This window comes from Pelobates fuscus, chromosome 5 (genome assembly GCF_036172605.1).
Source record: "Pelobates fuscus isolate aPelFus1 chromosome 5, aPelFus1.pri, whole genome shotgun sequence".
NCBI lineage: Eukaryota > Metazoa > Chordata > Amphibia > Anura > Pelobatidae > Pelobates > Pelobates fuscus.
Window position 1 is genome coordinate 336,857,216 of NC_086321.1, and position 72,089 is coordinate 336,929,304.

Here is a 72,089-nt window from a genome sequence, read left to right on the forward strand (position 1 = left end):
CCACTGAATGTGGGGCCCGGACGACATGAGCAGTCCGGGCCCCCCAGAACCGCATGCCCCTGCCGGCTCTGCTTGGGGCCCCGGGCCAGCTCGGGGCCCCAAGCAGTTGCTTGTTTTGCCTGTCGGGTAGCGACGGGCCTGGAGCCCTCTGTAATCTATACAGGGGCGTAGGTCTCCTCTTTTGCACACAAAGAAGAACCCAGTACTTGCAGGGTAGATCTACGTATAATAAATTCTTAATGTATTACTCCATGATTGTATTCTCTCTGGGGTAATAAAGGCTAAACCCAGCCTTTAGGAGGTATAGTGCCTGGTAGGAGATCAATGGAAAAGTCATAGAATCTATGAAGTAGTAACTTGTCTGCTGCCTTCTTAACAAAAGCAGAACTTGGATGTAAGTAAGGAGGTGGTATTTGTGTGGATAATGGTGGAGCAGTGGGAACATTGATAGAACGCAGTGGTGAGATTTTGCTCATATGCATTTCCTGACAAGTACTCCATGAAACTATTTGTCCCTGTTTCTAATCCATATTGGGAGTTATGTAGACACAACCACGCTTAACACAATACAATAGAAGAGGGAGAAGATCAGACCTGGAAACATTACTTCTCGGTGTGCAATAAACCAGAATGCATATTCAAAAGCTCAGTCTCTTGTGTAATAATAGGGGAATATATTGGGTTACCAGCTACGGCCTCAAAGCAAAGGTATCTCCGTCTCTCTTAATGTGAGTGCATGGATATTGACAAAATCTTTGTCTATAAATGTATTGGTTGCTCCTGAATCAATTAAATCTTGTATGACAATTGATTTATTTTCCCAAGACCAGGTGATAGGGAGAAACCATTGATTCTGAGGCAAGAAAGGGGACTTGGATGTCACACCCAAGGCCAGTTCCCCGAGAAGGTGTGAGAATTTCCTGGCCGCACCAGATAATCATTCCTGAGAAGCTGTTTCTTTCCACAATAACAGCAGAGTTCCTCCTTTTTCCTATATTGTTTCTCTGCCTCCGGCCTCAAGTAGCTTGGTTGATCCAGCTGCATGAGTTCAGAATCTGATATAGAAGAGGTATCAGGAACTGTGCCCCTAGGAGTAAGAACTACAGCAGGACGTCTGACTCTATTTCTCCTATGCAGATGTATTAACAACGATTATCTATGTCAATTAGGTAATCGATACGGTCCTCCAAAAGTGCTGGAAGATCTCTGCCACGTGATCTAGGATAATATCGTTAAACCCCTCCACAAACGCAGATACTAACCCACTGTTCATTCTATCCACCTCTGACGCAAGTGTGTGGAAAGCTATAGCATACTGTGCTTTCAATTTGTTTCCCTGTTTTGACTGCACTTTCCTCCATATCTGGTGGATCAAACACCTTACGAAAAGCTATAAAAAAAAAACTCTACTAGTCATATACAAGAGACCTATTTGCTTTCCGTAACGGATTAGCCCTCTCCAAAGGCCTTGTCAGTAAGTTGGTACATTAATAAATCTTAGACATTTCAGTAGGAAAAGACCTTGGAGACATTTTAAAATAGAATTCTACTTGATTGATGAACCCTGTACAAGTTTGGAGATCACCTCCATATGTAGAAGGTGGGTTCAGGTTAGTGGGACATACTGATGTGATCAGAAGCTTCCAGTACAACAAGCACTCTGAAGTGGCATAGGTGCAGGGTTATCAGGAGAGAGGTGAGCAGTTTTTAATAATGCCTGGAACGTCGTAGCGAATTAATCCGTCTTGCGTATATGGCGTAATGTCACAGGGTTGACTTTCCAGCCTTCAGGAAATTGTGAATTCCACAAACTGAGGTTCTCTAGATCATTGGTTCACAACCCAATCCTCAAGTACCCCCTAACTGTGCAGGATTAAGGGATAACCCAAATGTGTCTAGGGTGTTTTTAGAAGAGAGAAAAAAAATACTTGCGATACAACTGTATAATCCCTAAATCCTGGACCGGTAAAGTGTACTTGAGGACTGGCTTGGGAACCCCTGTTCTAGATAGACATATTAACCTGCCTTAGAGTGGCAGACTTGACGTTACTAAAGGTAGAGACAAGGTCAAGAATATAGAAATAAATAACTAGCAGACTCAGGATACCAGCAGTACAAAAAGGCAAATACAAGTCGAGATCAACATCAGAATAGCAAGAGAGACTTATTATAAGCACTAACGTGTATCGAGGCAGAAACCACAATAGGCCTAACAATGTTTCTGATTGGTTCCCGTCATCTCTGCAACTCCAAAACAATTGATAATGGGATCGCCTGGATGACGTGGTCACAGTTAGGGCGGGTGTAACATCATAACATTTCAATTGATAAAAGACGCACAATTAAAAGGGCAGCTATCATTGTTAAAACTAAATTTTAGACACTCACAACAGTGTCTTGGAACGTTATGTTTGTTGCTCTTTTGCATTCCACTAAAATGGTCTATAAATTGATTGTGTAGTAAACTAAATTTTTACTATTGGAATTAATAAACTATATATAAATAAAAAGTTTTCCGTAAATTTGCTTTTAAAACATGCGATACAAGGTAAGAATTGTTTAGGTGTGAAACCCCAAAGTTTCTGTTTTTTTTGGATGTGGCAATTACAGCACTTGTAAATGTAAGTCCAATAAAGTAGTGGATTTTAAAAGTAACATTACAGAAAATGGTTTTAAGAAAAATTATTTTATTAATTGGGAAAATTGTCTATTGATTGTGAAGCTACACACTCCCAAAAAAGTAATGAAAACTTAAATTCCCACACAATGTTACTTTTAAAATACACCATTTTATTTCATTAATTTTAAATAGGGGGGGGGGATCTCTAAAAAGCTGAAATATTGAGTGTGCAGTGACCAGCTACTGTTAGGTTAATTTTGCCAACTATAGTGTAGTTACTGCCCTTTAACTGGGCTTTAAAGTACAAGCACAAACTACAACATCCACAATGCAACGCGTTTAAAATGACAGTGTATACTTCCGCTTAAATAATCCCTAGGCACCTCTGCAAAGAGGTTTTGCTTTTATTAAACGCTCGTTTACATTTTAGTTGTGTGTGCGGAGTATTCTTATTGTGTTATTTGCGGCTGACATGGGCGGGAAGCTCAGGTTTGAGGGGGCAGCTAGTCTGGCGGAGGGATACCGAATTGACCTAGGAAGTGAGCCTGTCCGATTTTCGCGCCTTTTTGGCGGCGGCGAGGAGGGTTCTGGGAGGGAGGTTGTCTGAGATCCTGTAAGGATTTTGGGGGGGGAATCCCAAGGAAAGTCCGGAGAAGGAGCGGCAGAGATGCAGCGAGACGAAACGGACCCCGAGTCCTCCAGCTCCTCGGACGGGGGCCCCGGGGGGGCGGTGCGGGAGCAGCTGGAGACCCTGTGCCGGGAACTCAACCTGGACCTGGATACCGAGAGGGAAGCTCTGAGGGATTTCACCTCAACATGGAGCACGTACAGCCTGGAGGTGGGGGCTCCGTGCTGAGTGCCGGGCTGGGACATGCCAGATACAGGGCGGGAGGGAGGGGGCAGGTATATCTCACCTGAGGAGGGAAGGCTAGGTATAAGTCATGTACACGGGATAAGGGGGGCTAAGCACCTACGGGGGGTAAATGGAAGGTGGGCTAGGTGAATGTCGCCTACAGGAGTTAAATGGAAGGTGGGCTAGATGTATGTTGCCTACAGGAGGTAAATGGGAGGTGGGATAGGTGAATGTTACCTACAGGGGGTAAATGGCAGGTGGGCTAGATGTATGTCGCCTACAGGAGGTAAATGGGAGGTGGGATAGGTGAATGTTACCTACAGGGGGTAAATGGCAGGTGGGCTAGATGTATGTCGCCTACAGGAGGTAAATGGCAGGTGGGATAGGTGAATGTCGCCTACAGGAGGTAAATGGCAGGTGGGATAGGTGAATGTCGCCTACAGGAGGTAAATGGCAGGTGGGATAGGTGAATGTCGCCTACAGGAGGTAAATGGCAGGTGGGATAGGTGAATGTCGCCTACAGGAGGTAAATGGCAGGTGGGATAGGTGAATGTCGCCTACAGGAGGTAAATGGCAGGTGGGATAGGTGAATGTCGCCTACAGGAGGTAAATGGCAGGTGGGATAGGTGAATGTCGCCTACGGGAGGTAAATGGGAGGTGGGATAGGTGAATGTCGCCTATGGGAGGTAAATGGCAGGTGGGATAGGTGAATGTCGCCTACAGGAGGTAAATGGCAGGTGGGATAGGTGAATGTTGCCTACAGGAGGTAAATGGCAGGTGGGATAGGTGAATGTCGCCTACAGGAGGTAAATGGCAGGTGGGATAGGTGAATGTCGCCTACAGGAGGTAAATGGGAGGTGGGCTAGGTGAATGTCGCCTACAGGAGGTAAATGGGAGGTGGGATAGGTGAATGTCGCCTATGGGAGGTGGGCTAGGTGAATATCGCCTACAGGAGGTAAATGGGAGGTGGGCTAGGTGAATGTCACCTACAGGAGGTAAATGGGAGGTGGGCTAGGTGACTGTTACCTACAGGGGGTAAATGGGAAGTGGGCTAGGTGAATGTCGCCTACGGGAGGTAAATGGGAGGTGGGCTAGGCGAATGTCGCCTACGGGAGGTAAATGGAAGGTGGGCTAGGCGAATGTCGCCTATGGGAGGTAAATGGAAGGTGGGCTTGGTGAATGTCGCCTATGGGAGGTAAATGGAAGGTGGGCTTGGTGAATTTCGCCTACGGGAGGTAAATGGAAGGTGGGCTAGGTGAATGTCACCTACAGGGGGTAAATGGGAGGTGGGCAAGTTATGTAAAACCCACAGAGGGCATAGTGAAAGATGGACTAGATGTCTGCTACCTAATTGGAGGTGAGATGGGTAATAGGCCAGGAATACAAAACACAAAGGCTGATGAGGTGTGAGATGGGTCAGGATAAGGTGGGAGAAAATCAGGTAGGTGTCATATAGTGGAGTCTGCTAATGTTATCTAGATATAGCAAGGTAGTTGATGGATATATGCCCTTTAGGTATAGGTAGTCAAATGGCACATTTATTATGGGTTAGGTGGGTATATGCAGTCTAGTGGGTGAGAGTCCTGGTTTATGGCACCTATAGAGGTTAGCCATATGACAACTAGTGGGTGAACGTTGGAGATAATGACAATATGCAGTCTGGTTTCAAATGTTATGTAAAAGAGGTGGGTGAAGGGTTGGTTAACCACTGGCATTTACAGATTGTAAGTCTTTTGTAAGGAAGAACCGCGTGTTATGAATTACCTGCTAATTTATTTCACACTTTTAATATTGTAAAGTGCTGCGACATATGTTATATAAATTATGATAATTCTTTCTTGGACCACATTTTCCATAATGATCAACTATTTTACGATGTACAACAAGCGCCAAAGGTTAGGTTGGCATACCCCAGTTAGAAGTTTTGTGGCTATGTTGAAAACAACGCATAGAGAACCATAGGACAGTAGCCAAGATTTGGTCACTGATGTTTAAAACATGCATATCAAACTCTTCAGGTCCCATTCATTGCTAAAGTGATCAATAAACTTAGTGTAACTTCACTACGTAAATTTAGCGGAGACATCTTACACTGTGAAGAAGAAGGAATGTTTTACAGAAGTTAATTTAGATATATACTATCTAGCAATTGAAGAATAGTTCACTGAGATAATTATAGACCTACTGATCTTGAATCTCTGGTAGATAAGGAGGAATTAAATTGCATGTAGTGGAGGTTTTCAGTATAAAGATAGGCCAAAGTGATATTAACTTACTGTTTTTGCATATAGATTTATATTTTAGGGGTTTGAGTTTTTATATGCAACAGGTGCATACAGCCTATGTGGTCTGCAACAACCTTTGCGCAAGGATGAATAAACCAGTATTTTATGGTAACTTTTAAACTGGTTTACGAATATGGAGTAATTTAACTAAGCAACTTTCTAGTAAACCTAAAAAAAAACTAATCTAAAGTATGAACCTACTGTGAAGGATTTCATGCACAGTGAAAGAGAATTTCCATTATTTTTTATAGAGTTTAAAATTATTCAGTAGTGTCGGATTGCAAGTAAACAATGGTAATATTGACAGAAGCAAAAGGTGTGAAGGTATCTACTCATTGAAGGGCTTTAAAATACATTTTTAGGTGGCCAAAGAAAAAAGTATCTAAAATAATGTATAATTTTCTCTTTATTAGGGTGAAATGAAACATTGGTTAGCCTGTGCCTTGTATGCAGCATGTCGAAAAAGTGTAATCCCAACTGTTGGGAAAGGACTTATGGAGGGGAATGGTGTGTCACTGACTCGTATTTTGCGTTCTGCAAAGCTAAGGTTGGTTGTCAGCTGATTTTTTTTTGTTTTGTTTCTAAAATTCAGAATACATGTTAACCATGATGCCACAGCAGCTGGTATGGATACACCTGTGGTTCCCAACAAGCTGTTTTGCTGCCTGTATGTCATGGGGAATGCTGTCTGTAACAGCTGCAGTGTCAAAGGTTATCAGCTCGGTTTTATTCAGCATGTTTGTTTTTGGTTTATTTTTGCATGTCCTTGATTTGTAAGGAAATAAAGTGGTAATGTATTTTATCTTTCTGAATAGTTCCAATATGGTTTATATCTCCTTTTATGTACAAACTCTTTGCATCCAGGAAAGACATTAACGGATAGTTAACCCATAATGTGCTCACATTTTGTAAACATTTGTGTTCAAGACTTAAGTAGATTGCACAAAATGGATTTGCATTTTTGCAATAGTTTACATTTATTTAAAATGAGGAGATTCATCACCAACACTGGAGCATTTTAGTGACACTTTGAACACATTAACCCCTTAAGGACACATGACATGTGTGACATGTCATGATTCCCTTTTATTCCAGAAGTTTGGTCCTTAAGGGGTTAAACACTTGAGCCTGATTTTTTTTTTTTTTTTTTTTTAATATTCCAGTGCAGATTTAAATAGAAATTGACACTTTTTTTTTTTTAATAAAGTCTCACTCATAACATTTGTGTGTGTTTTTTTTTTTTCTTCCCACTCCTCTGACTGACTGTTGTAAGGGAGTCATTTAGATTTATGGTCCTCCTTTTTAGTGCTTTTGTACCTCAAATATTCTATTAAAACTCACTTTGAATCCAGCGCAAGGATCCACAGTCTGAACTGCCTACTCTTACATTATGATTTATTTTTCTACATTGAAACGCTTCCCATAGGAAGGCATTATTGGACCTATGGTCCTTGCATGACAATTGCCATTGTCTGCCACTGGAATGCTAATCCTAGTGAAGCATTTATTTCAATGTTTCTTATGAGAAAGATTGAACGCTATACCTTGCTAGCAGTGAGCTGAAAGACAGCTCACTGCTCAATGCCTGCCCTCCTCCTTCTCTTTTCAATACAGAAATCAAAATTTTAAAAAAATTAAATAATTATTCCATGTGAATAGCCCCATATGCCTTTGTATAGAGGCATAGCCACATCTATTCCTCTGTATAAGGCCTCGACAAATCCAAGGTCACTATGGTGACTAGGAATTCTATTCTGGCACCTGGGATTTGTGAGCCCGTTCTCTCCAAAGCAGAGGCTACTGAGGGAGAATGCAGGTGGCTGGCTCAGGGAGTGCGGAGCCAGGTACCAGTAATTTTCTTGCTCTACTGTTTCACGTGCCCTGCAATGATGCCTGGAGCTGGAATATGACGTCACACTGTGCAGCACTGGACTAGGAAGCACCTAGAGTGGCTGCCACTAGTGGTGTTACTAGGCAGCAAAGTAAACACTGCCTTTTCTCAGAAAAGGCAGTGTTTACAATGAAATGCCTGTAGGGAAAGACTATGAACACCATTAAGCTGTAGTGGCTCTGGTGACTATAGCGTCTCTTTTTAAGAATTTTATTTTTGTTTCTTAATAAAATAAACATCCATAAGGGCCTCGGTCTGTCCAGGGCCTCTCCATAAGGGCCTAGGACTGCCCAGAGTGTGAAAAGTGCTGGCACACCAATACAGTGATTTACAAAGACACCAAAGGCTGTACTTTTCATGTCCTGAACAGCATAAACTATTTTTTCCCCAAAACCCCTACAATATAATATTTTAGTAAACTGATGTGCAGGGTGTGAAAAGTGTTGCCACACCAATAGTGGTTTTAAATGTCACTGGGGGCAGCACTTTTCACACGAGTGAAAACAAATATTTAACTACTCTACAAACATAAAACTGAACTGACAGGCAACTCCATTTGTGTAAGTCGTAGAGAGCAAAATGTAAATGAATATACAAATACAGAATTGTAGAAGTTCTTTAAAAAAAAACAAAAAAAAAACTTTCAAATAGCGCAACAGAATAATTCCCAGCATTCAGCCCCACTTCAAAGGGTCCAGTCAAGCATGGGGCTCTAATCCCTTTATGCTTTCTCGTTGGTAAGATACACATATCTACCTGTCCTGATTACCTTTAGAAGCTGCATTGACCTGGGTCATTGAACAGCTAAGGCGACTGCCTGTTCACACGGCAGCAATGTAGGGAAGTGATTTCATATTACTTCCTCCCAGAGCTCACAGAAAGTCATTTCAAGCATTTGCTTCCACTGGCTCATAGGGAAGCCACCCTACTGCTGCAAAAAGATAGGCAAACAGGGTGGATAAAATCTGAGTTTGTGTATATGTGTGTTACTGTTTGTTTTTCTATTTAATTGTGTGTGTGTGTGTGCGCGCACAATACGTATAAGTGTATACATGTGTTGGTGTATGTCTGGGAGTGTGCATAACAGGGCAATGTGTGTGTGTGTATTTGCATATGTTTTGGTGTGAGCAGGTGACATTTTGAAAGTACAGCATACCAGTGTGTGCAAGTCTAGGAATGTGTATATGTCAATAGGTTTGTAAGGGTGCTCATGTCTTGTCATTTGTGTCATGTAGCACTCACCCTATGGTTCTGCATAGGATCCTGCAATTTTTGATGGCAGCTCTGCTAACACTGGGGATACAGCTACAGTTCTTGTGTAATGGCTACATTTACTACTAAGGTTGTGCAAGGTTATGTGTAGTATAGTGGTTGGGTTGTGAATGGTTCCGCAGCATATAGTGACCAACCTGGGACCCTGATTTACTTTTGCAACATTCAGAAACCGTGTAAGAATAAACAGTGATTCATTGCTCGAGGACTCTAGGCAACAAACTACTCCAATGATGGAGATTTGAGGCAGGCGCGTGAGGGAGCTGTAACAACCTCCCTGCTCCGTTCCCTCGCACGCACTCCAGTGATGCCCGGAGCTGGAATAGGACATCATTCTGGCCCCGGCATTAATAACCAGCACTCTATGGAGCATTGTAGGGAGATGACTGAAGCCCCACTGGACCACAGGAAAGCTGAACTCGGGTAGGGAGGCTGAGTAGTCACATAAATGTGTTTGATTATTGCAGTGACTGTGTGTGTGTGTGTCAGTGAGTGAGTGTGTTTAGATGACTGGTCCCCCTCCAATCACATGGGAAAGAGGTTTTTACTCACCGTTTCCACCCACGCTGTACTGATCTCACCGCAGCTGGCCCTGCCTCCATGACTGTGATCATCAATCTTGATGATCTCAGCCAATCCATTGCTTTCTTATTGGAATGCATTACGAGGCTGTTGCACATATGTGGCAAAATGCCATGCTGCGCCAATAAGCATCTCCTCATAGAGAAGCATTGATGCAGGGCGTGGAGACGCTATACGTAGGTGCTGCGCACTGAGCAGCACTGACCCAGGATGCACTCCAGAGGCAGTCTGAGTGACTGTCACTAGACGTGTTACAAGATTGCAATATAAATACTGCCTTTTCTCTGAAAAGGCAGGGTTTATATTGAAAAGTGTGCAGGGACAGATTAGACACGAGAACAACTATATTAAGCTGTAGTGGTTCTGGTGACTATAGTGTCACTTTAAAATTTTTATTTTTGACATTGAGAAACCTGGCTCCTAGATTCCAAGCAAATTTGTCAAGCCCTGTTATACCACCTGACTTTCCAAACAGGGCCTGTTACATCCTTGTTTGGCTCAGTAGAGCTAGTCTCGAGGCAGCCATTTTCAAAGAGCACTTTGATGTAATGTGATTTCATGGATTTATTTATATTTCTGGTGTTTTGCAGTCTTATTGAGTTTTTTAACAAAATGAAGAAATGGATGGACATGTCAAACCTACCACAACACTTCAGGGAGCGTGTGGGAAGGCTAGAGAGGAACTTTGAGGTTTCTACTGTAATATTTAAGAAATTTGAACCAATGTTCAAGGAACTATTTCAGAATCCAGATGAAGATCCTCCACGGCCCCCGAAAAGCAGAAAGCAGAGGTGAGATACTGGTAAAAAAAGCTAGATAAGGTTATAAGTTTCAGGCTGTTTCACACTCCTAAATAATGTGCGCCACTTCCAGTGTATAAGTGCCAATTTAGTTTTGTTTAATTCAGTGTCAGATTGTGCCTTATCAGCCTTGCCTTTGATGCAGAGGGTTGGGGGGAGGTAAGGACGAATATAAAATATATATTTTTTTATTTATTTAAAGAAAGGACCAAATTACATTTGTAAATGGAAAATTAACTTGAACACAGGGTGGTGCTGGGGCTGCAGTTAAGTTGATAGGTGTTTAGCGATGTGTTTAAAAATAAAAATCTTATTGTCTTCATGTAATTTAATTATTTCTAAACCATTTTTGAAAGATGTATGCATCAAAAATAAGCTGTGATTTTGGTGAACTATTGTGAATTTTATTGAAAATCCTTGCCAAACCTGGAAATCTAGAGCAGTGATTGCTAAACTTTAGGAATGAAGTTTATGAAACCTTTTGCCAGTGTTTAGAGATCACCGTTCTTGAATTAGCATGTTCTCTCATATTTTTCCCTTTTTGCTTTGCAGGAAATTGCAGTGCAACGTTAAATCTCTCTTCAAGTTCTCTTGGACCTTGTTTGTATATGCAAAGGGTGAGCGAATGTATGGATTAAATGCAATAGTCTTATTCATGACTTTCTACACTAACTTGTATTTTAAAGGTGGGCAGCCAATATGGAATTGACATAAGTATTCAGATCCTTCACTTAGTACTTGAAGCACATTTGGCAGTAATTACAACCTCATATTTTGGATATGATGCAACAAGCTTTGTACAGCTGCATTTGGGTACTTTTTGCCATTCATCTCTGAAGATTTTCTCAAGCTCTGTCTGGTTTGATGGGGACGGTTGGCATACCGCAATTTGCAGATCTTGGTCCAGCTGTGTACTTAATTGTTATTGTCCTGTTGTAGGTTGAGCCGTTTGCCCAGTCAGAGGTCTTGAGCCCTCTGAACCAAGTTATCATTAAGGATATATATATATTTTTTTTTTTTTGCTTTGTTCAGCTTTCTCAAACATTTTCCCCAACCAGTCTCGTCTCCTTTTCTTTGCTGGCAAAAAAACACTCGAAGAGAGTGAAGTTGCCACAACTATGCTTTACCTTTTGAGATGGTATTGTGAAGGTCCCAGTCTCCTCCAAACATATTTTGTATCAAGACCAAACTGCTCAATCTTAATTTCATCAAGCCAGGGAATGTTTATCGCACTCCGGGATATTTTTTTTTTTTATTACTTATTATTCCAAGCACGTGTATCGCTACGGCGGTATTCCCACAATCTAAGGGGAATACTGCCAAACACTCTCCTCTCTCAGCGGCCGGGCCTGTATCATTAAAGAGGCCGGCCGCTGCAGCTGTGAATAATTTAAGGGTTTCCTGTTTAACCCTTAAAGGGCCAGATCAATTAATTTAGTATGGGTGTGTTACACACATAGCTTGGTCACGTTTCCCTACAGCCATACAGGAAACGCCTTTAGCTATTTAAATCCAGTTTGTCCATTTCTCACTGCCCTGTCGTGGTTTCCAGTTGGTTATCCGAGAGCGCGTTCCTTGTATTGATTTCTTGTGTATCTGACCTTGGCTTCCCTTATTGACTATCCGATCTCTTTATTCCAGGACTTTTGGCTTGGCTCCTGACTATTCTGTTATCTCCATTCCTTGACCTTTTGGCTTGTTTATCGTTTGCATTATACCTTTCTCTTTGCTTTTCCCTTTCTTGTGTCTTTTGCCTTTATACGTTAAATCCGGCCATTCTAAGGCCCGGTAATACGTCTTGGGTATTTACTTTATATCTACTTAAGTTCAGCATGTTGGGCATCTACAGTAATCCTGACATGTGTCTTGCATTGAGAAGAAGCTTACATGTAGCCAATCTGCCATAAAGGCCAGATCAATGGAATGTTGCAGTGATGGTTGTTCTTCTGCAAGCTTCTGCAAAAAAATACTCTTACCAGGGCCTTTCTTACCCAGTTGCTCAACTTGGCTGGGCTGCAAGCTCTAGGAGTCCTGGATTTTTCAAACTTCTTCCTAAAGAATTGTATAGGTCACTGTGATCTTGTCAACCTTCAACGCAGCCAGATTTTTTTTTGTTGCCTTCCCCAAACCTGAGCCTCTGAGCAATTTATTTGACAGCAGATTATACCTTTTTTTTTTTTTTTTTTAATAAGATGTGTGCCTTCTCAAAATTGTGTCTAACTAATTGAAATGCCACATGTGGACTCCTATTTCAAGTGTTGTAGTACTTCACTCTCTGATGTATCCCATTTCTCTGGATCATCTTAGCTGTATCTTTACTCAATGTGTCTGAATACGTGTCAATGAAATATTTTCTTTAAATTTAAGTGTAAAGTTTAAAAGCAAAAAGTCATATGGGATATTGAATATAGACGATTTGGAAAAAATGTGAACAGTTGTAGGATAAGACTGCAATAAATAATGAAGGCGTCTGAATACTTTCTGTACGCACTGTATATGTGGCAATGCAGTCTCAGCTATATAAAAACAATTGTGTTGCCTAAACAGACGCTGCAGGGCCAATAGGATATAGAGAGCTCTTTTGTAGAGTTCTTTAAGAAAAGAGGGAAAAAATCATATTTTAATGTAGAAACATGTAAATATACATTTTTGAAATGACTAATAGATTTGTTTTGACGTTTGTGAAAACTGTCATTCAGGTAATTTCAGCTTAATCGGCAACGATTTGGTTAATTGTTATCATTTGCTCTTGTGCTGCCTGGACCTTGTTTATGAACACACACAGCAGTGCCCTAATAAAGAAGAACTGTTGAACCCAGATTTTGCAGGTGAGTCTACACAACTATGGATATATGGCCCTAGTATGACTGGATCCATCGCAATTGTATTATTATTATTTTTTTTTTTTTTTTTTTTTAAGTGTGTATTTCACCATAACCACAATGGTTAGATTATGTGCTAGTGGTGCATTTGTTTTCATTGGGGGTACAGCCAAAACGGCTTACAGAAACTGCAGAACTCTTGTTGGAAGCCTTAGCATGTCCTCCACTTGTAACTCCACCTAGACATTCTGTGGCTATCCGATAACAGACTTCCCAGTGCAGCCTGATAAGAAGTATTTGCAAGATAGGTGCTTTCAGCTATTGCCTGCCTCTTGAGTTTAGTTCCACTTAAAGGGACGCTATAGTCACCAAACCAACTATAGCTTAATGAAGCCATTTTTGTGTATAGATCATGCCTCTGAAGTCTCCCTGTTTCATTCTCTTCCATTTAGGAATTGAATCTTTTGCTTCTTTTTATACAGCCCTAGCCACACCTCCCCTGGCCTTTACTGACACAGCCTTTATGGAAAATAAAAAGTCATTTTCAATCATATGTTACTTTAAAAGTATTTTATCACCTGCTTTGTAAATTTAACTTTACTCAGACACCGGATGCTCCTGCAGGTTCTAGCAACCTATTAACCATTCAGGAGATAAGAAATTGTAAATTAAACTGAATTTGCAATAAAGGAAGTGTAAACATTAGATGGATATCTACAGGAAGTTTATAGGAAGGCTGTGCAAGTCAAATGCATGAAGGAATGCATAGGGCTGCATAAACAAAGTGGTTTAACGACTAAATGGCAGAGAATTGAGCAGTGAAACTGCAGGGACATGATCTGTACCCCAAAAGTACTTAATTCGGCTAAAGTTGTTTTTAATAACTATAGTGTCCCTTTAGCTGGACTACCAAGAAAGAACAGCTTAGCTCTGTGACAAAGTTAATTACTAAAAGCTGGGGCTGGGCGGTACCTAACTTCTCTGTTTGGATGCTATAGTTAATGGAATTGCCCTGAAAGCTACATTAAATGTAAACATGTGCTACAGCTCCTTGAGAAACATAGGAAAGCCTTTGCATGCAGCATCAGGACAGAGGCTTCTCGATGAGAAGACTCTGAAGTACTGCCTGGCACAAACTGAAAGTCTGAGTTGGTGAGGAAAAAGGGAGGGCTTGTAAAGACTCCTGATTGTTTGCTGTTTTTTTTACACCCCACTTAAAACATGCAGGAAAACAATATATGAATGTTTTCTTTAGATGTATATCTGTTAGTGGGTTTGTTTTTCTTCAAATGGCGTGTTGTAGAGTTAGCTAATTGTTTTCAAGGAAATATGTTGTGTTAAAGCGTAATTTCTTTTATCCAACAGCAAACCTCCCTACTCGGGATGGTAGCCCAGAGGATCCACCTTGCATCATCACTGCATTGTGCGAGATGTACGGTGGAATTACAGTTGAGGCCAAGGGGATTAAAGAACATTACTTCAAACCATATATTGCAAAGCTTTATGATAGAATGGTATGTGCTGTGATAATTGCACACTTTTGTACTTTATATTGTGTTAATGGGAAACTATAATTTAATTAAAAAAAAATTTTTTTGCCATTTTTAACACCAGATTTTAAAAGGGGACTGCCTCTTGGATCTCTCTGCTTTTACAGATAACAGGTGAGTCGGATACTTAAAATAGTTTCATACGTAATGTTATAACTTTTTCAATGCTTATTTTTGTTTTCAAAAGTTGGATACCATTTGTTGTGATTTATTGATCTCAATATTAGAAATCTTCTTTAAATATACTTTTCTACCGTATCCCACTATTTCCAACAGCAAAGCCTTGAATAAAGAGTATGAAGAATATGTTCTAACAGTTGGCGATTTTGACGAGCGAGTGTTTCTAGAAGCTGATGCAGAAGAGGAAATTGGAACTCCGCAAAAATTTTTGTCAATGTCTACAGGTGTCTGTACACCTCAGAAACGGACAGAATCAACCATGCAGCAACATTTTGATAAGGTGCCTTTTCTTTGTATTTTGATGTCCATTCTTTACATATATATATATATAGTTATTATTGCCGTTTTATATAGCGCCAACAGATTCCGTAGCGCTTTACATTATTATGAGAGGGGAGATTTAACTATATATAGGACAATTGCAAGAAAATTTACAGGCACGATAGGTTGAAGAGGACCCTGCTCAAACGAGCTTACATTCTATAGGAAGTGGGGTATAAAACACAGGACAGGAAATGGCAATTAAATATAATCCATTACTGACTAACGGGGCAATACATTCTTTTGGGAAGACAAATTAGGAAAGGGTTACAGTAATCCATTCAGGAAATTACTAGAGCATGGACAAGCTCCTTGGTAGCATCTTGCGTGAGAAAGGGGCGGATGCGGGCTGTGTTTTTAAGATGGAAGCTGCAGGATTTGGAAACATACTGGATGTAAGGCCAGAATAAAGTATGACGCCAAGACAGCGCGCTTGCAAGGATGAACTTATGTGGATACCACTAACTTGAAGGGAGAGCCAAAGAGGAGGATCAGTATTTTGAGGAGGAAAGACAAGGAGCTCAGTTTTAGAGAAACTGAGTTTCAGAAAGCGGGAGGGCATCCAGTCAGAGATGAAAGAAAGGCAAGCATTGACACGTTGCAGGACGGCAGGGGAGAGGTCCAGGGAGGAGAGAGATATCTGGGTGTCATCAGCATACAGGTGGTAGTGGAATCCAAATGAGGTAATAAGTTTGCCAAGAGAGACAGTATAAAGAGAAAATAGAAGGGACCAAGGACAGAGCCTTGAGGGACTCCAACCTAGGCAGGATGAGGGGAGGAGGTATCATTAGAAGAGAAGTCTCTGAGCGCTGGGAGAGATAAGAGGAAAACCACGCGAGGACAGAGTCACAGAGACCAAGCGATTGAAGAGTTTGAAGAAGGAGAGCATGATCAATGGTGTCAAAGGCAGCAGAGAGGTCAAGAAGAATTAGTATGTAGTAGTGGCCTTTGGATTTAGCTGTGAATAGGTAGTTTGTAACTTTGATAAGAGCAGTAGAGTGGAGAGGGCGGAAGTATATTCGGTGAAAGGTCAAAAGACCGAAATGTATTATATATAAAAAGAATGTGAGACTTTATAAAGTAATCTTAAAACCCCAGCAGAGGGCGCTAAACACCAACCTTAAAATATTTTTTATTTATTTTTTGGTGCAGTAATAGTAGTGTTTATCGTTTTATTGTCTTACAGGAAAGATCCTTTGCACCATCCACCCCACTGACAGGTAGGAGATACCTGAAGGAGAAGGAGGTTGTAATCACACCTGTTTCTTCAGCAACTCAGTGTGTGACTAAGTTGCAGAACATGGTTACTGGACTCAAAAATGCACCAAGTGAACAGCTCATCAGTGTGTTTAAGTATGCATCATCGTGTAATATTTTTGTGAATTGACATTTTGAAAGTTCTTTTTATTTCCTTCCCTCCTTCCCCCCCCCCCCCTCCCTTTATCAATTTAATTTGTGGCAGAAACACTTTCCAGGTACACTCAAATCACCATAATTTCTACCCCCCCAGCATCTAAGAAGGAATCTACTCTTCTAAAAAGTTTCTTTTGAAACTTACAAATGAGAGGCCATTATGTAATGGGGGCCACATCCAGCTAGAAGTGTTAGTTTAAATGGGAAAAACATCCCCCCTTTTTCTTCTTTTTTTTTTCATAAACATCCCTTTTAAGATTAAATATGTAGATCTATATCTGTCTGTCTGTCTCTTCAGTCAAAATTGTAAATATTTTTGTTCTAAACTTGGTATGGCTCATTTTAAAATATATATATATATATATATATATATATATATATATATATATATATATTTTTTTTTTTTTTTTTTTATATTTTTTAAATTTTATTTTTTTGAGAAGTTCACCATGATATGTTTATATATAAATGTCCAAATTAAACCAATTTCAAGTGTATAACCTTAAAGATGTACTTACTAGACATGTGCATTGATGCTTTTAAGCTGGTACAAACAAATTAACTTTTTAATCTATGCCCCAACTGATTGTCTGGGGCTTACCTGTGGAGTCTTATTTAACAAACTGGCTCCTCGTGTAAATTCTGGACCAATTGATATGTTTGAGCTTAGATTCGTACCAACTGAACAGCATTAATGCACTAGTCTAGTACTTTAGCTTAAGATCATTTTATCCACCTGAAAGTCTAAGCATCATGAGGAACAAAGTGCACAACAGCTGAATTGCAAAGGTAGCCGTGTAATGTAGGTAAATAATTAACTGAATTATTTGCTAACATAGGTGATTTTAAGTAGCCGTGTTAGATGTAAAACTGTCTTTAAAAAAACAAAAAATAAATAAATTGTGATCTGTTCCTTTAACTGTATTTTGTAAATGTTTTGGTCTTTACGGCAGCACCACTGCTTGGAAATACATGTTCCGGGTTTGCTCCCAATTCTCACATTTTCTATATAATGCATATATGCAATGACCTCCCTGTTTTGTGTGATAGTGGATGTAAACCACATTATTTAAATCTGCAAATAATTTTTAGTTTAGTAACCTTAATTTGCAGCATTGGCACGCAAACACAAGAATACATACTTACATTTAAAAGGCAATCTTTGGAAATGCTACTGTCATATATGGCTTGTATGCAAAATGAGTAATCTTGTCCTAGGTAAAATGATCATTTACAGTATGAACATTTGTCTATCTTATGCAAGCCCTGTTGTATAGTTTGGCTGCCATGTGAATGGAAAATAAAAATAATTCCATTTCTCTTTCAGGTCTTGTGTTCGCAATCCAATGGACAATATATTAAATATTGTCAGAGATATTGGAAATAGCTTCTGCCAACACTACACACAATCCACAGAAGATCAAGCTGGTTCTCATATTGGTAAGCATAGATGTGTATTGTCTTAGGGATATAACTATTTTAAACCTCTTAGTCCTCTCTTGGGACTATCTTAACTGTAATGTCTTGTATGGAAAGGACCCTACTCTTTAGCTGTCCATGAGCTAGAGCAATATGGACTGCAAGGGTTATCTTGTTATCTTAGTTTCTGCAAATGATTTCAAAGACCTTTTAGATAATAGACTACAGATGAGATCAGAGACCTCATCAAGATATTGGAGTTAGACCTGGAATTGTATGTAACTGAGGTGAATCATATTTGGCCCAGCTCCCGGAAATTGATATTTTTAATATCTTGTGTTTTCATAGTGGTCATTTAAAACACAAAAGAAAAGAAAAAAAATCACACCTGTTATTCAGTTTTTTTTATATGAAACTGGAATAATTTGTATTCTTTATAACCCATTTACAGATTTTGCGATCAATAGACGTAAACTGGCAGAGATTTTGTACTATAACGTTTTGGAAACTATAGTGGATCAAGAGTTGCGTAGATGTCATGGAAAAGACATGTCGGTAAGATCCCCAGTTAAAAGTCCGTGTTAATTTATGGGTGGTGTTCTTGTTTTTTTCCATCTGGGTTTTTGTTTGTTTTGGGGGAGGTGCTATTCGTTTTCCCTCTCCTTTTTGTTTTCCCAGTTTGTTGTACATTTTCCCTTACTTATTTTATCCTCTTAGGTAACATCAGGGAAATTATAGTGCCAGAAAAACAAATTTTTAACAAAGTTAAAAACCCCCCTTCTGTCACTTACCTGATTCCAGTGCCGATATCATTCAGTGCTAGTTCAGGCTCGACTTCTCCCCAACCGGCGTCAGCCTGCGGGGTAGATCTAATGCGCGGTAAATTGGTTGTGCTCCCATTAGTATGTCCCCCATAAGAATGCATGTCTAATGCATAGAGTAAGGATATCCAGCATCAGTTAGGTGACCAAAATTTGCCTGATGACCCAGAAGTTCCTCTTCTGGCTGTCTCGTAGATAGAGGTGGAGTTAACCCTCAGAGGTAATTATTATACTTGATTAAAAACGGCAATAATTACCTTAGCAGGGTTCAGGGACCTAGGACACTGCACCCAGACCACTTCAATGAGCTGAAGTGGTCTGGGTGCCTATAGTGTCCCTTTAAGTGAGTGCTTTGCAGAGGAAGCAATGTAATATGACCCAATCAGCAGCTTGCTAACTTTTTTCCATTAATTTGAGCATTTTTAAAGAGGTTTTTCTCTTTAAAGCAGATGCTACATGTAATATTTTTTGCAAAACCAAATGGCAAACAAAAATTTCACTTATTAGTTGTAGAAAACGAATAGTACATCTCTGCTATAGTCATAATTTTTGCTACTTTAGTCTTAATTTTGCCATTCAAATTTCAGTTAAAACCGTAAATAAACAAAGTATAATTAACATGGGCTGCCCAACACCATAGAGTGAGTGACTTGAAATGAATAAATATAAACAAGTGGTGTTGGCGCTCCTGTTCTATAAATATGATATGAATACAAATCAAATAGCAAATATAACTTTAATAACAAAAAACACGGACTTGATACAATCAAACGCCAAAAGGACAATATATTACTGTAAGGATTAGATACTGATCTACATAAAGCCTGTGTGACTATAATGCCGTAGATAACTATTGTCACATTGCAACTAATGTAGAGAAGTGACAAACAAGGTAGAGATTGTATGTAAACCTGAATAGCAAACACAGGTACAAACTCCACACTATATTGAGCTAAAAGGCTGTAGTGGAAATCACTTATAAAAAATGTATCAATCCACTAAACAGTGAAAAGAACAGGTAGTGAAATCAGAGATGGACCAGTGTATTGATAAAGTCTCATACAGAGACAAAATGCTCAGACATTTGGTCCATCTACTTTATTCCCATCTGGATAGTTGATCTACATCTTTAAAGCAACCGCTGCCTTTTTTGAATTTACCGGCCGCGGCTTACCTCGTGTCTCCAGCTAGAGGTGCTCCCCTGTCTCGATTTAAGTATGGGAGAGAAGATTAGCCCGTCCAGACAGCACAGCTAGCTCTGTGAATGCATACATATATGAGCACTCTGGCACTCTGCAATTTAGGGGTTGAGCTCGCTGGTCATCTGAACCTCTGGGATCCTCACTGACTGACTGCATCACATCGCATAAGTACTCTTAGTCATATGCATACTTGCTTTTTGTGTTTGATTTATTATTTCATGCAGGATGATTTTATAGTCTCAGATCTGTGGTACTCCATATTATTACTGTGATTTTATGCACCTACCTGCTTTTTTTTCCCACTGTTTAGTGGATTGATACCTTTTTTTTTTTTATAATATATAAGGGATTTCCACTAAAGCATTTTAGCCCAATATAGTGTGGAGTTTGTACCTGTGTTTGTTATTCAGGTTTACGTACAATCTCTACCTTGTTTGTCACTTCTCTACATTAGTAACACTGTGACTATAGTTATCTATGGCATTATAGTCACACAGACTTTATGTAGATCTGTATCTAATGCTTACAGTAATATATTGTCCTTTTGAGGTTTGATTGTATCTAGTCTGTGTTTGTATTTATTAAAGTTCTATTTGCGGTTTCATTTGTGTTTTTATATCATGTTTTTATAACAGGAGTGCTCACACCACTTGTTTATATGATTTATTCAAATTTTAGTTTGCTGTAATTCTGACAAAAGTGAATAACCTAGCTTAAGACTGCAGAATGGTACTTTCACGTTTATACAACATACTTTCCAAGTTGCTTGAATTATGACTTTAAATGTTTTCAGGTTCTTTTAGAACATGATATCTTGCATCGATCATTGATGGCTTGTTGTCTCGAAATTGTACTCTTTGCGTACAGTTCTCCTCGCATTTTCCCATGGATCATTGAAGTTTTGAAGCTCAGTCCTTTTAACTTCTACAAGGTAACCCTTGCTTGACACTTTTTGGCATTTGCTTTCTTTAAATGATAAGGTAATCTGGTCAACACCTGGACTCCACTCTTGTGGCAAAATCCTTATCACCTTGTTTCTTTAGAGACCTATGTTCAAGGTTTAATGGTTATTTTGGTTGTATTCTGAATAAATGGAGATTTATAAAACTATAGGATTTGCCCATTGTAATTCCTCTTTATTTATAGTCCAAATACAATACAGTAGTTTTAAAGCTGGGTCGGGGTTGGTGTGTGTGTATATCTATACATACATACATATAAATGTGTATCAATTATAATATAAAGAGTGGGTGGTCTCTGTAAAATGATGGCTCACATATTTTAAATCTCCGCAGGTCATTGAAGTTTTTATCCGGTCAGAAGATGGACTGTCCCGAGATATGGTGAAACACCTCAACAGCATCGAAGAGCAGATTTTGGAAAGCCTTGCCTGGACAAGTGATTCTGTTCTTTGGGAGTTGGTGGAAGCTACAGAGACTGTGCCAACTTATGAAGAGGTCTGTTTCGGCAGTTGCCCTATAAGAAATGGTTTATAATAGTACTGCATTGATGTGTATATCATGGCATTTTATATGTATATTTTATATTGTGAGTTCAATACACTTTTAATATGTGTTTTGTGTTGGGCATGACATACAGATTTTTTTAAGCTCGTTATTCTCCAAACAGTCCCGTCCAACCACAAAAGACTCCACATCCACTACATCACGCAGGTCCATGATTACAAACCTTTACTTGCCAGACTTATAATGTGAGTGTGTTTAGCACATTTCCCTGCATGGCTCGGGACCACAGTTCTCTGAACTGTGACAAGTTAACTTTTGTGTGATTGTCTTTTGTGTAAGATCACATATTCCTGCATATCCAGATGGATTTGAAAGTTGTGAGTAGGCTTTGGGAAATAGGTACTCGACACAACACATATTTTAAATAGTTGTTATCCAGAAAATGTGGGGGGGGGAAAGAGAGAAAAGAAAAAAAAACGAACCGCACTCCAGCCAGGTGAAGATCCGGGTGCTAAACTGGACCAAGGGCTGGCCAGCACCAGCCCTAGAGAGCAAATATCGGTGATGGAAAGAGGATCCAGGCACTCAAAGTATCTTTAAATTTATTTATTTGGAAAAGTGAGACAGAACAGCGTTTCGACCCCTGAAAGGGTCTTTGTCAAGCTACATCACACCAGAAATAACAACTATTTATAGGCAAAAGCATAGTGAAAGTGTAAAACAAACTCTTTAAGTGATCAATAACAATCTATAATTAACAGACTGAATTTACTATACCAATGTTTAATCATAGATTAATTGATCATTTAGTGGGTTTGTTTTACACTTTCACTATGCTTTTGCCTATAAATAGTTGTTGTTATTTCTGGTGTGATGTAGCTTGACAAAGACCCTTTTAGGGGTTAAAATGTTGCTCCTCCAGTGATGTTCACACATATAAGAAAAATTAGATGGAATATAGCGCTCTCTGCATAATATTAAATATATTTTTTTTTTTTTTGAGCAATGGATTTGCTCAGTATTTGTAGCGTGGGTGGAACAAACCCAACCAAGGATTTTAAAGTGGTAGTCCAGGAAGTTGTGCTTCAGGTAATGCCAGGAACAATGAAAGAGTAAAATAAAAATAACAACAAAGGCTAGCAGGTTCAAAAACATAGGAACCTCAGGGCTTTATAGATAATAACAATATAAAATAAAAAATACAATAATCCAACAATGCGTTTTACCAATAAGGCCTTTTCAAGTAGCTATGGGGAATGGGTACTTGACACAACACATTACATTGAAATAGTTGTAATCCAGAAAATGTAAGACATCTAAAACAAAAATAATTAAAAATGGAAAAGTATTTACTTATTGAACATCCGGTCACAAAAATCCATTGTACCTGCTGTTCTGGTGATTGCCATCTTGAAACCGATTTGAGGAAAATAGACATTCACAGGGTTATGTACTGAACTCAGAATTGTAAAGAATTTAATCTGAATTAAAAAGCGGGGACTATACTGAATATTGGGAATTTTTCTAAATCCGCTATTATAGCCTCGAGTTTGTTTAGCTCTAATTTGCTTAAATTCTTTGTTTACTTAATAGTCCTGTTAATGTTACTTGTCTTATTACCCATCATTTTATTTACAACAGCGTTGCAGAGATGACTTCTATTTGGTGGTATTAATGTTTTTCTTTTATGTGTGTTTTTTGTTTTTCATATAAAGGTTATGATTCCCAGCAACTTTGAATCTGGTAACGAAGCAGGTTTAGGCCATTTGCCAATGATGCCGGCTTCTCCAATAATTCACCCTCGTTTGAAAGAAGTGCGAACAGACCTGGGTGGACCTTTCAAGCGGGGTAAGAATTGTTTTTTTTTTTTTTTTTGTCAATCTTTCTTTTATTGAGGCAGGAGTTAAATAGGGTACAGAATAAAGAGTAGGGGATATACAGTGTTTGTACAGGATGGGATCGCTCTAACACAATAGTACATCTCCTACGAATAACAGCCTCATTTTATGTTTTATATTAAACAAGCTTTGCAGTAGATTAATAGCATGCATGAAGTAACAGTTATAAAGGTATTTTACAGTAGGCAATGGAATCATCAGGAGTTAAATGAAGTAAACAAAAGTAAAACTAATGAAAAACCCATCTTCGCTAGTTGTTGCTAGACTGGTCATGAAAGGTAGATAAATCTAAACACGTAGGTACACTCCAGTTGGCTCGTTGCTGTGATCGCTTTAGTGGTTGAAATGTTAGTTAAGGCATCGATTTAAACTCGCTAAGTTAGGATAGACAGATATCAGGTGATACATGGGTAAATAGCAAGCTAACAATGTAAGGGAACATATGAGTCAAAGAACGCGGAATGTGCTAGGCCAATGCATCAAGCTAAGTAAGATGAAATGGGAGCAGGTAGTCTAAACACACGCCTAATGAGTGTAGGCATAAATTACAGTATACTAGATTCACCGCTAGATAGGTTACAGGCTTTTCTACTTTGAGTTATACAAGTATGGTTGTAGTTAGTGCTAGTGGTTAGTGCTAAGCTTGACTGTGAAACAAATTAGCTTATATTAATTATGCGATAAATGATAAGTAAAAGTCCCAACATGTAAATTTGTGAAACTTATGTGCTAGTCCTCCGACCTGCCTGTGCCTCATGGTTGAGGGCCAGTGCATCGCTGGTGGGTCGGTTTCAGCCAATTCCCTGCTTGCAAGGGAGTGTAATGGCCGGAGAAAGCGCCTGACTGGGATCCGCTTTGGCCGTCGTTTTGTGTGGCGGTTCGGTCTCTTGGGCATGAGCTCTCAGGGGCGCAGTGGGCGGTCGGTGGGGTTCCGCTTTGAGTCTCTTGTGTGTTTTCCCCGCCCGGGGAGCGTTGACCTTCTTGAGGGATGCAGGGCTACGAAGGGGTATGCTCTGCACGGGGGCAGGACGACTCACCGCTGGTCTAGGTCTGTGGTTGACATGTTTGCGTCGGGTCGACCGCTTCCTCCTTCCCTCCCTCTTAGCTTCACCAGAGCCCCGGTCGGGAGCCGCAGGTCTCAGCACGTCCTCTCTTTGGGTCACTGCTGGTGCGTTCTCCTCGTTAGTGCTTCCCTGGCGATATATTTTTGCCCAAAAGGCGGCAAATAGGCGATCCAGCCTTTCCTCAAGGGGCGGCAGCGGGTTACACGTGGTGACTTCCATGGCGTCAGGCACTGTTTGTTGCAGGCTTCGGTTACCGGGATATCCCTCACTGGCAGGGGGGGGGGAGAGAGTGAACCGGGGAGACCTCCCGATTAGTGGGCTGCAGACAGCGTAGGGATCGGCCGCCTCCCCCGCTGTAGCTGAGTAGGCCTCAGGTAGGCCTCAGTTCAATCCCCGGTTAGGAGCCGCCGGTCGCGGTCAGGAAGCTATGTTTTGTATCCTGCAGTCTAGGGCTACATACTCGATGTCTTTCAAACGTCGTTTTGCAGGGTTTTGCCCCAATTCTGGCTGGATATGAGCAGTTTTGCACGGAGCTCTTCTCCTGTGCGACCGCTCAGCATGGCTGCTTGGCTCCGCCCCCCGGTAAGAATTGTTTTAAGTGCTTGTGCATGATTATTCCTGTCTGTAAAATCATAGATCCATTACCCTTAAAATAGTTTGAACATTTTTGCAAAAAAAATGGGATGGTATTGATGGTAGCCATATCTTATTTCCACAAAGATAATTGGTCTTTTTATTTTCTTTTTCTTTTGACTGTGGCAGTATATAAACCAATACATTCAGATGCACACTGAACAAAATAACGCAACACTTTTGTTTTTGCTCCCATTTTATTATGAGCTGAACTCAAAGATCTAAGACGTTTTAGAGTAGCCTTTTATTGTGGCCAGCCTAAGGCACACCTTTGCAAAATTCATATTGTCTAATCAGCATCTTGATATGCCACACCTGTAAGGTGGATGGATTATCTCGGCAAAGGAGAAGTGTTCACTAAGACAGATTTGTGAACAATATTTGAGAGAAATAGGCCATTTGTGTACACAGAAAAAGTCTTCGATCTTTAAGTTTAACTCATGAAAAATGGGGGCAAAAACAAGTGTTGCGTTTTTAAGTTTGTTCAGTGTATAACATTTTGTGTAATCTAGTCTAAATTGGTGGCTTTTTGTATTGTTAATAAGCAACTGTTAATGTAGGTAAAAACTCTAAACTAGGTACGTGTTATCAGATTGTCACATTTGCTTTGCAGTCTGTTTGTATTTGATTCCAGAAAGTTGAAATAAGAGGGCAGATTCATAAGTAGTCGAATATGAATTTTGAGTAGGCATAAGAAAATCTAATTTTAAGGAACACTATAGGGAAACACAAACCTGACCCTTGTTAAACCCACCATTTAGCCCCCCTCCTCCCCTTGCCTCCATAAATATAGTAAAATCTTGTTTGTTCAAGTCTGCAGCTGCTGCCTCTGCCCCTGATCTGCCTGCTTGGCTGATATCAGAGGTGATTCTCTGAGCCAATCACAATGCTTTTGATTAGGATTGTCTGAGACTGTCAAAGAGGGAGATCAGGGGTAGTGCCAGCACAAACCAAACACAGCTCCGGCCAATCAGCATCTCATAGATCAATGCATCGCTGTGAGGAAAGTTCAGTGTCTCTCTGCAGAGGGTGGAGAAACTGAATGGCGGTACTGCACAGTGTGCAGCACTGCCCCAGGAAGCACCTCGAGTAGCCATCTGCGGAATCGAAAAAAAAAGTGTTTACTGCAAAAAGCCTTAAGGGAATGATTCCACTCAGCAGAACAAATACAATTAGCTGTAGTTGTTGTGGTAACTATAGCGTCCCTTTAATTATGTTTTTTGGCTTTGATTCTAAAACCAATGCAGGGAGATGATTGTGGGTTTATTTTTTTTTACATGCCACTGAATTCTTTAAAATAAAATGTAAAACATCCCTAACGTTTAAATCCAAGTAACCTCTTTCTACCCTCTAGATATGCAACCGCTGTCTCCTCTGTCTGTTCATGACCGCTACAGTTCTCCTGCTGCTGGAAGCGCAAAGAGGAGGCTTTTTGATGATTCTCCAGCAGAGAAAATTACCACACCAGATATCACCAGGATCAGAATTACTGTGAAGCCTCTAGAGCGCCTGTGCCTGTCTCCAGATAAACCGATTGTACCTATAGTCCAGAAATGTATTTTTCCTGTTCACTGTAAGTACACCTTCCCCAGACGGTTTGTGACCATGATATGCAATAACTGTGAAGGATAATCTTCTGCAGGTCTTCTGTTTTTGCTGCTTGTAACCTAAAATGTAATGGTATAGCCCACTATGTGATCAAGCACCAGTCCATTCCTTAAATTACTTCAAGACAAATGGGAAGGAGGCTCATATGAGAAGTGTTATTTGGAGTGATATAGAATTTTCTTCGTGTTTTTTATGTTTTGTGTAACTTCTCAAAGTTCAGTCTCAATCGTCAGACAGTATTTGCATTAGCCCAGAGGCCCAAAGAGTCCCAAGATCTGAGCCTGGACAGGAACCCCTGTAGAGAGTAGACTGTCCCTAAGTACCTCGGCACAGTGAAAAAACCACTAGTGCCTACTATAACCAAGGTCCCTACCTGTCTAATAACTTAAAACTAAATTAAATAACTTAATCCATAAGTGCTACCAAAAAGTGCAAAATAAATAAATAAATAAAAAGGACTAGCTCGACGTGCGTTTCGGCGTTTCAGCACGCCGTCGTCAGGAGCAAATGTTTGCTCCTACAGGGGGTTCCTGTCCAGCCTCAGATTTTGGGACTCTTTAGTGTCTCCTTATAGAGGCTCTCTTTTAACCTCTATATACTGGCTTTATTTAGTTATCTCTACTACCTTGGATCCCTCTCTATGAGATTTGTTTGAGGGGAGCTCTCACCTCCAGTTAGGATATTTGTCAGATAGCTCCTTTATTTTTAGTGAGTATCTGATTTTGTGTATATTTTCTTCTGGTTGGTATATTACCACCCCTCTGTCTACCTGTCCTATCACCCATTGTTTTCCCTTATGATTATTAAAGGTAGGGACCTCCCCTTTCTTGCATTACTTTCCATATGGGCTTTCTTTAGCCCTTTCACTTTCCTTTTTTCTCTATACTATATTTGAGGGTTATTCCCTATTCTGGGAGAGTAATCTTAGGGCTTCTGGCACTTATTCATCGGTCAATGTTATGACATCTGAATCAGAGTCACCACTATTCCACCTCTACTGTAAATGCACACATGTTGTCCCAAGCAAACCCCATTTCTATTTGTGCATCCCCACAGTATAAGAATGCTAGTCTAACGAATGTGGGTAACTGTGATCTCCTAATGAATGTTTTCATTCTAGTTTGTTTGGTTTTTTTGGGGGGGGTCTCTCACCCCATTGACACTTTCCAACAAACCACCTACGCTTATCCGGTAACTATTTTTGGATCTTTTTTTTATTTTAGTAAAGACATCACCACAACATGAAAATGGGGTTCAGATCCCTCTGACTGCCCAGGCTCTGATCAGTCCATCTACAAAACGCCAGCAGGGCAGAGTCCAGGAATCCTGTCCAACATCAGTTGGAAAGCCCAAGAAAACTGGTTCTCTTGCTCTCTTCTTTAGAAAGGTAAGAGTTACATGGTTTATTGAGAAATGGCAGTAACCTTTTATTAATTATCTGCTGCATTGCCCTTACATTTATATCACTATCTTAATAGCAGTATTATTCTTCCTAAATGCCTGTTTGGTGTCCGTAGAACCCAGGGTTGTCCCTTTATGTAAATAATATAAATATTGAGCAATCAAGGAGGTACTCTACAGTTGAGGTACTCTACAGTTTGGAGTTGATACACGATGTGGAAACCTGACCATTGCACCTGGAAATCCCACTTGGAATTGAGCCCCCCTTTTATTGTATCTACAACAGCCACCACCCTTCTGGGAAGGCTTTCCACAAGTTTTTGGATTGTTTGTGGGCACCTTTACCAATTCAACCAAAAGAGCATTTGTGAGGTCATGCATTAAAGGAACACTATAGCGTTGGGAATACAAATATGTTCCTAACGCTATATATCCCATGTCACCTAGGACCCCATTCTGTGACGAATAAATGGTTAACCATTTGCTTACCTTAATTTTTCTCTGTGTAAATCGCAGAAAGCGGCCTCTAGTGGCTGTCAGGGAGACAGCCACTAGAGGCTGGATTAACCCTGCAGTGTAAACCTGGCAGTTTCTCTTAAACTGCTATGTTTTCAGCTGCAGGGTTAAAACTAGTGGAACCTTTCACCCAGAAAAAGTCTCTCACAGCTGGCGTTCGAGTTAATCACAAATGTATTCAGTGGGGTTGAGATCAGGAATCTTAGTAGGCATCAAAAGCTTTTACAAGATGTACACATGAACATAGTGCCTCTTGCAATATTTAAAGGAACACTATAGGGTCAGAAACCTAAACATGTATTCCTGACCCTATAGTGTTAAAACCACTATCTAGCCCCCTGGGCCCAAATGCCTCCATAAATATAGCAACATTTTACTGTATTCAAGCCTGAAGCTGTAGATCTGCATGCTGTTTGCCTCAGGAAAAAAAAAGCTGTCTGCTGACATCATCAGAAGTGGTAGCCTGATCCAATCACAATGCTTCCCCATAGGATTGGCTGAGACTGACAAGGAGGCAGATCTGGGGCAGAGCCAGCATGATTCAAACACAGCCCTGGCCAATCAGCATCTCCTCATAGAGATGAATTGAATCAATGAATCTCTATGAGGAAAGTTCAGTGTCTGCATGCAGAGGGAGGAGATACTGAATGTTTGGATGCATTTTAGGCAGCCAAGACCCAGGAAGGATCTCTAACAGCCATCTGAGGAGTGGCCAGTGAAGTTATCACTAGGCTGTAATGTAAACACTTGTTTACAGGCTTGTTCTGCATGTGCATCTAACTATTTTTAGTGGCATCCTAGACAAATGTGTTCTTCCCTTAGATTTTGTTTGTTTGTTTTTTCCAGTACTAGGCTTATCCTGGAACATGTCCTATAGATTGACACATGAATACCTGAGCACAGACTTTATCACTCGCAGAGATTCTGTACTACCTCCAATAATTTGCTTAAAACAAGAATTACTGTTGCAGGGATTTCTGCTCACTGTATAACCTGTATTCCATAGGTATACCATTTAGCTAGCGTTCGTCTGCGAGACTTGTGCTTGAAGTTAGATGTTTCCAATGATTTGAGACGAAAGATCTGGACTCTGTTTGAGTATTCATTAGTCCATTGCGTAGACCTGATGAGAGACAGGCACTTGGACCAGCTTCTCCTCTGTGCTGTATATATCATGGCAAAGGTGAGTTTTCAGAGTATTAACATTTTAAAATCGTTTTCTTGTACTGCATTATTTTACATGTTTGGTGTTTATTTACTTCATCCTGCCGATGTGGGTTCTTGCTCTGTTGCTGAAGCTGTGATTGTGTGTGTGTGTGTGTGTGTGTATTGGGTGTAGTTGTCACTGTTATTTCTTGGCTTGTGTGTGAAACCCTTCTTGACACACAGCCTATGAATTAGTAATCTGGAAGACACAGGACTGTACCTTGATACACAAGGTAGCAAGTTATATAAAGGCAGCGCAGCAGCTAAGTCTAACTTCTGCCAAGTATACCATGTGTACATACAAATAATATATTTGTCACTGAGGAGACACTAAAGCAAGGTACATACTTGTATATACATCAAGAAATGCATTCAAATAAAATTGACCGAGGCATTGACTGAATTATCGCTAAGCTTCAGTAGAATACATGAGGCAGAGTTCTGTTATATAATAGCTGTTTTACTAGAACATTTTAAGTACCTTGTATGAAGATGTGCTCTGATTGCAAAGTCTCCTACTGGATACTGTTCATATGAGGGACTCTGAGCATAGAATTTTTCAAACTCATGGCTTTTCCTATATTATTGCTTCTCTTACTCAATGTAAGAAGATGGAACTCAGCTGTGCTCTCTTTGTCTCTTGGGGTTTTGTTCTTATCCTACTCCCTTCCTTTCTTTGGTGTGCTTTATTACTTGTGGAGCAGGCTCTGCGGGATTGTTCTGCAGTACTTCTACAGTATGGTCTGTTTGCTACATTAACAAAGATGCTCAGGTACTAGTCCTTGATCTTGTGTGGGGATTTCATGGTCTTTAATTTCCTTATTTTACCTGGTATACCATTATTATTAAATGTGTGTGTGTGTGTATTTTTTTTAGCCTGGAATTCCACAGACAGTTGTCTTGGCATGTGTTAGTCTGTCAATTCTATGAACATGTACAATTTATTTATTTCCAACGTTGGACAGCATTTATTTCATGTGGAAATGTAACATCCACAGTAGCAATATGCCAACACATGAGCTGGGTTTTGAGTGTATGGGTAAACCTTGATTGATTGAAACTGCTTAAAAATTGCTCAAGTTTTCAAATAGAAAGTGTTTAAATGTGTAGGAGGTGAAGGAAATATAGCGAAACTGGGACAGGGGATCTCCTAGCACCATAATGAATTAAATAAACATCATGTGTGATGGCGCCTGCAATTTTATTTAAAAAAAATAAATAAATAAATCTTGTGCAGAATGTTATGGTATTACTTTACAATATTCATTAGCACTGCTAAAATGTGATTTATATTCATAACTGTAAAAGATTGCAAACTTGTAAGTCCATGGGTGGCTACATGTGCAGCTGCACAAACTCTAAGTGAATGATGGTGAACTCATGTACACTAACCATGTTGCAAGAGGATGAAGAGATGACAGGCAAGTTTCTGCATATTTGCTGGAAACTAAATTTGTTTTGGTTCTTTGGCGCCCCACATAGCTGTTTCCATAGTATGAGGAAGGCTTTGCCAGGGGAGCCTATCACTGGTTGACAAAGGACCAACTTGGATTTCAAACACTACATAACAATTTGAGAGATACACATAGCTCATCTTTCCAATGATAACTGGAGATTCCATTTACCCTTGTGGTACTTTTTAATGCATGATAATCTATTCCGTCAACAAGCATTAGAGCCCTGCACATACACCGTCATGTTTCCTAATAATGTAATTAATATAGAACATGCTGTGAAAACCTGCTTTTAAAAATTGAAAGGGTTAACTACCAATACAATTCAAGGAACACTAGAGTCTCAGGAATACAAACATATATTCCTGACACTATAGTTGTAAAACTACAGTGTGGGTTGCCGGCTCCTGTCTGCTTATTTTAAAACGAGGATTTTACTCTCCTTCCAATTTGATCTCAGCCAATCCAGTTCTTTCTCATAGAAAAGCATTGGGAGGCTATTGCACAGTGCCACGCTACACCAATTACAATCTCCTCATGCGCGGAGATGTTGAATGTCAGTGCTGCACACATGTGCACAACTGACCCAGGAAGTACTATTAGTAGCCGTCTGAGTGATTACTGCATAGGAACACTTCTAGTAGCAATGTAAATATTGCCTTTTCACTGAAAAGGCAGTGCTTACATTTAACAATCCTGCAGTGACAGGCTGTAGACACCAGAACTACATTAACCTGTTTTACCTGTCGTTGGTTTGGTTCTTATTGAATATAGTGGGCTTTTTATTTATTTTTTTTTAGGTACAAATCCGTTGATAAGCATGTTTTCGAACCAAAATTCTGCATGTATTTCCGGTATTTTGTTAAAGCACTCTATGCAAAACCTGTTTTATTGTTGTTTGTTTTGTTTTTGTTTTTTAAAAAATGTTTCAGTGCAATGCATGAACCATACTTCAATCAATAGTAGTTGAGTAGAGGCATAATAAGGCATGGGGTGTGGAACATTGGTAATCTGCACCTTTTTATAGCTGTATATAACATGTAAAATTAGGCCTAGGTGCAATTGTAGGTGACTTAGCTTGTGGTGGTTGTTTGGGTGGGTAGTTTGCCCACAGAGATCCTAGGGGCTCATGCCTTGATATGCTTGAGGGGGTATTGTAGTTGATATATGCGTGCGTGATAGTTAGTAAGAAGTGTAGTATGTGGAGAGCGGGTTGTGTGGTCCTATATGTGTGAAGTCTGCTCTACTCAGGAGTTTGAATGTAGCTGGTCAGTGCGGCTACTCAAGCTTGTGGTGTTGCTCTGTGCTTTTGGTGTAATTGCTCCTAGCCGAGGGAGCAGTGGGGGAGGGGTGAAAGATGCAGTTCGTTTCGTTTGGCTGTTGTGCGGATGTCTCTGAACTGTGACATTATGATTTGGAGCTGTGCTGTAAAAGTTGTGTCATACATTAGTGGGAGAAGATAAGATCAATAAAAAGCTACTGAACTCAAGGTAAACTAAAAAATACCTTTCTGCAGTCTTTTAGACTCTCCAAGGCATTGCCTGAGTAGAGGAGAAGTTTCTGACAGGAGTTCAGGTGCCATACATCAACTCCGTTCCGATTTGCTGTCGTGGTTCCGTAGCCTGGGATTTCCTGATCCTTGGGACAAAGGGAACAGCGTGTTTGGGATCCCAAGATTCAGTGGTGGGTCTTGCAGGTTTCTGTAAACGGCGACCCATAGCTGAGGTGGGCTGATGGGACGGTCGTTGTGGGGATAGATTCATCTCCCAGGCTCTTAGCCGCGGTGCTGCAAAAAAGTGCCTCCAGGCCTGGGAGTGTCAGCGTGAGGTAGGCCCCAGTTTAGGCTGGTTCGGTGTCAGAAAGAATGGCATCTATCGCCCCAGTGAGTCTTGAGGTCCAGCTGGCAACTTTGGAGGGGTGGATGGGCTGTCTGTAGCGAGATATTCGGTGGATGTTAAAGTTTTGTTGAGGAGCTTCGAGGAATGGCGTCCGTTCAGGTTGATGGTCAAGCTCCGCCCTTGCAAAACTGTTTTTTAATAGTTAAATTAGTTAACTACAAAGAGAGTCTGTTTACTAGGCTTATGTACAAATCCTTTTCATCTGTGATGAACAGATTAAATGCCTGTTGATCTATGGTTGAATGAATAGATTAATTCGGTGTTTACCTAACTAATCGATATGGTTTTTTTTTTCTCTTGGCTTGAGACGCATGTGATTCATTCAGCGCAGCTAAAACGGATTTGTGCACAATTCTATTAGTTACACCTGCAGTTGATGTGCCCCCTGCACACCAACTTTCTTTTCAGGCTCAGATCCTTTATATGTACATATACATACATACATACATACATACATACATACACATATATATATATATATATATATATATATATATATATATATATTTTTTTTTTTTATTGAGGCAATTGAGAGATTCAATACATGAATCCGATTTATCGGAGCTTAACCTAAGTAAGAACACAGATACGTCCTTATTAAGCACAACAGAGTAACTCCTAAGTACTTTAGCCTCATTTTAAAATAATAAAACAAAACACAGTGTAGTAACAGATAAAACCTACATGTCTAATGCCAGTAAGTGCATCTAGAGGCGTAGGAATGATGATAATTACTAAACATGGATTAAAAACATAGTGCAATGTAGTCCAGGTATCTCATTCGCATCATCAGCCCTAATTTGCTCATGCAGGTTAAGTTTGACAGACTAAAACAAACTAAAAATAGTGTAACATATTAGACCAAGTGCAAGACTAGAAAAACCAATGTGCGATATGGTAAACATGGGCAGCTTGATGTGGTCGAACGTGTATTAGGTGTTTATTGCCACAGAAGTCATACACTAAAGTGTCTAGATACCCCTAACCGCGTGGCAGGGGGTGGTTGCATTCGCATCCAAAATCTATATAACTGCAGAATTGAACCAAAATATAATTGTGTATTTCTTATTATTTCAATTAAGAATTATGCTAAACAAGTTTGTATTGTGCATAGCATGGCTTCAAGAGGTACGGACAAATAACGCAATTTACCAAAAGGGAAAAAAACATATCCAATAGCAAATGTGAGCTTCAAGGTTTCCAGTTGGACATGTTTGGGTTTCTTCCTCAACCTCTCAGTTAGGAGGCTGGGTAAGTGTGCTGGCGGGATCCCGAGCTTAAGAAGGTTGTCTCGGTGAGTAGAGTGTAGACAGCTTGTGAGTTGTTGGCTTAGGGACTTTTGCCTTTGAAGTGTGGACCTTGTCAAAAAGAACAGTTGTGAGTCCTCAAATTAAAAAGGTGTTTTGCCTATCAGTTTCATCATAACGTAGCTTTTATCTTGGGATGTAGTGCAACAGAGAATGAAATCTCTTATGCCTTGAGATGGACATTTATTCTGGGTGCGGAGACGGTATATCCCATCTATGGTGATCTTCTAGGCCACTGCCAGAATTAATATAAATGCAAGGAGCTACCTAATATAATGCAGCAGTTATTGCAGAAGGTATGCCATGGAGTTTAACATGATTGCGGTGAAAGCTGTCTTCTTGTGCAGACAGCTGTACCGGGAGTGTCTGAGTGGTTTGTTTTGTTGTATGGTGTCTTTTATTGTGGACATACCGCTTTGAATATCAATTACATCTTCCTCCGTCACCTGCACCCTGTCCATAACATTCTGCCTTGAGCAAGGCTCGACAAATCCCAGACGCCAGGTCTGAGCCTTATAAGCCCCCAAGTTGACCAGCTGCCTGAGAACAGAAGGGGCAGTCGGCTCACTGAGGGCTGAGTGAGGGAGAGGGGTGGTGAGGCGGGCGGTTGACTGAGTGATGGAGTAGTTGGCTGGCTAATGGAAAGCTGAGGGAGGCGGGTGGCTGACTTAGTGCTGTGGCGAAGTGATGCCGGGAGCCGGGTTATGATATCACTCCGGCCCCCGGCTCACTAAACAGTGCGCGAGAGGAAGCAGAGCAGGGAGATCCCACTCCAGCTCTCCAAAGGTAGGGAGACTGGATGGATTTAAAATAAAATAAAGCATAATTATTTGTGAGTGTGTCTATCTGAGGGTGTGTGTGTCTGTACATGTCTGTGTGCATGTGTGTTCCCTCCAATCACACAGCAAATGTGTTTTTACTCACCATTTTTCCCACGCTGTGCTGGTGACGCCGTGGCTGGCCCCACCTCCATGGCTGAGATCATCAATCTTGACAATCTCAGCCAATCCAATGCTTCCCCATAGGAAAGTATTGGGAAACTATTGTGCATGCACGGCAAAATGCCACTGCGTCAATCTAACTTCTCATAGAGATGCATTGAATCAATGCATCCCTATAGGGAAAATTAACGTATGTGCTGCACAGTGTGAAGTACCTCTAGAGGCAGTCTCCGTGACTGTCGCTAGAGGTGTCACCAAGCAACAATGTAAACACTGCATTTTGTTTGAAAAGTCAGTGTTTACATTGAAAAGCGTTCAGGGACAGGATATAGACTTCAGAACAACTACATTAAGCTGTAGTGGTTCTGGTGACTATAGTGTCCCTTTAAGAATTGTATTTTTGGCGTTGTTTTCTCTGGCTCCTAACTTTCCTAGCTGGCTCCTAGATTCCAAACAAATTTGTCACGCCCTGGCCTTGAGTATCGCTAGGTCTGCAACTAGCAGTTTCTGGATGTCCTGCAGCTAGATTTGTAAATCCTGTTTAGTAGTACCGTGGCAGAGTAACCTTGAGCTTCAATGGATAGAGGGGGGGGCAGGTAAAGGGGGATTTACATACCTGAACCCGTCCCTTGCGGGCGTTGCCATCTATTTCTGGTGTGGTCCTCCTCTGTGCTGACGTCACTGCTGTACTCTTGCGCATGCACAGGAGTACAGCATTGAGGTGTATGGGGGACCCTGCGAGACTGTAGGATCCTCCATAGACACAGCCAATTTACCAGTGACTGCTGCAGGAATTGACACTTAGGTTCTGCTTTGTCCCTATTTTGTCTCTGTATATCTTTTGAGTTTCAGTGAAATTCCAACACGGTCTTAATGAGTATTTCATAAAGATTCTAATTTTTCAGGGGATGTTGACCATGCCACTTTAAGTTTGGGTTCACCAGGAATTGCCTTTTCCCACAACTCATGTAATGTCTTACAAGTCATGGTCTTCATGGGTAAGATTTTCCCTACAAATAGGGTGTATGTGTATACATAATATAATCTCTCTATATATCAAATGTTTCATATAGGTAAGAATTGGTTTTCTCTTAAAGCTGACATTACTGATATTTTGCTGAGAAGCCCTTTTGTTGTTCCTATATATTACCGTCGTACATATATTTGTTTTTCTTTTACAAGGTATTCTGTCTTGTGCTATATTCAAGTGGTATATATAACGTTTCCACTTCTTGTGACCTTGTATTCTAAATCAGACTTTTATTTTGGTTTTGTGTGTGTGTTGTTTCTGCAGTCTGAGTTTTTAAAAGATGGCTCATTACTATTTTTTTTTTCTCTCTCTCTCTCTACGTGGTAGAAACAAAAGGACAATATATTTGTCTTACACAGAAGGATGTTTTCTCAGACCATGCTCAAGTGAATCAAAAAGTGTCCACACCACTCAGGTGGCACAAAAGCAACAAACCATCAAATTAAAGGGCCACTACATTCAAAAATATGTTCCTTCCTTTAGCTGAGCACAGTATTTTACTCAAATAGCTAGCACATTCCAGGGTCCATATATAGTTCAACTTTTATAGTTTCACTAAAACCTCTCCAATCTACTTATGTGATCAGCAGAAAAGTGGCATGTAGCTGAATGCTGTTTCATTCTGCAGAATTTTCTGTCTGGGGATTTTTGAATCTTAACCCCAGACTATTGCAAAATAGTGAGCCTAAGTCAAATAACTGAAGGTGCATAACAGTGACTGTTTGAAAGTGGGAATGGTAAGAGTGATTTTCTTTAAATAAATAATAATATATATATTTATATAATCTACACAAGATTCAACACACTCCCTTATCCACTAAACAGCAACTTCACTGCTGACAGATTTTATTAGTTTTTTGAAAAAAACACACCTAATCTTGGCAAAAATAATGGGGGTTTAGTTACATCATATGATCATACATTGCATAGGCATGCCACAACGTCAAGGTACCCAAGCTTTGGTGTGTGTGTATTATATCTATAGAGAGAGAGACTGTATAGTATAACAAAGAATACATTAAAGGAACACTCCTAACACTATAACCGCTTCTGCATACTGTAGAGATCACCGTGCCAGGAGTCCCCTGGTGCCTCCATTGTAAGGAATCAAACCATTTTAGAAGAATTTGACCATTTACCTGGGGTTGGCCGAGATTCCGTTGGCTCTCCTAAGTTAAGCCCTGTGCAGGGCTACCACATTGGCTAAGAACATCAGCTGATCACTCAGCCAGTGATGTAAACCTTACACCTCTGGGTTTAGCTCTCACTATGCTCTGGTGGACCAAATGTAAGAATTCAAACTTTTGTAAAGCTGGATTTCTACTTACAGTGGTGAAAATTGGGTATTCCTGACACCATAACCAACACAGCACTATGTAGTAGTTTATGCTCTTGGAGTGTTTCTGTAAGATGGTAAAAAAAAAAAAATGCCTGTTTCTTTTTTAAGTTAAGACGATACTTTGAGTAGGCCTCAACTGTCCTTTTTAAGTTCCTTCTACCTTTTTTCCTGGAGTTATAAGGTAAAATGTCTTTTAAAATGACATAACATAAACCTATGAGCAAAGAATCACAATGAGACTGCTACTGTGATTAGGTGTATGGTTCTGCTTGATGCTTTAACTTCTTGCTAAAACTCTCTGCCATCTTTACTGCTTGACTTGTGCTGGTGCTGACATCAACAGATGTGATTATATGAAAAAAGAAGTTCCTTCATGTACTTATTTCCAGAGCGATGGGTGTGAGACTGATGAGGAAGTTATCGAAAGCTTTAAGTGCTTCTTTCAGCTAAGCAGTTACATAGAAGATAATGAAATAAAAGATGGGGTATGTTCCCGTTTTTACTCACCCTTGCTACTTCTTGCATATACATGTTTGACACTAGGTGTCTAGATCATGGTTATTAAGCCAGTCATACAAATAGCCCTTTTTATTTATTTGACTGTCCTTTAACTGCACAAGTGTTTGTATGGTAAGCCTGAGACATATTGGAAAATGCATCTTTGTCTCTGTTACAATATTAGCTAATTGTCTTCTCACCAGTTCCAATTTGTCTTGCCTGCAGGCATATCTGTATGGTAGGCAGTATTTTTGTATAAATAAAACTAGACCACACAATAAACACAGACACAGGTTATTTACTTTTTAATGGGTTTGGCCATGTTGTTTTTTCAAAGCTTAAGGGACTTACAACCATAATTTTTATAATGATTCACATATAACCTAAACGTTTAACCTTTTAACTTTATTAACCACCAAATTGACAGTCTTGGGCGACCTGATTGCTTTTTATTTAAAACTCTTTAGTAAGGAATGACCGATATCACTGGCCGGACGTGTTTTTCTGTAGCTCCTGGATATTTGGTCCTACAACAAGCTTTCCAAGTTGATTCCCGGAAATTAAGCTTATGCAGTACTCACAGAAGACATAGAATCCCACCACACCAATCCAATCCTGATTTGGGTGCACTCTGCTACTTCTGTTACACGTCCGATCCTGAGGCCTACAACGGCAGATGCGCTGGCGACTGGGGAAAACAGCGATTCCCTAGCCCTGGTTACTGATCCCGAAACTGACCAACAGCTTTGTACTTCCCATGCGACCGTCCCTTTTTAAAAAAAAAAAAATCTTTATTTTTTGTGTGCATGAGATTGACAGACATTTTTCCCAATGCCACGACAGCATTGGCAAGAAAGATTAATTAGACAAGACTTATCTGTTACATGGCATTTGAGTATACTGCACAATTTTTTGTGTAGTGTAGAGTACAGGCTAAGCATTACATGTCTAGCATATTTTATTGAGGGAGAAATACTAAGCTATGCAAAGTCATAGACATGATGAGAAGTGAGTTAAAGTGGGGTGTATAGCATGCTTATATTAGTGTGCAACTTGTCTCCAGGTATGCAGCTGTAGTGTATGACGTCAGTCTGCCGTCTTTGAGAGTAGGTATACTTAATACAAATTAATTTGAATGCAGCTAGGGACTACTAACTTAACAGTGGTAATAGGGATCAGCATTATTTATGAGCATAGCACATCCCTTGGTTAGTAATACTACAAAGTATAACTTAAAACTGGAGTAGCTATGGGGAGTTTGCTGATTCATCACAGATCCGTTTAGCCGATGCCCCTTGGGGGTAGTCCAATGTCCCAGACTTGTTGCATGAGGCGGCTTAGTAGTCCAGGTGGAGGTCGACGGAGCAGCTGAAGCGTGGAGATGTGCCATGTTGCAGCGTTGGTGGGCCCTCTGACTTCATGGCCTCTCGGGAAGGTACAGGATATGGCCTCTGCTTATGCACGCCCGAAGGTGGGTTGCGGTTTGCACGAGAGATGGGGAGTTGCTGCGGAAGTTTCCAACATCCTTGGGCGCGCCCTCGGCGTGGAGCTGTCTTTCTTCGCCAGGTAAGTGGCGGGGGCCTCCTGGGTAGGTGAGTAGGTAATCCCTGTGCGACAGGTTGGTGAGTGTGAGGGGTTTTGCCTGGAGGTATGCCTCTCACCTTCCCACCAGGCCTCCTGGGCCTCCGAGCGGGTCGCAAGGGTTGCCCAGAAGTGCTCAAAAATGTCCTCCAGCCGTCGCAGCGTCTGCTCCACAGAGGTAACCCTGTTTAGTACAGGCTCTGTTTGCTGGAGCCCATGAGGTGATTGCTTCTCCGCCGTCTTGGGAGAGAAGATTGCAGGCACAGCTGACGCCGGTACAAGTGGGAGCTGCACTAATGCTTATGCAGGTCGGTGGAACTGGGATGACCCCCGCCGGTCTAGAGGGGAGGAGGAGGTCCGGTCATGATAGTGAGGTCTCTTAGGGCTGAGGGCTCAATACTGCAGAGCAGGAGAGTGGCCGCCTCCCCGTCCAACCGATTGGTAGGCCTCAGCGGGATCCGCCGTGCAGATAAGTTTTGGGCGTTCTATAGAAGCCGACAATAAGTTCCCAGGGTAGTATGGGGGATAGATAGTCCCCAGATTAGGCAGATTGGGGTGTTGGGAGTTAGTCAGCTCAAGAAACTCCCATGTCAGGCTAAGAGCTCAAGCGATTTGCGTCCGGCGGCCATGCTGGTCCGGCCCCGACCCCCACTTTTTACTAGCCTATTTTCATAATCCAAAAAATTTCTCTATACTCAGACTCAATACTATTATTGTCTATTTTTTCCCATTCTTGGTATCGCTGTCATGGCGTATCCAGCCTATTTGTTATTACTTGCACAACAAAAATAAACAATAACAAAAAAAAGTGAGGGAGGGCATGGGTCCCACCTGTACTGCTCCTGCTTCAGTGACTCCTTCCTTGCCACCATACATACTGTTAGGCCTGGAAATATTTGGACACCGACACAAGTGTTTTTTTTTTTTTTTTAAGGGACCAAAAGTAATTGTACAATTGATTCAAAAACAGTTTCATGGACAGGTGTGGGCTATTCCTAATTGTTTTATTACTTAAGCAAGTCTGGAGTTGGTTCCAGGTTTGGCATTCAAATGTGGAAGCTGTTACTGTGAACCCACAGTTGTCAAAGAAGCTCTCAATACGTACTTCTTTAGGCTGCCAAAAAAAAAATCAATCAATCATACAAATTGTAGGAACGTTGGGCGTGACCAAATCAACAGTTTTGTATACTGAGATCTGCAGCACAAAATGACCTGGGCATCTACGGAAGATAAAAGTGGTGGATGATCTTTGGATCCATTCCATGGTAAAGAAAAGCCCCATTACAACATCCAGCTAATTGAAGAACCCTCTCCAGGTGGTAGATATATCATTATGCAAATACACCATAAAGAGAAGACCTCACAAGAGCAAATACAGAGGTACCACGAGGTACAAACCATTCATAAGCCTCAAGAATAGAAAGGTCAGTTTAGACTTCCCGCCTTAGACTTCTGTCTTAGATGACCTGACTGCCTTTCATGTAAAAAACATTTATCACCATATCCTTTCTTAGAACTTTACCCGGAGGATGACTTTTGCCCCAGTACTTTGTAGGGCCCACGCTGCACCTGAGTTTGTAACGGCTGACAGGACTGCTGCATATTTTCTTTACCCAGCTTTCCATGCTTTTCTCGCTCGCGGCCTGCATCCAATCCCCAGTGAGGTTGTGTCACCACTTCTGCCCAGCTATTTGTCTAACGCTGCCTAACGTAACAAGGGATCCTGAACTTTACCTATATCCATACAACAAGAGCAAATTAACCCTTTATTGCCACCATATATATGTGCCACAGTGTTTAATGGCTGTAGTGTTTACATTTGGAGTTTGCACAATGTTAGAACCACCAGCTATAGTCCTGTTCTTGTGATACTGGTGGTGTTTAGCATGGGTTCTAGTAAATACTAAAACCTTTTTGCACCACTTTTCTGAACACAACACTTTTTTTTACTTCTGACTCAGAGCTTCAAGTGTGAATGAGATTTTCCTTTTTTTTTTTTTTTTTTTTTTTTTTAATTCTTTATTTTATTTGTGCACGGAAAAAACATATCTTGTTTACAATGCCACAACAGGATGGATGAATAAGCATTAAATCGTAGAGTTACAGTGGTGAGGCTTGTAGAGGGTTCTGCACATTTTTTTTTTATATATATATATTATCGTCGTTTGACAGGTGAATTGTCCTGTTCAGCTTGTCAGATGAGGAGAGGTACAAGATGAACTATATAACATAAGTAACTTGAACTAACAGAAGAGTAATTCTAGACAGTTAAATATTGTAATGCTGCTACTCGTTGTTACCATGCCAACGTAGCCTATTGAACGGTTGTTTTGAGCTGGGTGTATGCTAGGCAGGCATGGGATGGAACTATACAGATATATATACAGTGATGTCGCTTTATCAAAAAGAAAACAAAAGAGTTTGTCCTTGCTCCGCTTTTCAGGGCATGTGAGTTAAGCTAAGAACTAAGGTATAAGATCTTATCCCGGCATATCGACTGCGCTAGGGACTTAAGTAGTGCAGTGGAGGAATGTGGCGTACAAAACCTATGCAGAGGTAATAGTGGGCTAGAGAAGTAATAAGTAACTGGGGAGTTAGGCCTGTGGCTGAATTGCTTGCGCACAGAGTATGCCCAGGGGAAACAAGTTACCCCCGAATGCTATGCGTCTATCATTTTGTAGTACCTTAAGACATTTAGCAAACATCAAACGATATTCAGTAAGTACACATTCAGTAAGTACATAACAAAAGAGTCCAGTGCAGTCGATCGGAGTGGAAACATGACATGGTTACATCACGATGCCTTTTGAGTAATTCTGCGTATCGTAGGACCTTGAACTTTCTATGTGATTGATTGTCAGCTTGGGGACATAGCCTAATATATTGGTGCTAAGTTAGAGATTACCCGTCTATGAGGCAGCGATCTTGCCCCTATTCTCTAGTGTTACCAGAATTATCTAGCTGCAGCCTTTCATCTCAGGAGGCCTATTAATTATGGGCCTGGGAGAGAACACCTATGTGTGTAGCTGAGGGAATGACACAAGTAAAGGCCTATGAAAATGCGCTGCGGGTTCCACTACGGTAATGGGCATATGTAAAAAGCCTGGTCCTAGTCAGGAAACCTAAGTGGGGTCATATAGGCGTAAGAGTGGTCGGGTAAGGTAGCCCTCAAACATTATATTTAGGCCATTTGTGTCGGAGAGTTCTAGAAGAGTGTGTAACACAAACCAAATAATGATAACAAAACAGACGAAGGGAGGCGTTAGTGTCCCTGGGCGTTCAGTCAGGTATATCCCCACAAGAACGTCAGGCGTCACGTTCTGCGTCCAGGTAGGTAACTGGGGTGCAGGCAATTGCGGTCTTTCATCCGATGTTCCCGGTGTTCCTCGGGTGGTAGTCTCTGGTATGGACAGTGCTCATAATAGTCCACACAGCCCCCGTAACCTCAACAAATGAGAGGCGAGGGTCACCAAGCCCACCTATGGTTTTAATGTTCGCTCGTTGATTGTGCCATTTGGGGAGATCTTCTTGGGACAAATGTCTCGGAGGTTGCCGGATTCCACGTATGGGTGTTGGCGGGTTTGGTAGGCTGTTGTAGGGCGTCTTGAGGGAGACCCCACACTGCTAGGTGCTTTTTTGTCTCCAGTAGGTCGGCAACCAGGTAGTTATTGTTCCCATGGAGGACCTGTAGCTTGCGAGGTGGACGCCACTGGTATGTTATGCTGTGTGCGCGGAGTAAGGTGGTGAGTGGTCTGAGGGTTGCGCGCCATTGCATAGTTCCCCTAGATAGGTCCGTATAGAATGAGAGGGACATGTCCTCAAAGGTATATGGTGGCGGCCATTATTTTATTGTGACGTTTTAGAAACTTAACTATAATGTCCCTGGGTGCCGTCGCTGGGGCCGTCGTGGGCTTGGGTATTCGGCATGTCCCTTCAATACTTATGCCCTTGGCCTGTTTCGCGGGGAGAATCGTGCTTACCAGGCGTCGGATGAGGTGAGGTGCCTCGGCGTCTGAAACAGTGTGCTACTCCCCGGATCTTAAGGTTTTGGGCCCGCCGCGTGTCTTCCATCGCCGCCATTTTGTGTTCGCTTGCAGGTACTGCTGTTGTAGGGAGACTACATCTCTCTGTAGCGCAGTGAGTTGCTGCGTGTGGCTCTTGGAATCTCGCTCGACGACATCCACACGGTCCGACAGGCCCTGGATGTCTTTCTTCATATCCGCCATGTCGGCCTGGATGCCCCGTCGGAGCTCTGCCAGCAGCTCTTTCATCTCCGCCTTCGTGACCGGTGCCGCATCCGACTGTGTCTTAAGTTGTGTCGGCGGTCTGGAAGCGGGTACGGTCACCTCTTCTTGGTCTGAGAATGGGTCATCAGAGTTAGTGAGGTCGTCCACATAGTCTGTGTAGGCCGCCATGTGGGGTTCTTGGGCCCCTTGTGTTCTCCGCCATAGGTCCCCTATACTTGCGCCTGGACGTGTCCCGTCCGATTTAAATTTTTTGTTCTTCTTCCCCATGCTGTCGTTATTGTTGGGGTGATCAGCTTGCTTCTGTTGTTTATTGGGGGGTGATATATGTAGTTTTTTTTCGTAAATAAGCTTTTATGCCACGGAGCTCGCTGGAGTTGCGACCGCTCAGTTCAGCTGTTGGCTCCGCCCCCGAGATATTCCTTTTAAGTGGTATGTAGTGTGGCTTTTTTTTTATTATTTTGCCGGCGCTTATATTTTCAGTTTCTTTTTCGATTTAATTCAGAGCAGGTAGAGGCTCTTCATCCCTGACTCGCGTCTGGCCATCCATGGAGATTGTAATTGGACTTCATCTGCACTATGATCCCAGTTGTTCAACATCCATTACGAGTTATAGGCCAGTATTACATGGTCATGGCATAGTGAGATCATTGATATGTCCTTTAGGTTAGATGGGAACTCCTATTTTGCGGGTGAGATGGCAGGGAAGCAGACAAAAGGTAAGTCACAGGTAGCTGGTTAAGGAGACCATGATCATAGGAGAATAAGGGACTCAGAATTTTCCATTGATGCTTACTGCAAATATTTCCATTGACTGCAGTATTGACATTATCTTAGGATGGGCATGCATATGTGAAAATGTTCAAAGTTGGTTTGTACTGTTGCAGATAATTCATGGATCCTGTCAGATTAGTTAATTTGGTTTTATTCTTGTTAAGCAGTATTTGACACCTTGGTAAAATACCAAAGCTGGTACATATGCGGAAAACGTGATTCATTGTACATTATTGCATTATGTTTATATCTTATTGCTTAGATGTTAGTCAGATTGCTCTCATGGATGTATAGCATTTCTCTTTAAGTATACACACACTTTTTATCGACCTGGTTTGCCATTGCCAACAGCCTGCAGCTAATGTGTATAGAACAAAAGACTTTGTGGCCTATTTATTAAGTAACTTTTTATTTCAGCAATCTTGGATAAATAAATAAAACCCTCTGTTCTAAAATAAACTAGAAAACGTACAATTGCATTGCAACGCAGCAAATACATGTTCTATCCATGCCATTACCATGCTTCATCATAACTGCTTGCACCTCCTGGGAGCTTGCATGTGTAGGATTTCTCAATTCCTGTTTCACCATTTAAAATGTGGTGATGTAGCACCACTAGGAAAGATCCTTCACTTTTGTTAAAGGGACACTATAGGCATCAAAACAACGTTGGCTAAACAAAGCAGTTTTAGTTTATAGATCATGCCCCTGTAGTCACTGCTTAATTTTTCTGCCACTTAAGAGTTAAATTATTTTTGTTTCTGTCCATGCAGTCCTAGTCACACCTCCCCTGGTTGTGACTCTCACAGCCTGCATGGAAAAACTGAAGTTAATTATATATATATTGATATAAAATAATCAATACATTTAAAAAAATCATAAACAAAAATTTATATATGTGCTATTTCATTCCAACTATATGGTAAAATTAATATATCGATATCTAAATAAATTTAGAATGAAGTGTGTGTATATTTAAGTAATTTTATTAATTACAATTTAGAGGACCTGCCTGACCACCCAGGCTGAAAGTCCAGAGAATTTGCAAGCCCTATATTTACCCCTGTAACTTTCTAAGACACTATAAAACGTTCTACTTGGGAGACTTCACTGAACACAAATATTAGTGTTTACGATGACATTGTCCGTGAAAGGGCTAATTTTGTGTGGGAAAAAAAATGCAAAAAAACAAATGTGAACGCTAGTTTTGACAAGTTTTTTGTGACTGGCTACATACCTCAGGGCTTTACAAATTTGCTTTGAATTTAGGAGTCAGGAAAAAAAGTTAAGTCAGGTTTTTTTAAACTTGCAAAGCTTTATTTTCAAAGACAAAAATGCAATACTTAAAGAGAAACGATAGTGAATAGGACCACTACAGCTTAATGTAGTGGTTCTGGTGTCTATAGCCTGTCCCTGCAGACTTTTCAATGTAAGCACCGACTTTTCAGAGAAAATGCAGTGTTTACACTGCTGCATGGAGGCGCTAAACGTTCCCCATATATATGCATTGATTCAATGATTCTGCTGATTGGTGCCGTGTTTTGCAGCACATGAGCTATAGCTTCTCAGTCTTTTCCTATGGGAAAGCATTGGATTGGCAGAGATCATCAGTTGTGATTATCTCAGCCAAAAAGGCGTGACCAGCCGCGGGGGAAAAAAGGTGAGTATAAATGCCCTTCCAACGTGATCGGAAGGGGGGCTGGTCACCTAAGCCCATACACACGTACCTGGACAGACACACAAACACATTATTTGATTTATTGCAATTCTATTCCACCCAGCCAACCTTTGGGTAAGCTGCCGTGCGCACTTACAAGCTTACTCATTAGAAAGCATTGTATTTAATGGTTTCCTAATAGCTTCTGGGTCACGTGAAGACAGCCACTGGGGTGGAATTTGCCCTAGAATGTAAACATTGCAGTTTCGTTAAAAAAAATTGCAGGCTTAAAATGAGTCATTGAGATGACATTGTCTGTGTGACTTTGGTGCCCCATTCATCTTTATTTTTTTTTCCTACTCTGCTCAGAACTGTAATAAGCTTTGTTGAACTTTTCCACTGTATCCGTTTCAATCAGATACACTAGAATGATATTCTGTCTATACCTTTTTATACCTCATTTTATGCAATGCTGACAGCTGTGTAGTGCACCTCTATTCTGTATTATGACACATTTTAATTAACAAAAAATTGTACCAAAGTGAATCTTTAAATGGACTAATAACAGTCCTTTTCATCATATCTAAGGGTTTGTGCAAGATGTTTTCTTCTTAGATCTCATTTACAAACTCCATTAGGAATTGGAGTCGAAGTGCATTCGTTTATTTTTCTTATTAATATGTAATATTCCCTCTCTCAGGTCACAAAAGAGGAGAGACTTTTCCATGATATAATGAAATGCTACAGGAACCAACCCCAGGCAAACAGCAACGTAAGTAAATATTACCATTTCTGTATTGCCACTTTACCAAATTATATCATTCTATGAAACCTTCTAGAGATGGACAGGATGTCTGGCTTAAAGCGGCACTGTCATGTGCCTTTCTTGCCTTTCCCCAATCAATTCCTCTTCTCTCCCTCTGTCAGGATCTGTTCTTCATTTCTTCCTGTCTGCTCTAGTTTTCTTTAAAACGTAAGACAAAGTAGGGACTATTATGGAGGATTCCTACGCCTGACCAACTATGACCAGCGGAGGAGCAAAGTGTGCTCTGTTTCCTGTGGTCAGAGAAATTTTCCCACAAGTCTTATCTTTCCTCTGTGATCTTGCAATGCTTTCTGTCAGTATTCCCGAATGTTCTGTCATTTAGACAGAACGCCGGCAAAACTACCGAATTTCATCCTAGTTTCTCCATTCGTGTTAGGATGCAGTTCAGGACTTGATTCAGATCGGAATTTCATTCTAATAAATTAAATTCTGATCCTTGCCACGGCTGCATCTTGCAGCCGCTTCGTATATAGCTCCCGAATTCCCAAGGTATTAGGGAGCTATCTACCAAAAGGCTTGCTTGGTCTTTCAGCCAAATTGACTAATACTAAGTAAAGATTACTTAGTATTAGTAAATTCTGCCCCTACTCGCTATATCATCCATGAGCGGCGGGTGGGGATCTTAAATGGGGGGGCCTATTGTCCTCCCAGCTCTTACCCATGGGCGACGGGTGGGGGCTAAATGTAAACTCCCCCCCCCCTTTCCCACTCAGGTGACATGAAGGCTTATAAAGCCTTCCCACGCCCTGCTATTTGACTTGGTGCACTCTGATCAGAGTGCTCTGACAGGTACATCTCTACATTTACCTGTCACATCACTGATTGGTTGGCTTGAAATACAACCAATCAGAGTGCTGTCATTTTACACAGCATGGGAAAGTTCTTTGGAATTTTCCCATACTGTGTAATTGGACTTCGAACACTGTGATTGTTCCCCCCCTCCCAATTTAATTTAGGGCCCCCACTTGCCACTCATAGGTGGGGGCCGGGTGGGCCGCTAGGTCCCACCTTCAATGTAATAGCCCCCACTCGCGCAGCACGGATTGGGGCTCAGGAAGGGGCACACTAGTGTGTTTTTTTGTTGTTGTTGTTTGTTTGTTTGTTTGTTTTTTTACAGTGAGCAGCCACAGGCATAGCAAGTAGGGGCATTCGGGAGATTTTAATCTCCCTTATGCTCTTATGGGTGTCATACTGACCCCATAGAGTGGGGGAGGACATAGGGGGCTTCGGATGTGGCGGGGAGCACAGCTCCCTGCTGCTTCTATCTTTACATATTACAAGGAGGGAGCTGTGTGCCGGTAGTGTTTAACTGGGCATGCGCAGGAATTTCACAGCGTTATCTAGTGTGGGGGACCTAGGTCCAGGTAGAATATAAAGATTAAGAAATAGGTAAAATGGGTGGCTTAGGGGCATTTAGGGTTAACTAGGGGGACAATTTAGATGTAGTGGAGTCGGGAGGGGGGTTAAAAAGACAAAAAAACGGGATTCGGCCATGACAGTGCCGCTTTAATACAGATGTCAAATTTTGCAAACAAAAAAATGCCAACAATAGTGCTACTTGCAAAAAAAAAAAAAAAAAAAAGAATGAGAAGTCTGAGAACGGACAAAAGCTTAGAGTAAACTCAATAGCTTGCCATTCAGTATTTGCCCTTGGTTTAGAGGAGAGTGGTAAATTACCACTCCTGTAGACTTTGTCAACAAGCCCCCTCACACACATTATTGAAGCGGTGATGGAGGCCAACTATTCTGAGGAGTTGAGGCATGTCTGCTCGCTTTTATTAAAAAAAATTAGCGAATGGGCAGCAATTGTTATCATGTCTCTAGTAAGTTGTAATACACCTCCGCTGCCCAAATTTAAGTAATGCCAGCATGGATAGATCACTTTTTAACCCCCTGGACTCACTGATAGTTTTGGGGGGGGGGGGGAAGAGAGATCAACGAATTCCTGTTAAACAAAAAAAAAAACTTGCCCTCTTTTCTAAATAGTCTATCCTTCATCCCCAAAAAGGCCCAAATAAATTCCAAAATAACTTTCTTTTTTTGTTTCCCCTCCAAGAGTTATTCTGTTCATAGACCCTATCATCCCCACATTTTTCATAATTTTATACTTTTGGTTAATGTCGAATAGACGCTCTGCATGGGTTTACAGTTAAAAATTAGTAGATAACTATTATTGCAATGTTTATGAATCCCACTGTAAAAAAAACCACAATATTGAAGTTTTATGTACACTGCATTTTATTAGGTTTACAGAAGTGTATTATTGCGAAAGATGCCTCAATCAGCAGCGGCAAGTGAGGATGTGGAAATGGCAGATTGCGGTAAGAAAAACATTTTTGGCATTATAAAGGATTAATATGGTTGTTTTCTCATAAATATTTATGCCTTATCTTCGTGATTTTTCAAGAATTAAATGATTGGTGGTCAAGTATTTGCAAGGCTTCAGTGCAAGATTTGAGAGAGACTGTACAAGTCTCTTGGGATTTATACAGCAAGTGTAGGCCATTCCAAATCTTTATTAGACAGGGGAGAATAGATTGCTGCAGTATTTATTGTAAGTTGCAGCAATTATATTTGGCATTAATAGAGGAAGACTATAGTTTTAGTAATACAACGTACTTCTGACACTATAGTCCGGGAGTGCGTTTTAGGTTCCCAGGCCCTTCTCTGTGTAGGGAAAATGTTATTTCACTTACGTTTTCTCCACCACAGCATTGGCCTCGCTGCGGCTGGCTCTGCCCCCATGGCTGAGATAATTAAGATATCAGCCAATTCAATGCTTTTCCAGGGTGAGGGAGGCTGTGAGCATACATGGCAAAATAGTGCGCTGCACCAGTCGACATTTCCTGTTAGAGATGCATTGAATCAATGCATCATTCTAGAATGCGTTCATCGTTTTCATGCAGTGCGTGGAGATGCTGAACGTAGGTGCTGAAATGCCACTAGAGTTGTTACTAGTCAGCAATGTTAACGTTGCCTTTGCAGGGACAGGCTATGGGCACCAGAACCACTACATTAAGCTGAAGCAGGTCTGATGGCTATAATGTCCCTTTAATTGCACATAAAGCTTTTAAATGATATATGATTGATATGGTACAAATACGTGGAAAGGGAGGGATGCAAGGTAACAGTAAAAACTAAAAAAAAAAGCTACATTTAATCAAATTCAAATTTTATATTCTTAAACAAATTCACATCATTCAGACTTGCTTAACTGAGCCAATCAACACTTTGTGCCATCTGTGTAGAAATACAATTGGACTCTTATTTGACACAATTTGGATATGGTTGTTCTATGGTTATATTTGTATATGAATTAGGGTTTCAAATGTCTTCTAGCCACTGGTGAGTAATAATTTAGCCCAGTCTAGTCTGCCGTGGACCCTCCAGGATTGATTTCGCAAATATTTTATCGTCCTGTGTAGGATGGAAATTTTGAGTCCTGCTCTCATGTTTTTAATACGTTAGCAGAGTGGGTAAAGTAGGCAGTGAATTATCCAGCGGTAACCACAGATTAAGGGAGCTCCATTCAATATCAAAGATCTTCCTTCTAAATTATTGCCCCGTTAACACACTTTGGATTTCTGTCTCTAGTGTTGCAGTTTCGTCACACATCCTATTTTATGCTTTAAGGTGTAACGTTTGAATTTCATTTCTATTGTCTTTACTTTTAGAATCGTCTCAAACACCCTCAAACACTTCCTGTGGCACCAGTGACCAGGTGGAGAGAGGAGACCTCATCACATTTTATAACAATGTCTATGTAGAGCGAGTAAAACTATTTGCACTTCGATATGCAGTCAGCATCTCCGAAAACCTGGTATGTCATTTTTTTTTGTAAATTCTTTATTTTCAAGATTTTATAATCGTTGGGGTTAGGATACAGAAGGCAAAAAGGGATGAAGAGTCTTGTGACAGAGTTCATAGAGAATACATGACAGTTTTTGGTTATGACAGTCTTACGCCTGAAGCCTGTTTGGCGTTTTACCTTCTATATTTCTTCTATGTGTTGTTTTTTTGGAGGTGCTCTGTGCATAACCATTGCTACGACTCTAGATCTAATGGTTGGGGGTAGGGTACAGAATAAAAAGGATTGGGGTCGGGGGTTCCTAGTGGGATCTTTTCCGCCCCCCCGCTCTTTAGTACTTTTCTTTAAAGCCGTTTCGAGGGGCATAAAAATTAACTGAGGTATATAGAGAGAAAACATTTTTATTTTCGAATTCAGCAGTAAATACCATTTTATATTTAATAAGTTTTGAAAATAAAGTCCTCGAGAAGGCGGCCATTAGCAGCACCATGCTGTTGGACACGATCTCTGAAGTTTTGTACAGCTCGTTCACACATATCGTGGGGTATGGTGTTAACTTCTAAAATAATCTGCTCCCTTAGCTCTGGTAGGGTGTGAGGGCGATGTTTGAACACTTTTTCCTTCAGATATCCCCAAAGGAAAAAAAATCGCAAATGCTCAAATCTGGCTACCGCGCAGATCACCCCTCAGAGACCAGATGTCCGGGAAACATTTATTTCAAACCATTGAGTGAATTTTGGGCTGTGTGGGCTGTAGCCGCATCCTGTTGGAACCAGAACTCCCCCAATTCCTCTTCTTCAACAATCTCTTCCATTCTGTGCTGCAGAAAATTTTCCAACACTGAGACATTCAAGGTCACGCCTTTCTCCTCAAAAAAGTACAGGCCTATCACTCCGAATTGTGATACGGCACACCACACTGTTAGTTTAGGGGAATGTAGCGGCCTTTTTTATTACCGTAATCATTCTGGGGTTATTTTGAGCCCAGTAGCGGAAACTTTGCTTATTCACAGCTCCACTAAAATGAAAATGTGCCTCGTCGCTACTGAAGAAAGCTGCTGCGGAAGGGATCTGTGCAAGCATTTGCTCACACAGATTTCTGCGGTTGGCGTAATCTGCTACACTCCATTCCTGAGCCAACATATTGTAGTGATGAAACTGCAAATCTAAATATAGAATCCTCCTCAGACTGTGGTCTGACATTCCCAAAGCAACAGCATGCTTTCTGGCAGAACGTCTAGGCGACTGCTCAATTGCTGCTCTCAGCAAAGCCTTGATGTACTCCGTTCCAATCTATATTGGCTACTGAAATGGGGTGACGGGATGGAACACAATGAGACCAGGTGCACCTGCCTCCCCTCACCACGGCCCGAGCATTGACCCCTCAAAACTGCTTAATCGGTTCTGCTGCACCTTGTATCATGTTCCAAAAACTGACCGTTATTAAAGTCTTTGATTATAAGTCATGGAAAATGTTGGTATTTTTTAAGGATCAATATCTGGAACGGAATGCTAAAAGGAGCAGTCAGTCGGAACCTTCCAATGATTTGCACCGTGTTTCCTCTGCATTTAGTCCTTTGCAACAGAACTGCTGTGATTTTAATGTGAACACATCCAGTTATTCACTAAATTTATTTTCTTGACTTAAATCTCAATGGAAAAACGGAGGCAACAATTAGCTGATCTGGAAAAGTTAATCTACTTAGCCATATTCACAAGTTGGCTATTTTTGCCTCAGTTTTGCATTCCGACTAAACTCTGATCTTGTTTTTAAGTATCACAATGACTTGTTTCTGATACCTGACTAATTTTACAGTAGCAGAAACTTCTTGTGGGGGTAGAAAAAAATGCAAAACCTAACCGTTTATGGAACAATATTATTATGGAACAATCTATTCAAATTAGCCATTAGTGAGTCAAAATTCTTTTTTTTTTTTTCTAGCTCAATAGATTTGCTAACCAACATTTATGGTTGTACACCTTAAAGAATTGTATAAAGTGGGGGGGGGGAGGGGTGGGGGGTGGTGTGTGTGTGTGAGGGGTGGGGGGTGGGGAGGGGTGAGGGGTGGGGGGTGTTGTGTGTGTGTGTGTGTGTGTGTGTGTGTGTGTGGGGGGGGGGGGGTGCTGGGCGGGGGTAGGGGTACTGCTAGGGGGGGTGGGGGTGCTGGGGGGTAGGGGTACTGCTAGGGGGGGTGGGGGTGCTGGGGGGTAGGGGTACTGTATGTGGGGGGGTAGGGGTACTGCTGGGGGGGTAGGGGTGCTGTGTGTCAGTATCCCCCCCCTCCCTCCCTCCCTCCTTCTTACCTTTAATGAAGTGGGGGGGGGGGGGGCACAGCCATCTCTGGTGGTCCGAAGGCGGTAAGCACTGCAGGGGGAGGGATCTGTGAATCAGCTCCCCTGTCGTCCCGCGTGATGCTGTGTGGAGCGTTGCCATGGTAACGCTCCACACAGCCTTGTGCGGGAGGACAGGGGAGCTGCATCACAGATCCCTCCCCCTGCCTCCCGACCCGGAAGCAGAGTAGGCGCCTGCCATTTCGGGCAGGCAGGTGCCTACTCTGCATTGATGGTGAACCTATGGCTGCGTGCCCACAGAGAGGGCCCGGTGTGCCACAGGTTCGCCATCACTGAGCTACTCTATTCTCAACAGGAATTTGTATAGCCTTCAACCAAATATTATGTTTCAAGTATAGGAATACTACGTTTCTTAACAAATTAATAATAAAGCTACACGTTAAATGCATTTAATCAATAACTTATACCATTGATTGTCACAGGGAAATAATGTTTTGGTTTTTTTTTTTATTCTGGAGTGCTTGACCCAAACTAAAACTGCAGACACAATTGGAAACAATTCTAACAGTCAACTTTTTAGTTGACGTTTGCTTCGCCCAATGCTCGGTTACTGTACAATGGCCTGTTTTTATGTTCCAAAATATGCCAAATCCAACTGAACCTCCACCCCTTCAGATTGACACTAGATATCAGTTCCTGGTTTATTACATAGTTTTTACCTTGGATTTATTTTTATTTTGTAAAAATACTATTTTGTATTTTCTCCCCTTTAAAGGCAGAGGCTCCCCCTCTCTCCCCATTTCCAAGTATCAAACAGCAAGCAGTGTCTCCTCGACGAGTATCCCAACAGCACTCCCTTTATGTCTCCCCTCACAAGAATACCAGCTGTCTAACTCCACGTTCTGCCCTCCTGTACAGGTTTAACAGGAGTCCTTCAAAAGTAAGTTCTTAAAACCATACTTCTGTTCATCATGGCATTGTATGTGATATGTTGTGAAGATCTGACTTGCCAACACATTACTAGGATTGTATTTTTTTTATAAATTCTGTATAAAGAGATTAAATTAACCTGATGCACCTAAAGAAAGATTTGGTTGCATATTTTTCACTCCCCACTAAACTCTGAAATAACCTAGAATTTAAAGTACATTGACTTTCTCTTATTCACACAGAGCTTGAAAGACATCAACATTATGATTAAAGAGGAACAGAGAAGCCGGAAGCGAGCTTTAACAATAGATAGCGACTCAGAATCTCCAGCTAAGCGACCATGCCAGGAGAATGATGATGCTCTCCTGAAACGACTTCAGGATGTTGTGAGCGAAAGGGCAAATCATTAGCATATATATGCTATGAGCTGTATGTTATGTTTTTCTATTACTAAGTTTCATTCACTACAGATTTTTTTTTTTTTTTTTTTTTTTTAACACATTGATTGTTGTGGGTTACTCTGGCAGAAATGTTACTACAAGGGATACTTTTCTGCCAAGGAAAATATTAATGGGGTCCCCCCACCCCTACAAATACCACTCATTACAATTTTGTTTTTTTGTTTACCAACCTCTGCAAAAATGATGTATCGCGCACAAACCTACTACATCCTGGAAGAAATGGTAAATTTTCAAAATACATCTTGGTTGATTGTCTCCAAATCGTGGCCTGGTGTTAGGATTAAATAAAGTTTCCATTATCTAAGAATGGTCAATAGAAAACACCTGTTTTGGTTCTTTTTACTTCATTTTCATTGCATCATGTCTGAGATGAATTTTAGTTTACTGCTTGTCTGTATTTTTTTGTTTTTTGTAGGGGTGGGGGGAAGGATTTACTTTTTATTTTTTTAAATTCTAACTAGGCCATCCAGCATTTCCATTAAATCTTTTAGTCCTTTCAAAATGTTACATTACTGAAAAATAAAGTAAAAGTATTTTTAGACTTTAATATAGTGCAGAGAGTTGCTAATGTTTAAATTTACTTTTAATTCTACATTTTTAAGAACCCGTTTTGTCACCTTATCTTAGTCCAAAATAAAATTTTGTTAGGACAAGAGGCAAAATACTATTAGCTTGTTTTTTCTGTGCTTTTAAGAGTTGCATCTCACTTGAGATCTTTTTTGCCAACATCTGTTGTGATATAGGCATCTTCCAATCCGATCGGTGATTGTGAAGTGCAATATCAGCTAACGGAATGTGGATTTAAAAGACTCTTCATCTGGCTGCTTTCTTTAGACAGCATGCTTATTTTTATACAACTTTTCAACTGGCTGCTTACTTAAGAGCATGCTTTTCAAGTAGTAAGAAGCATATTTCTATGTATAGAACTGTTGCTTTCCTACATCTTTATGATATTTAAAATGAAAGAAAATATTTCAAACTCTCATCCTTTGGGCGTCCTCTTTTGTGCATTTGAGCTAACCTGTGTTGTGTAGCATCTACACGTGTAATGAGATTGTATGTATTGTATCTATTTTTAACATCTTTTACGCCTTCTTGTACAGAATTGTATGCTGATGTAAAGTTTTATGTTGCAGCAACTTTTCAGATAAAAAAAAATAAATAAAATTTAAAAATTAACTGAGCTCAAAAGGTTTTATGCGTTTACTTTCTTAAATCACGCTGTTGCAGAACAGAAACACTAGCAAAGTACTGCGTGTAATGCAGTGTACAAAAATTTGTTTTGGTTCTTAGCAGAACATTTTATAAGTGGTGCAAGTGCTCAAAATACAGGATGAGTTAAAAATACCAAAACAGCTATTTAAGATGCTTAAAGAAACACTTCAATTAAAACTTTATGTAAGATCTCCATCACTTTATTATTTAATGTCATATAGTGTACAGGAATCACACACTTCACATGCCTATCATTGTAGTAGGGATCGACAGATTATCGGTTCCGCCGGTTATTAGAGTCGCTATTCTGCATATTTCTGATAATGGATACCGATCATGTAATTTACCGCTTATATGCCGTCTTCCTCATCCGGAAAACTTCAGCCGCCAGCCAGTGAGGTACCAAATTTCAGCCACAAGTAATCCCTCCCTGTGAGACCCCTTATGCAGAGCTAAGCTGAAGGCAGTGAGGTGAGACCGTAAATAATCTACTGTAATGTACTGGGCTGGCTGATGGTGTGATTGATATCATTATGTTCAGTTAATGCCAGATTTCTGTAGAAATAGTATTGCTTTTTCAAAACGTATAAAATACAAAATGTTGACATCGCCAATTGACTTGAAAATACAATCACATACACATCAGTACTACACAAATCACTATTCATGAGCAGGCTAAATAAAATAGCGACGCAATTATTATTATTTTATTATTTATATAGCGCCAACAAATTCCGTAGCGCTGTACAATGGGTTGACTAGCAGACACATAATTGAGATCAGACCACTGGACGTACAGGAACAGAGGGGTTGAGGGCCCTGCTCGATGAGCTTACATGCTGGAGGGAGTGGGGTATGGTGACACAAAGGGTTAAAGTAGGGGAATTAAATAGTTTGTTAGAGAAGGGTTTATTGAGTGCTTGGTAGGTCATTTTTGACAGTTGCAGGAAAGGCGTCATGGAGTGGGGGATGAGAAACCTGCTGACAGTTCAATTGATACGCTTTAATTTAAACAGCCTACCAGAGCCAGGTACGTGTCCCAAAACGCACAACATTTCGTCATACAAAAGTGCCTTTCTCAAGGGACAGCCTTGATTGTTAGTTGAGTTAATAAAGTTTTTGCTTTTTGAATGCATTTGTGTACATCTTTTTTGTATTTAAAGTATATTGTGTTTGGTACTGGGCACTATGCTTGCATTTATTTTGTTGTTATTGAAGGGGCACTATAGTTACCAGAACCACTACAGCTTAACCCCTTAAAGGACCACTCTAGGCACCCAGACCACTTCAGCTTAATGAGGTGGTCTGGGTGCCTGGTCCAGCTAGGGTTAACCCTTTTTTTTATAAACATAGCAGTTTCAGAGAAACTGGTATGTTTATAAATGGGTTAATCCAGCCTCTAGTGGCTGTCTTATTGACAGCCGCTAGAGGCGCTTCCGCGCTTCTCACTGTGATTTTCACAGTGAGAAGACGCCAGCGTCCATAGGAAAGCATTGTGAATGCTTTCCTATGGACTGGCTGCATGCGCATTTAGCCGAGGAGGCGGAGAGGAGGAGGAGAGCTCCCCGCCCGGCGCTGGAGAAAGAGGTAAGTTTAACCCCTTCCACCCCCTAGAGCCCGGCGGGAGGGGGTCCCTGAGGGTGGGGGCACCCTCAGGGCAATATAGTGCCAGGAAAAAGAGTGTTTGTTTGTTTTCCTGGCACTATAGTGGTCCTTTAAGGATGGAGGCAAGTTCTGACCAAAACAAGACCTAGAATTTCAGCTATGTCTATTCAACCATAATTTACCTCTTTCATCGTAAGTGCACCCACACCTCTAATATATAATTTTGTTGAGGAGAAACAGGGCTTTCATTTTACTTTATATATGAAACCACATTTAACACGAATAAAATCTAAAAAGTGTGAGAACTTAAATGTTTTCCAGGTTCTGCACAGCATTTTAACTGAATGTCATAACACTGTTAAAGGATCACTATAGGGTCAGGAACACAAACATGTGTTCCTGACCCTATAGGGTTAAAACCACCATCTAGCCACCCTAGGTCCCTCATGCCTCCCTAAATATAGCAAAATCTTACTCTATTCAAGCCTGAAGCTGTATCTCAGCATGCTGTTTGCCACAGAAAAACAAGCTGTCTGCTGATATCATCAGAAGTGGTAGCTTGATCCAATCACAATGCTGTAACCGTGGCTGGTTCCCTTATTTACCACTATAAGGCTAACCATACAGATATCTTAGCCATAATGTTATATAGTTAGTAAGAGATCCTCTATTTAACAAATGTATATAATTGAGAATACAATATAAAATAACGATTGTCTTGGAAGCAATCGTTTTGTCTTTTAGATATTTATTATATAAAAATATAAATATAGACACGTAAAATCCATTATAGCAGAGTTTATAAGATGAAATTAAATGCTTGCAAATATCATTAATAGGTTAACATACCCTTCTGAACATGTCATCATGTCAGCCTCTCTGTCATTTTAAGATGGAGCAGCGTCTGTATCCAAGTCTCTCCTCTGTGTTTTCACAAAGGAGAGATTGGGGGCACACCCGAAAGATGCATTATGCATGAAAGGTGCTGCCGCAGTGACCAAAATTCATACAGAAAAACTAGTTACGGCGCACTCAGACATGTAAAAATTCACAACTAAGAAGGCTACTCTAAAACGCCTATCTAAGAGAATAAATATGGGGATTTAGTTCCACCATATGGCCATATGATGTTAAGCCCACTACTGCTTCAAAGTACCCCAATATCAGTGGGTCCTACGCTAATAACAAAAATGTGGGAGATAAATTAAATAGTACTAGTGCTAAACATAAGCTTAACATCATATGGCCATATGTTTAGTTGTTACACTGTTTTTAATTGCTTTTATCACTCTTTATTGTATACTCACTTTGCTCTTACAAAGAAATTAATTTAATACACTGTTGCTTATGTTTAGCACTAGTACTATTTAATTTATCCAAATTTATTTAACAGATTTAATTGCAAAAAAGGTAGGTAGGCAGGTAGGTCAGCCAGAGAGATTGGTGTGTAGTCCCAAATATCAGGCGGCACAAATACTCCAGTACGGTCTCTATAATCATATAAACACAAGGATCAGTACGACATCAATAAATTAATTATCTAGTTTAAACTCAAATTAGAGACTAAAGTTAAATCCTTAACTTGTGTAACATGTACTTCTCTCAGTGTTGCTTATATTTCATTGCATTTGTCCTTTATAAAATTTCAATACATAATTTCCCTTTAGAATGCCTTTGCATGGATGAGAGAAGCACTCATTCTATATAAATGCTTGTTGAGTACTAAAACACTAACATATACATATTGGAATAATTCCTGTTCTTAAACTTAAACCTTAATTTGATAATCCCAATTAATTACTTTAATAGAATTAGAATGCTGAATTCTGTCAAAAATGTTGTGGACCCAGATAACAAATTTTTTTGAAACTGAAACCTTTTATAGATCCCGATGTCCAAAAAGCCACCAGTTCTGTATGTGTGTGATCATGTTTTAATACTGTAAGTTATCACACTTAATCTCTTTTTTTTTTTTGGAACAACTAGGAATGAAATAGGAGAAGCAAAGTGAATTACTAGTATTATAAAGTGCTTTGTTTAATACAGAGTTGTCTTGCTGTGTTAAGGTTGCAAATGGCCTCTGATAAGGAAGGGGCAGCAAACTGTAGACATATGTTATATCAAATAGCCCTCACTTGTCAGGTCTTGGAAACCCACTTATTTTATTGCAGATGCCTCTATGATACCACGTTACAAATTGACTAAGCATACTTATTATTATCCTATTTTATTTTGGTTATTTCACATTGAAATAACTATGAAAAAATGTCTAGGTCCCAACTTCAACTTGTACATCCTCTTAGAGCCAGCATTAATACTGTTTTATCACTCAAAACTATATATAAAGTATTAAAAACATGAACCATCTGTGTATTAGGCTGAGGTTGTTGGGTGTGGGTATAGGTTGGAAGCTGTGGTTGGTATTGAGGAACCTGCCAGGGTGGGTCCTTGAACGCCAGCTGGGTCAGTTTCTCCCTTAGCACCGGGTTCTCCTTTGTTTCCCATAGCACCAGGTTCACCATTGTTACCCTTAGGTCCAGGGTAACCTCAGGGGCCTTGAGGTCCAGGGGCACCAGGGAAGCCAGAGGCACCAGCAATACCAGGAGTACCAGTGGGGCCAGCTTGACCGGGAGAACCAGGTTCACCACAAGCACCTTGGGGTGAACCCCTGCTATCCACAATTAAAACATTGCTGAAGTTGCCACCTCTACAAAAGTTAGACCCTTTGATCAAATTCTCTACCTCTGCCTCTAAAACTTTTCTGATTCAATTTCCTATCAAAAGTCCTTGTCTCGCCTGCTTAAGATCACAATCCTTTGTGACTTATACAACATACTTTTCCCTCTTTCTTTATATCAAAACAACCTGTTTAATCTTTCTCATGAATCTTCCCAAGAAATTCAGTTGGGGTCAAAGAGGGTCAGTCACAGACCAACAGTTTGACCAAAAGTGAAGAAGGAGGAAGCATATTCCATATGCAGGTCGAGATTACTTAACACCCCCTCTTTGTGTACACCTCTTTGTGTACCACACAGATATAATATTAATAAGCTTTTGAAGATTTATTGTGTATGTATAGCACGGTTGTCTAGGGGTGTATACATAAACAGTGAAAGCAGAGTCTTCATATAGGGTTTGCAATACTGACAGTCTGGGTCATAGGATTAATGCAGACATGCGGTTAGGTACTTTTCCATTGTCAGAATACATTGAAAACACTAATATATTGCAAATATTAAAATCATATTGCAGCTGTTTCCTATACCTGCAAGGGTATGGTTGTAATACTTCAATTGAGTTCAAATTGAGTATCAAAAGTCTAACCACAAAAACTAAATTTTATATGCTTATCAAAAATGAGTTTAACCCCTTAGCAAGTTAATAGGGTGACCTCTTCCCATAGTATGGTTCCTTTTATAATTATTATATTATTTATTCTCATCTGGGTCTGCAGAATGCTTTCAATTTACCAATACAAAAATAATACAGTAGTTTAGAATTGCCTCAAAAGAAATTATCTGATCTCTATTAAAAATACAATTTCATCATTGTGCTATAATCAATGAGGCATACTAGATTAATCTTAATTTTGGAAAAAACCTATCCTATACATCCATTAATTTTTCTTGTTATATAACCATATAACATAACAATTGTTTATGTTAAAGATAACAACATTTTTCTTTTACTTAAATAATGCAATGCACTTTAAAAGTAGAGTTAACTCTAAAAACTCCCCTAATAATACGGAGAAAGAGAGAGCCATTTAAAAATGGAAACGTGGATCCACGATTTCGAAAAGCAGATTTTTTGAAATTTTTTTTCTTTCTCAGGGGCCCCTTTCTTGTCGGCTGATCAGCGTTTTTTTTAATCTGTTGTAAAACGACACTAAAGGCTTGTGTTAATGACATGCAAATATTATTTAAATATTCATCATACTCATTGTAGTATCACACATGTCCTCTTATAACACAGAACACAACGAATGTAGCAGATATCCAGTAGACATGCCAATACAACAAACGTATTAATGGACAGGCAATTAAAGGGACACTATAGTCACCTGAACAACTTTAGCTTAATGAAGCAGTTTTGGTGTATAGAACATGCCCCTGCAGCCTCACTGCTCAATCCTCTGCCATTTATGAGTTAAATCCCTAGTCACACCTCCCTGCATGTGACTTGCACAGCCTTCCATAAACACTTCCTGTAAAGAGAGCCCTATTTAGGCTTTCTTTATTGCAAGTTCTGTTTAATTAAGACTTTCTTATCCCCTGCTATGTTAATAGCTTGCTACACCCTGCAAGAGCCTCCTGTATGTGATTAAAGTTCAATTTGGAGATTGAGATACAATTATTTAAGGTAAATTATATCTGTTTGAAAGTGAAACCAGTTTTTTTTCATGCAGGCTCTGTCAATCATAGCCATGGGAGGTGTGACTAGGGCTGCATAAACAGAAACAAAGTGATTTAACTCCTAAATGACAGTGAATTGAGCAGTGAAATTGCAGGGGAATGATCTATACACTAAAACTGCTTTATTTAGCTAAAGTAATTTAGGTGACTATAGTGTTCCTTTAACTCAATCCAAAATAAATGAATAAACGTCGCACTCAAAAGAAACACCGACATAATGTAGGTTCCTATGTTTGTGCATTATGCATTTATGCAAAATATGCAAGCAGTACTGCTTTAAGATTAGATCAGAGAACCTGGCAACTGGACAGGAAAGTCGAATTTTGGCAAGAAGTCCATTATTCCAACAGAATTTTGAAAATCAGCTAAAACTTTACAAAAACAGCCTCCCCCCTTTTTTTTTTCTTAAGACTACAACTCATATTGCTCTTGGACTAGTATTCAATAATAAATCAGTTATTTAATAGATTATTATGCTGCCATTTCCATCTGTATCAATACTGAGACAAACTTCAAATATGGGGGGCGGGGCCTGGCCGCCGGCCGGATCAGACACGCTTTGTCTGAGCTCCTGCCTCGGAGCCGAAAATCGGAGCTAACGGCGGGCCATGGGCACCCAACAGCATGAAAATGCGAGCACAACATCACCCATGCGATGGCGATTCCAGGGATACCTGATGGGACCCCCAAAGGCACCAAAGTCACCCGATCGAGGCCTGAGGCCTACGGGCTTGCGCTCGGGCGAGACGGCCGCTCACCCAGTTCTCTGGCCGGCGGTCTGCCACCCCCCCCCCCTCTGGGCCGGGGGGTCATCCCGGTCCCCGCGGGCGACCACCGCCGCACACGGCTACATCTCCACTCTGGCCGAGCGCTATGGAACGGACAGCGCGTACCAAGATGGCCGACCAGCGACTATACGACATAACCACGAGCAGCGCACAACCAAGTCTGGCTGTTACCTCGTGGCGGAGAACTGCCACAGCTCCCTATCCAGGCCCACCTGGTGACATCTGTGCTACCGACGGCTGGGAATGGAAGGAGAGCGGGGGAAGGACAAGACCTCCCTGGGCACTCCCTATCAGACAACGAGGCTGGCACACATAATGGGCCCACCTGGGCTGAAGACCGCCGGGGATGGAACCCCAGAGCACCGACCGCTTATGCTGACTAAGACACACAGCAGCCCCTCCATAGGGGAAGAACTCGGCCTCCCACGTGAGTTACCCGGTTCGCGGACCTGAGGTGCAGGCCTTCACACATGCCCGGGGCGATAGGGGGGACTTGGCCAGACCCTACCCCGCATACTCTCATTTTCCCACTCAACCAAACCAGAGATGTGACACGGGCTGGGCTGGGACTTAACACCCCAAGAAGTATCTACACGAGGCACTGTAACCCGCCAAGACAGCAGTACCACGCCAGACTGCACATATCACCTGAAGCACCAAGGAGACCCCCACCAGCGAAAGCCACCACCTGCCGACCCCTAGCAAGCTGGGGCTGCCTGCAGCACTCACCCTGGCAACGGGACTTTGTATATAGGATCCATACAAGGGCGGTATGACTCTGCCGAACCGAGGCATTGGCTGACCGTGCCAAGAGCCCTCGAGCGAGGTACCCATGCCCCCATCGGGACTAACAGCCATACTCGGCTTGTCAGCGTCATAAGAGGCAAACATCATATGAAGCTCCCTCTTGCATAAGCTATAACCTTAGCATGTAAACCTATATTGTGGTTACTGTCATAATCAACGTTTAACCAAGAGTCCAACGCTAATCCTTACAGCCTATTATCTAAGCATGTAAATGTATACTGTGGTTCCCAACTCTTACCCTTTGCGACAGTTTGGATGCCGGGTATCTATGTTCTATGTAGCCAGCTTACTGTAATAATCAAAATTTTAACTAAGAGTCAAACGCTAATCCTCATAGCCTACAATCTAAGCATGTAGCTGTGTGCTGGGGTTCCCAACTCTTACCCTTTGTGCCAGTTTGTGCACCGGGTATGTATGTTTTATGTAGCCAGCTTACTGTCATAATCCACAGTTACCCATGAGTCAACCGCTAATCAGCCTAGCCCATAATCTAAGCATGTAAACATATACTGTGGCCCACACTACTTACCCTTAAGGCCAGTGATACGCCAGTTATCTAGAATTTATGATGCCAGCTTACTGACATACTCGACGTCTAGCCACAGGTCAAGCATGAATAACCATAGCCTATGTTAATATACTCATACAATGTGCGTTTGTCGTGATTGTCATATTAATATTCATACACTTCTTGAAATACCCATCGTGGCTAATCAGTCGCAAGCTATTAGCTAGCCTAGACCGCTGTCTCTTTGTTCACTGACAAAAGTTTACTGTGTCTAGCCTAGCTGTTTTGTGTCCTCTGTTTATTACCTTTTTTTTCATGTAAACTACATTGTTGAACTTTGATAAATAACAAAAATGTGCCAGACTAACTAATGCCACACATTGTTAAGCAAATGTCTGCCAATTCACCCAGGTGTCGCTGTTGTGGCGTGCCAAGGCTACCTGTTCACTTTGTGCACATCAAAAATAATTAAAAAAAAAAATAAAAAAAAAAAATAAAAACTTCAAATATAATTTAAAATAACACAGCAAAATACCCATTAACATACATGACAATCTTTTTCAGATAAGAAAAAGAAGGGGGTAAGAAGAAGAAGGGGGGAGTAAGAAAAATAGGGGGAAGTAAGAAGAAGAAGGGGGGAGTAAGAAGGAGGGGAGATAAGAAAAAGGGGGGGTAAGAAGAAGGGGGAGTAAGAAGAAGAGTGGGGAGTAAGAAGAAGAAGGGGGAGTAAGAAGGAGAGGGGGAAGTAAGAAGGAGAGGGGGAAGTAAGAAGGAGAGGGGGAGTAAGAAGAAGAAGGGGGAGTAAGAAGAAGAAGGGGGAGTAAGAAGAAGGGGGGAGTAAGAAGAAGAAGGGGGGAGTAAGAAGAACACAGGGAGGAGGGGGTTAAGAAGAACACAGGGGGGGTGAGGAGAACACAGGGAGGGTGGAGGGGGGATGAGAAGAGCACAGGGAGGGTGGGTGAGTGTGAGAAGAGACCACTAAGGGAGGGTGGGGGAGAGCTTTAAGGGACAGCTCTGTAGGACAGGGGGCAAGACAGGGAGCTCTTTCACACTATGCGCGCACACACACACAATGCATCCCTATACATACACAGAAACACACAACGCATCCCAATACATACACAGAAACACACAATGCATCCCTATACATACACAGAAACACAACATGCTTCCCTTACACACAGAGAAACACACAATGCATCCATTACACACACACACAATGCAACCCTTACACACAAAGACAATGCATCCTTTGCACACATACACAGAAACAGACAATGCAAACACACACACACACACACACACACACACTGCTTTTCTTACATACACACAGAAACACAATGCATCTCTTACACTCAATGCACACACATACAGACACACAACTTGCATCCCTTATGCATACAAACACAGATTCACACAATGCATCCCTTATACACAAATACACACTGCTTCCACTGCACACAAACCCACTGCATCACCTGCACAAACTGTTATCCCTATACACTACATACCATAAGCACACATATTAGATCTTCTACAATAACACATAACACATCCCCTACACACTCCACTCCCTGTGAGCGAACTCATGGGTGGGTGGAACATATAAGTGGACTTATGAGTGGGCTTTATGGGCATACTCACCGTCAGGCCCTGGGGCCCAGACCTTGAGCTGTGTAAGGGACCCCAAAAAATGGAGCTGCTTCCAATTCTCCCAGAACATTGAATTTTGTGACCACAGTTGCAAACAGCCTCCAGAGATCCTGTTCTACACCAGACCAGTGGAGCCAAACTGCAGCCCATCATCATCCTCATCTGGTTGTAAGTAGGCAATCTAGTATATTATTAGTGACACTAATCTATAATTTACCTCACATTAAATTGACACTATAGCTTAATGAAGTGGTTCTGGTGTCTATAGCTGGTCCCTGCAGGCTTTTTAATGTAAACACACACTGTGTGCAGCACTGGCGTTAGTTCATATGGCAGATCATATGGGTGGGGCATTGTGATGTCACATGGGGGGGCGGCAAATTTTTATTTTGTCTAGGGCGGCAAAAATCCTTGCACCGGCTCTGATCCTGGGCAGGTGCACCAGTCTACTGGAGACCCACAGGAGGGGAGTGCACTGATTGCACTGCACTCTCCTCCTGCCCAGACCCGTCTTTACCGCAGTGCAAGTGCCCTCTGCCCTTAATTTACAGTGGCTCACACTCACAACAAGCAGTGCCTGGAGCCCTTTGCAGAGACGGGAACAAAGAGGTTCTGCGGCAGCTGGCTGTCCTGCAAGCATTACATTAAACAGCTGTTCCCCATGCAGGCCACAGGTGGCGCTGTGCTGGGAGAATGTGATTACTCTTCACTTCTTCCCAGCCTACAGAGCAGCGCATGGGAGAGAGAGAGGAGGAGGCATGATTTAATCTTACAATAAATCCACTAAGCAAATCTTTATAAATTTGGGGGGATCAGCACTGTTTCCACAGTTTATTGGTGTTTACTCTGATGTCTGTATTAATATTGAGGGCTGTCTAAGTAGTTACATCAGTGTGTGTCGGCAGGGCCAGCCGTTGGGGTGTGCAAGCTGTGTGGTCACGCAGGGTGCCATGACAATAGAGGCACCCAGCGGCCAACACAGCTCACAAGTTGGGTACACCAGCATATTTAATTTAAACGATTCACTGGTGGTCCACTGGTGCGCACCAGCAGTAGGTGCAGTCAGATCATATCCTCTCCCTCGTGGTTCCGGTGCTCAGTTAGTGAGTCAGAGCACAGGCTCAGAGATTCTCAGCCTGCACTCTGACAACATTGAAAAAGTCAGAGCCGTGAAGGAGCGGGTATGGCAAAAAGCTACTGATTAGTATAACATCAATATCCGTTATAAAACCAGGAAAAGGTGGGCATGGATGGTGAACTGATTTGGTGGTGCAATGGGCCTAAGGCTTCCAGCCCTCCCTTGCTGGCAGCACTCATACGTCTATTTCCCAAAGACAACCTCTGGATATGACACTGAGCACGTGCACTCAACTTCTTTGGTCGACCATGGCGAGGCCTGTTCTGAGTGGAACCTGTCCTGTGAAACCGCTCTATGGTCCTGCCCACCGTGCTGCAGCTCAGTTTCAGGGTCTTGGCGATCTTCTTATACCCTGGGCCATCTTTATGTAGAGCAACAATTATTTTCTTTGCCATGATGTGCCATGTTGAACTTCCAGTAACCAGTATGAGAGAGTGTGAGAGCGATAACACCAAATTTAACACACCTGCTCTCCATTCACACCTGAGACCTTGTAACATTAACGAGTCAAATGATACCACGGAGGGAAAATGGTTAATTGGGCCCAATTTGGACATTTCCACTTAGGGGTGTTCTCACTTTTGTTGCCAACGGCTTAGACATTAATGGCTGTGTGTTGAGTTATATTGAGGGGACAGTAAATTTACACTGTTATACAGGCTGTACACTTACTACTTTACATTATAGCAGAGTGTCATTTCTTCAGTGTTGTCACATGAAAAGATATAATAACATATTTACAAAAAATGTGAGGGGTGTACTTACTATTGTGAGATACTGTATGTGTTTGTATATATATATATATATATATATATATATAATTATAAAATTATAATTGTATATAAAATAATCAATAAATAAAACAAACAATAAGATATAGGTGTAAGGGGGGCGGAGCTTGGAGCCTGAACGGAGAGGACGCCATCTCTCAGAGCTCCGGAGAAAAATTAATCTAATCGGCTAAAAACCCAAAGCATCCTACCAGATTCACTGCCCCTGACAAGCGAGGCGGCTACAGCGTAACCTGCAGAACCCACAGATGCCCTTCTTTTCCATCCCGGGCAGAAAACCTCGAAAACTAGGCACCAAGGCCTACCTCACGTGCGGACAACCGTCAGAGCTCGCCTGGGGATTCGATCCACGATACACGCCGGACTGCCACGGACTAACAGAGGCAAGTGAAATGGGGCGAAGGTCGCAAAAGCAACCTGCTCCCAACCCGAAAATGCAGCGAGACATCAGCCTCATGCTGCAAACCTCCTCCTCCCCAATGACTCCGGCGCCCCGAGAGCCATCGCCTACCTCCTCAACGGAGGGAGCCCACGCTGACACTATCCCCTCCAATGCTCACCCTCAAGAGGCAACACTGAGGGCAAGGGACCACCCTGATATGCTCCTCTCCAACACTAACTCCCCGATAGCACCACCGACGGCAGGGGACCACACACCTGCCTCCAAAATCGACATCCAGGAAATGCTCACCGGCCTGCAGAATAACCTGAAACAAATGTGGAAGGCTGATCTAGCAGCACTCACCACGGAGGTACACTCAGTGACAGCCCGCACACAGGCAACTGAAACAGGCCTGACAGACCTGAAACAGGACCTCCACACCCTGAGGGAAACAGTGCTGAACCTACAATCAACACAAGCCTTGATGGCCAGGCAACTAAATACACTGGACGACAGAGGCAGGAGAAAATACAATACAATACAGGCAGGAGAACATACAACTAGAAGAGCTGCCCCATTTCGTCAGGCGCCTAGTGGCGACAGTCCTACCACCCAAGGGGGCCAAACAGTTTGTCTTTGATGGCATATACAGAATAGCAAAATCACCCCGGGCTCCCACGTCAGCGCCACGAGACCTCATCCTCCGCTGCTGCACCATGACTGATAAAATGGGACTAATGGCGGCATTTCAGGGACGGACCCCCTACAAGTTCGAGAACTGTCAACTCTCCCTATTTCAGGACCTAAGCAGAGAAACACTCATATGGCGTAAAACGATGAGACCAATCACAACCACCCTCCAGGAAGCAGGCATTAACTACAGGTGGGCGACGCCAAAGACCCTGTGGATAACTAAAGAAGGAAAACATTATAAAATATCAGACCCCACTGAGGGACCGGCACTGCTAACAACTCTGGGACTACAGACCCGAGGCACGAACACCACCTCCAGCCTCGGACAGGGAACAACGAGAAGCAGAGAAGCATCAGACCTCAGAGGACCACACGAAGATACGACCTGAATCAACACCAACTCCTACCAACCCCGGCCGGGGAAAATGGGACATTTCTAGTTAAACAGTTGGCCCCAACACCCAAGACGAACTGTCCTACCACCAACCGCTACACGGTTACACACACTCCGGAACTCTTTTACTATTACACCTCCTTTCCCCCCCCCCTCCCCCCCAACCCCAGGGTCACAGGGGAACTACATGCAACGGAGCCCTCACACGACCTAAACGTTTCTGCACATACAAACGACACACACAAACAGGGACTCCGTTGGACAGCACAGACGGACCACCATTACATGATCCAACATTGACGTCTATAGACCCGCCCTAGTTGAAACTACTCACGAACGGACGTGTACTGTGCAACTAGACCGTTCACTACTACACCTAGCCTAGCGAGACGCCACACAGCGTAACACCTACACAATTAAGTCATCGACACACGCAATTAGCCTAGCCACTCATAGGGAATATACCCTGAGTATACCTCCAGGTAGAGGACACTAACGACTTCCAAGCCAAAGCCAATAGACCCGACATCCACTACCAACCAACACTAACAGGCTACGCTAGTGGCGCTACTGACTATAGAGCGACATACCCACTTTTATTACCATACGATCACATACCGATACAACCCGACAGTCCTGTTATAACCAAAAATGTGCTTAATGTACCATGCTGAAGTCTTTTTTGTAACGTGATTACAGTGTTGCTAATTTACCATAGCCATTACGGCACAAGTTTGTGAAATTCGTACATTTTGCACTGAAAATAAAGATTAAAAAAAAAAAAAAAAAAAAATGGGTGTAATTTCATTCTAACTGTATTTTGATATTTATATATAATGATATCAAAATAAATTAGAATGAAGTTTTATATATATATATATATATATATATATATATATATATATAAACAGAGAACACATAAAACACAACTCATACAAACAAAAACATTAGAACAGGGCCACAGGGCAACATCACAATATATGCTAAAAACACTTTAATCATTTTACCACAGCACTGAAATTACTGAACTCTGCGGGTTTCAAAACTTCAAAACTATTATGAATTAATTACTTTAGCAAGATAGCTGTGGTGTAAACAGGAAAATGCACAGGTAGAAAATCTGTTAACCGCACCCTGAGGGGTAGGGAGTGGGGAGGGGTCTAATGGCACTCTGCTTCACAGTATTGAGACCAACTTGGCAGTAAAGTGTGTACTAGGTGGTTAGTGTAGAATGGATTGCAGGGGTTAATTCAGTGGTTGCTGGGACTAGCAACAGGTAAGCAGGGGTCTGGTGTCATTAACCCAGTCACTTCAACACTCTCCCCACTGTCTCGGCTGGGCCTATAGCCCACGCTCGTGACAACTCCCTTTAAGAAAGTGCTCCTAATCTCAGCTCGTTACCTGTATAAGACACCTGTCCACAGAAGCAATCAATCAATCAGATTCCAAACTCTCCACCATGTCCAAACCCAAAGAGTTGTCCAAGGATGTCAAGGACAAGATTGTAGACCTACACAAGGCTGGAATGGGCTACAAGAGCATCACCAAGCAGCTTGGTGAGAAGGTGACAACAGTTGGTGCGATAATTGGCAAATGGAAGAAACATAAAATAACTGTCAGTCTCCCTCGGTCTGGTGCTCCATGCAAGATCTCAACTCGTGGAGTTTCAATGATCATAAGAACAGTGAGAAATCAGCCCAGAACTACACAGGAGGATCTTGTTAATGACCTCAAGGCAGCTGGGACCAGAGTGACCAAGAAAACAATTGGTAACACTACGCTGTAATGGACTGAAATCCTGCAGCGCCAGCAAGGTCCCCCTGCTCAAAAAAGCACATGTACATGCCTGTCTAAAGTTTGCGAATGAACAGCTGAATGATTCAGAGGAGAACTGAGTGAAAGTGTTGTGGTCAGATGAGACCAAAATCGAGCTCTTTGGAATCAACTCAACTTGCCGTGTTTGCAGGAGAAGGAATGCTACCTATGACCCCAAGAACACCATCCCCACCGTCAAACATGGAGGTGAAAACATTATGCTTTTGGGGGTGTTTTTCTGCTAAATGGAAACGACATCAAATGGACAGGGCCATGTACTGTCAAATCTTGGGTGAAAAGCTCCTTCCTCAGCCAGGGCATTGAAAATGGGTCATGGGTGGGTATTCCAGCAATGACCCCACACACACAGCCAAGGCAACAAAGGAGTGGCTCAAGGAGAAGCACATTAAGGTCCTGGAGTGGCCTAGCTAGTCTCATAGTTACATAGCTGAAAAGAGACTTGCGTCCATCAAGTTCAGCCTTCCTCACATTTGTTTTTGAATGAATGGATGAATGTCTCACTACCCCTGTCAGATCTCACTCACATCCCACCTCAATTCCCATTTAGATGGTGCCAAGACCGCTTGAAATATCTCGGGATATGGGTTCCTCGTGATCTGACCAACAAATACCAATATAAATTCCAACCAATATTACACAGCTTTTAGAAAAAATATGAAAGATTGGACAGTCCCGCACTTCTTGGATCGGCCAAATTAACAGCTTAAAAATAAATCTGTAGCCTTGCATGCTATACCTCTTTCAGACTATGCCGATTCCACTGCCCAAGGCGTTTGAATTTGGCCTTGACTAAATATGTATGGAAAACAAATGACCCCGACTTAAAGCAGAACAAATTATACTCCCAAAAATCCGATGGGGGCTGGGTCGACCGTCAATCTGCAAACTACTACACAGCCATGCATTTGAGCCGCACTGTGGAATGGCCCAAATTGTCTTTGCAGCAAATATCGCCGGCTCTGATGTGAGGGATGGTTTCAGACCGGATTCCCTCTATTATCT

At 41.4% G+C, this 72,089-nt stretch overlaps 1 protein-coding gene across 2 annotated transcripts; it reads left to right on the top strand.

Moving 5' to 3' along the window:
- Positions 1-3,211: 3,211 nt before the first annotated feature.
- On the top strand, positions 3,212-56,041 carry RBL1 (RB transcriptional corepressor like 1). 2 transcript variants are annotated; one of them, XM_063455747.1, is made up of 23 exons: positions 3,212-3,458; positions 6,172-6,305; positions 10,094-10,294; positions 10,856-10,920; positions 13,003-13,131; positions 14,491-14,639; positions 14,740-14,789; positions 14,952-15,135; positions 16,363-16,529; positions 17,917-18,029; positions 18,460-18,563; positions 20,825-20,962; positions 21,327-21,488; positions 23,213-23,345; positions 26,447-26,665; positions 27,924-28,087; positions 29,624-29,800; positions 38,182-38,277; positions 47,247-47,318; positions 49,618-49,693; positions 51,047-51,192; positions 54,247-54,411; positions 54,644-56,041. In XM_063455747.1, exons 1-23 carry the CDS (start codon positions 3,288-3,290, stop codon positions 54,809-54,811), a joined length of 3,183 nt encoding a protein of 1,060 aa, XP_063311817.1. In that variant the 5' UTR covers positions 3,212-3,287; the 3' UTR covers positions 54,812-56,041. The 2 variants fall into 2 exon arrangements, with proteins under 2 accessions (XP_063311817.1, XP_063311818.1); XM_063455748.1 differs by lacking the exon at positions 38,182-38,277.
- The last annotated feature ends 16,048 nt before the right edge of the window (positions 56,042-72,089 follow it).

Excerpts from the sequence above, each read along its gene's own strand:
- RBL1 (XM_063455747.1), top strand. The coding sequence starts at position 3,288 with ATGCAGCGAGACGAAACGGACCCCGAGTCCTCCAGCTCCTCGGACGGG. Across the intron at positions 10,295-10,855 it reads CCGAAAAGCAGAAAGCAGAG|GAAATTGCAGTGCAACGTTA; the intron begins GTGAGATACTGG and ends TTTGCTTTGCAG. Across the intron at positions 51,193-54,246 it reads TCAGCATCTCCGAAAACCTG|GCAGAGGCTCCCCCTCTCTC; the intron begins GTATGTCATTTT and ends TCCCCTTTAAAG.